This window comes from Bos grunniens, chromosome 12, assembly GCF_055505025.1.
Source record: "Bos grunniens cultivar Pamir isolate PY7600 chromosome 12, Bosgru_T2T1.0, whole genome shotgun sequence".
In the NCBI taxonomy this organism is placed as follows: Eukaryota; Metazoa; Chordata; class Mammalia; order Artiodactyla; family Bovidae; genus Bos; species Bos grunniens.
The window spans coordinates 10,921,908-10,993,996 of record NC_141176.1 but is presented as its reverse complement, the minus strand read 5'-3'; the positions used below and the strand labels follow the sequence as shown (position 1 = coordinate 10,993,996).

Genomic DNA, 72,089 nt, shown 5'->3' with positions numbered 1-72,089 from the left:
TACCTGGTACCTCCACAGTGCCTGGAATGTAGTGGGAACTTAAGATACAAGTGACTACCAGGCAGTGTCATAGCCCTGTGGCTTGCATGACAAATGCCAAGAGTGAGATGTGGTGGGGTCTCTGAGTTTATCAGGAAAGCTCTAGGAAGGAGAGGAGACTGAGGAGATGGATACAGGCTAGGGGAGAGCAAGGGGTGAAGATTGATGGAGAAAGAGGGGATCCTGCTGGGAATCCCTTCCCCCAGTGGATCTGGGAAGCTTGAGTGGTGGTGACCCAGGAGACGAGGATGTCAATGAGCAGGGAGAGCTGGGGAAGGGCTGGAGTTGGGGAGCCGGCTGGGGCAGAGCTGAGGGCGGGATGGCTCCAGGGACCCACTGGGGGTGGTGGCCAGCTGAGAAGGCTCTGCTGTGGGGGCGGGGGGCACAGGCCAGGCTGTTAGCGGGCTCCTAGCTGGTGAGGGCTTCCCGCGAGGTCTTACAGGTGCATGCAGAGCCGCACACGCCTGGTGTCCCAAGGTGGCCCTGGGCTCTGTGATGCCTGCCGCTGGCCTCAGGAGAACGCTCCTTGGGTAGGAGTTAGACACCTTTCCCAAGCCCTTTCCTTTTTTCCTGGCACTTGGAGAAAAAGGTTATCTTCTAATCCTCTTCCAGACTTCAGTGATAATTTTAATAACTGCAGGCTTTTATATCGGTTATTTGCTCCTGATAACAGAGCTGTTAATTGCATCTCTTATCAATGGCTGTTGGAGCAAAATGGTCTGAAAGTGAAGACAGGGGTTTCAGGTGTGACTTGGACTCCCTCCCAAGCTGGGCACCTTGACTTCGTTTCAGGTCAGGACATCCTGTTAGATCTTGGGAGTGAGGCTCTAAGCTTGATTCTTATCTGTGCGCAGCCTTAGTGGTTCTTCCTGGTTCCTGCAATCTCACCGACACATTTTAGCCTCGTCTCCTTCCGTTTCAACCTGCAGGACGAGAGGCTTCAGTATTTGCAGTTACTGCACAAGCCTGATGTTTTCACACGTGGGGCTACTGAATGATTCCCTTCTTCTTTCCTCTTTAGAAACCTTGACTTGCTCACTTAAAAAATGAGAGCAATCACATCTAGTTGATAAGTTGCTGTGAGGAAGTGTGGTATGGTTGAAAGAACATGGATTTCGGAGTCAGATGGACAAAGCCTATAATTCTTCTCTCCCATTTACCACATTACTCTGTAGTCTTGGGTTATTAACAAGGTCTCAGTTTTCCTCAACTGGCAGATTCACATCATCGTGATGACCTTCATTTGACAGATACACGCTTGGATAAGCACACTCCTTTTCTTTCTCATCCATATGGCTCATCCAAGTCTCAGCTCCTTGTGGACATGTAAGGAAGACTCATCATGGTGTCTTATCTCTCACCTTCCCTGGGCTCTCAAAACACTACAGAACTTGGCGGATCTCCCGTTCTCTACTTACCGTTAGCCTTTCTTGCAAAATGACTACTCCTCTCTCTCTCATCCCACTCTTCCAAGAAGTTGGCCTCCAACACCAAGAGGTGTTGGGAGGAAAGCAATCTGATTAAATTGATTTATCCTAATGTGCTAAGGAATGATCCACCTTCGGCTTTATAGGAGTATTTGCATTTTCTAATGGAATTCCTATTCAATGGCAGAATCACCTTGGTAAGATTTCTGGCCGGAGGACAAAGGAAAGTATAGAATTTCAGGCATTATGGATGAGGCAATGGTGTTAAGATTGGAAGGGTGTTGAGGTTGGTCAATTAGGCAGCCCCCTCATCGCCTGCAGTGTCTTGCACCTAAATCTGCTGCTGGGCAGGATGCGAACAAAGAGCACAGCTATTTGAGAGCTAAATCTAGAGGGAGATGCTATCTGTCTGTATCCAAGTGCAATTCATTCAAAGATCTGAAGGATTAAGTTCTGGCCTGCTGTTAAAATTATTGTTTAGAATTTGCATGGCCCATTTTATTTTCAGAGTTCTTTTTATTCATTAATTAGTTATTCATTTATTTAATGCAGTTTTTAATTGTGTGCTTATTCCATCTTGCAAAGGTGGAATTATTCAGAGGAACATTTAAAAGAAATTAGCAGTATGACAGGGCTTATAATTGTGCTTTAATCTTAAATTAATATCCCTCCCATTTTCATGTTACCAGGACAATTATCCCGAACGGTACCAGAAGCAGGAAATTATGTATTGCCCTATATACGGCATTCCCTCCCGGAGAGTACACCATTTATCACGGCTTTTTAATCTCCTCCGTGTGCAATGGAAGATAAAACATCTCCACAATATTTCAGGGTTTGGAGATTAAAGCCCTACAAACACTGTGTTTGTCTCTCCTAGTTCCTCGGCTGTATCTAACTGGGTCAGAGTTTCGGTGGGTTTAGATATACCTGTGGGTCTCCCTGATGACTCTGTGATAAAGAGCCCGCCAGCCAATGCAGGAGACTGGGGTCTAATCTCTGGGTAGGGAAGATTCCCAGGAGTAGGAAATGGCAACCCACTCCAGTAGTCTTGCCTGGAGAATCCCATGGACAGAGGAGCCTGGTGGGCTGCAGTCCATGGGATGGCAAGAGTTGGACATGACTTAGCAACTAACAACAATAAGACATACTTGTAGGAATGTGGTTGTTTACTGGGGGTTTCTGGGGACCCTCTGAAAAAGTCATATAAGTAAGCCCAGCAGGAAAAGCTGGAAGCATGTAGGTTTCTCCTAATATTTTCTTCTCCCATAACTTCTTTATCAGTGCTGATAGAATGTGCCTGTGACATTTGCTGGATTAAGAGTAAAGAGGGCAAAGCCGGCATGTAGATCCTTGGACTGGTTGTGGATTTCCTTTTTCTTAGAAAAGAGACACTCACTGTAGGCTCCAGCCCTCAAATGGCAGAGCTGTGCCTACCTTGTCTGCTCTCAGAGGAGGCCCGAGAAAGATGCTCTGAGACCCTGGAGAACGGTCTACTGGAAACTGTCTTCATCAGGGATCCCCAGAGAAACAGAGCCAATAGTGTAAACCGATATACATAGGAACCATATGAACCAATATTTATATAAATTGGCTCATACCACTGTGGGAGCTGTCAAGTCCAAAGTCTCTAGGGCAGTCTGGATATTCAAATAAGAGTCTGAAGTTTGTCAGCCCAAGGCAGAATTTCTATGTTTCAGTCTAGAGGCAGAATTTCTTCTTTTAGGGGAAACCTCAAGTCTTTGCTCTTAAGCCCTTCAACTGATTGGATATGGCCCACTCATATGGAGGATAATCTGCTTTTACCTTATGTCAACTAATTGTGACAGATGATCTCAGCCAAAAGCCTAAGTGATAAAAGTCAACTGATTGTAAATGTTAATCATAACTAAAAAAAAATTTCCAGAGACACCCTGGTGAGCATTTGACCTAATAACTCAGCATCATAACCCAGCCAAGTTGGCACATATAACTGACCAGCACCGAGAACCAAGCATCTTGCTCATTGTGGGGTCTGCAGCGCCTTCCTCACATGACAAGCAGGGAACTCCAAAGCTGCCTGTCACCCTGACTGTACCTGGTGAGCTCGTGTAGTTGGCTGCTTCCTGCATCAAACTGATTCCCTGCTTTGGAGAAAAGCTCAGCGTGGCCCTTTTGCAGGAGGGTCAAGCTTTCTTTCTGTGTTCCTTTTCCCTCTCTTTGGCATCACTGCCCCTTTTCCTAACTCAACACTCCTGACCTGTCACACATGGGCAAGGGCATTTCCACAACAGCCGTTTTGAAAAGAACAGTCTTTCATCTGCATGTAATATACGACCAGAAAAACATACCAACCATAAGAGCACAGCTTGATGAGTTTTCACCTTCATGGAACCAGTCCCAGACCCAGAAAGAGGGCGTTCTCAGTCCTCAGAAGCCCCCCTTGTGTTCCACCCTGGTCACTACTGCTGACCCTTGAGGGCGACCTCTATACTGACCTGTAGCAATACACATGAATTTAATGTTTGCCTTCCATATAAGGAGACAGCATGGTATGTCTCCTTGCACCACAGCCTCGTTTCTTGTGGGGAAATACTATGATGGGAAATGCTCTGGGTGCCCGGTCCTCCTCTTTCATCTCTCCTTGCACACCATACAGCTGGCAGCTCCATTGCACACGGGACATTGTGCCAGAGACTGTGGACACACACAGTTGCCTAAAGGATGTTACAGAGAACAGCCGATGGGGACACCAGAAAGGGGCCCTGGAGCCTCAGAACTGGCTTCCGCCCTGAGTCGGTCCTCTCAGAAGTGCTCCCTCCAAGGGTGGGCAGCCCTCCTGACCTGCCTGGTGGAGAAAGGGAGCCTGTAGTGCTCTCTCAAGCTTTCCTTTCCTTTCCTTTCCTGGCGGAGTGCCTCTCAGAGCCCCCCCTGGCTGTTTGTTTCCTGATAGCCTAGGACTAAACAGCAACAGCTTGCTGATAGTAAGTGCTATGGATGGTAACAATTTACCACACCACCTGCCTGATATGGTGCTTGTATATTAATAACATCATCGGGTGCAGGGCAGCCCTGCTCTGGGAGGATGACCCATGGGGCCTGTTTGCTTCCCTCTCCTTCAGTGGCTTCTCCCTCCACCAGACCCTTAAAGAGGCTATCACCCAACGTTGAGTCTGCATGTCCCTCTCTTTATGACACTGCTCTTGATCATAGATATTAGTTCCTTCCACACCTCCAAGAACTCCTGATGCCTGCATTGTCACAGCCAGAAGACCTTTCCCTCCTGGGATCTTGCCCACGCAAGACTCCTGTTCCTAAACTGCCTCTTTTCTTCCCTCGCCCATCACCACCGCTCTGCGTCTCTCCTCACCCACCTCTCCGCAGCCCACCCATCTCTTCATTCTACCTGCGAGATGCCCATGTATCTGGGCCATTTTTCTGGTCCTCTTGCCACCAGTCTCATCCCCTCCCTTGAAAATGCGGCCCTTCTCGCCTCATAGCTCTCTGTACCCACAGTCCCTCCATCATCACTGGATGTGCTGTTCAGTCAGCCTCCCATCGCTGCTCAGAGCCTCTGGGGCAAAGCTGCACTTGTTGGCGGGGCATCCAAGCCAGCTGTGGCTTGTCCCCAGGAAGTCATCTCAGCGGAGTTCCTGCGATTTCCGCAGGCACTCTCAGCCCCAGCTCAGCCTTTGCCTCTCTTGCTGCTCTTGCTGCTGCTGCTTCTGTGGGACAAAACTTTCCAGCACTGGATGGATGAGTGGGATCACAGAGATCTATGTCTTCATCTCATCGAGTGTCTTGGTACCTTATGCCCATCACACAGCCCCTTGGCTTGGGGAGCCTTTCCTGATGTTCCCTGAAGGAAGTGATCTTTCCTTACTTGAACCCCATGGCATTTATCACCTGTGCAGTTCCTACCTTATTCAGAATTAATTTTATATCTGAGTGTTTAACCTCCCTGTGTTTGATAGAGTCATGCTCCCCACACCCACCAAAGACATCCTGGGCTGGACTGTGATGTTACCAGGCACAGGGGAATGAGAGTTGCAGATGGAGTTGAGATTCAAGATCAGCTGATCTTGAGATGAGGAGATAATCTTGGATTATTCATATGAGCTCAGTGTAATCACAAGGATCCTTAAAAGTAGAAGTGAAGTCGCTCAGTCGTGTGTGACTCTTTGCGACCCCATGAACTATAGCCTACCAGGATCCTCCGTCCATGGGATTCTCCAAGGAAGAGTACTGGAACTGGTTGCCATTTTCTATTCCAGGGGATATGTCCGGCCCAGGGATTGAACCTGCATCTCCTGTACCTCCTGCATTGACAGACAGATTCTTTACCACTGTGCCATCTGGGAAACCTTGCAGATAGCCTCTAGAAGCTGAAAAGGTAAGGACACGAATACTCCAGAAGGGAACCCAGCCCTGATAACACACAGCCCAGTGTGATCTGCCCTAGAATTACAAGACAAAAAATGTGTGTTGTTTCCAGCCACTTTTGTGGTAATTTTAAATACCATCAACAGAAAACTAACGCACTCCCAGCTAAAATTTGAGCACACAGAGGGCAGAAAACGGCCCTTACGCTTCTTCACACTTCCCGTGCAGGGTAGCACACTGCCTCACATGCATCATGGACTCAGTAAGTGTTTGCTCTGTGGCTGCAGACTAGTTCCAGGAAAGTGGGGAGCACAAAGCCAGCCTTTGTGCCTTGCTGTCACCCCCTCAGAGCCCAGTGATGCCCTCCTGGGCTCTCATCCTGGCCCCTTGCTGCCAACGTTTTCTGTGCCCCAGTCCTGACCTTACGTAATTTCTGTTAATGGATAATATTTTAAGACTGAACACTTCCTGGGAATGTTTAGACTTGAAAGAGTAGCCCTAGAGCTATAAACACATCCACACCCAAAAGCATTAAGCCATGTAGTGGAAGAAGTAGGCTGTGAACCAGCTTACTTCTCTGTGGCCTTGAACCAGCTTCCTACGGGGTTATTGTTTCTCCTTGCCCATTTCTACTCTGACGGACAAGAAATCAGAAGATGTGGGTCCTAAACTTGGTTTCTCTACCAACTTCCCAGGTATCTTTAGAGGAATCACGTGATCTTCCCGACCCTGAGGAACAGGTTAATAAGCTCTCCCTTCCTCACAGGCCATCTCCTGTTTGACCACTTTCCGTTACCTTGATTCATGGACCTAACATCCCAGGTTCCTATGCAATACTGTTGTTTACAGCATTAGACTTTACTTCTATCACCAGCCACATCCACAACTGGGCATTGTTTCTGCTCTGGCTCAACCTCTTCATTCTTTCTGGGGCTATTTCTCCACTCTTCTCCAGTAGCATAGGGTACCTACTGACCTGGGAAGTTCATCTTTCAATGTCATATCTTTTTGCCTTTACATGGGGTTCTCAAGGCAAGAGTACTGAAGCGGTTTGCCATTCCCTTCTCCAGTGGACCGCATTTTGTCAGAACTCTCCACCATGACCCTTCTGTCTTTGACCCTACATGGCATGGCTCAGAGTTTCAGTGAGTTAGACAGGGCTGTGATACAAGTGATCAGTTTGGTTAGTTTGGTTAGTTTTCTGTAATTCTGGTTTCAATTCTGTCTGTCCTCTGATGGATAAGGATAAGAGGCTTGTGGAAGCTTCCTGATGGGAGGGACTGGCTGTGGGAGAATATGGGTCTTGCTCTGATGGTTTCAAAGAAAGGCAATGCCAAGGAATGCTCAAACTACTGCACAATTGCACTCATCTCACACACTAGCAAAGTAATGTTCAAAATTCTCTAAGTCAGGCTTCAACAGTATATGAACCATGTACTTCCAGATGTTCAAGCTGGTTTTAGAAAAGGCAGAGGAACCAGAGATCAAATTGCCAACATCCGCTGGATTATTGAAAAAGCAAGAGAGTTTCAGAAAAACATCTATTTCTGCTTTATTGACTATGCCAAAGCCTTTGACTGTGTGAATCACAATAAACTGTGGAAAATTCTTCAAGAGATGGGAATACCAGACCACCTGATCTGCCTCTTGAGAAATCTGTATACAGGTCAGGAAGCAACAGTTAGAACTGGACATGGAACAACAGGTTGGTTCCAAATAGGAAAAGGAATACGTCAAGGCTGTATATTGTCACCCTGCTTATTTAACTTATATGCAGAGTATGTCATGAGAAATACTGTGCTGGATGAAGCACAAGCTGGAATCAAGATTGCCGGAGAAATATTAATAACCTCAGATATGCAGATGACACCACCCTTATGGAAGAAAGTGAAGAAGAACTAAAGAGCTTCTTGATAAAAGTGAAAGAGGAGAGTGAAAAAGTTGGCTTAAAGCTCAACATTCAGAAAACTAAGATCATGACATCTGGTCCCATCACTTCATGGCAAATAGATGGGGAAACAGTAGAAACAGTGGCAGACTTTATGTTTGGGGGCTCCAAAATTACTGCAGATTGTGACTGTAGCCATGAAGTTAAAGATACTTGCTCCTTGGAGGAAAAGCTATGACAAACCTAGACAGCATATTAAAAAGCAGAGAAATTACTAACAAGGGTCCGTCTAGTCAAAGCTATGGTTTTTCCAGGAGTCATGTATGGATATGAGAGTTGGACTGTAAAGAAAGCTGAGTGCCAAAGAATTGATGCTTTTGAACTGTGGTGTTAGAGAAGACTCTTGGGACTCTTTTGGACTGCAAGGAGATCAAATCAGTCAATCCTAATGGAAATGAGTCCTGAATATTCATTGGAAGGACTGAGGCTGAAGCTGCAGCTCCAATCCTTTGGCCATCTGATGTGAAGAACTGACTCACTGGAAAAGACCCTGATGCTAGGAAAAGATTGAAGGCAGGAGGAAAACATGATGGCAGAGAATGAGATGGTTGGATGGCATCACCGACTGGACGGACATGAGTTTGAGCAATTTCTGGGAGTTGGTGATGGACAGGGAAGCCTGGCGTGCTGCAGTCCATGGGGTCTCAAAGCATTGGACACGACTGAGTGACTGAACTGAACCTCACAGGCTGTAACACCAGGCCATCTCAAGAAATGGGGTGAGGACTGACCCTGCTCAGAAATTCAGCAAGGGAGACAGTAAGTCCAGAACGTATCCTCTGTTTGTTTTCATATAAAAATAACATTCAGGGCTTCCCTAGTGGCTTAGTGGTAAAGAATCCACCTTTTATTGTAGACATAGGTTTGATCCGTGCTCTGGGAAGATTCCACATGCTGAGGAGCTACTAAGCCTGTGAGCCACAACTTTGGAGTCTCTGCTCTAGAGCCTGGGAGCTGCAACTGCTGAAGCTGTCATGCCCAGAGCCTCTGCTCTGCAACAAGAAAAGCCACAGCAATGAGAAACCCATGCACTGCAGCTAGAGAGTAGCCCCTGCTCTTTGCAACTAGAGAAAAGCCTGCCCAGCAATGAAGACCCAGCACAGCCAAAATAAATAAATGGATAAATAAATAAAATAACATTTACATGGACACAACTGGAGGACACGCATTTATCCTGTGGCGTTCTACACTCCTGGTACGTTGAGGTCAAGAATGCCTCAGTCTAGGTGTTTAGTTTGCCTACCTTGCGTCCATTTCAAATGCTGTTGTATTCAAACAAACATGGACACATTTCAGACCCACTGTCTCATCTGCTACATCTCTGGGCAGGGCCAGCCCTCCCTCACCAGGTGGCCGGAGGTACAGCCAGTGGGGGCTCAGGCCACTGGCCCTGATCTCATTTATACTTTCTTGTACTCCAACCCTGGGATCAGGCAGGTGAAGAGAACCCAGAGCTGGCTGCCCAGAAGTTCAGCAGGTGAGACAGTGCCCCTCTTGGACAGCCCCCTTTCCTTTGCCTGGGGTTAGTTCCTGGCCATCTTGCCTTACAGTCTGGTACGAGGGGCTCTGGTACTTCATCTACAGTGTGGAGCAACAAGACTTCCCTTTCTGCTCGGACACACTTGTGTCCTGAAGCAGCAGGGGCCGTGGAAGGACTCTGTGGCTCTGGGTCTCCAGTTCTGCCATCAGCCAGCTGGCAACGCCAAGCAGCTTCCCTCGCCTGTATGAGCCAACCATTCCTCAATTAAAAAGATGGGCTTGGAGCAGGTGAAGTTGGAAAATGGGGCAACCAAGACCCCTCCTCAGAATTCTTTAAGGACTCCCATCTCCATCAGGAGGAAGCCCAATTGTCTCACTAGGGCTCACAGAGCCTTTTGTGTGGTCTGGTTTGTCTTTACTTGGAAGACTTCTTAGTCTCCTTCTCAGATTTCAACTTCTGGTGATAATGAATGCTTTGCAGTTCCCAGAACATGCCATGGTCTCTCTTATTCTCAGAATTTGCAGTCTTAGCTGTGCATTTCCTATGTTCTTCCCTGCCTCTCTGCTCCTTTAATTCTTACATACTTTGGGGGGCTCAGCTAACATCTCACTTCCTGAAGCAGTCTTTCTGACCCCACCCACTCAGATCCTGTTAGGAGCTATTTTCCTGCAAGCCACGGACACTCTGCCTTTATCTCTATTTTGGCACAATTCTAATAGCCTGGTTACTTGTCTGAACCCTGTCCACCCCACCATGTCCGTGGGCTTCTCCAAGGCAAGATCTGTGATTCGTTCCTAGTGGAATCCCCAGTGCCTAGATGTGTGCTGGCCAATAGGGTTAGCCACGGGCCACTTATGTGGGTACTGTGAATTGAGATGTGCTAGAAGTATTAGGCAGACACTGAGTTTTGAAGATTTTAGTACAAAAAATGAAAAATAATTTTACAGTCTTCATAACTTTTTAAAAAATTGATTACTTGTTGGGAAAGATTGAAGGCAAATGGAGAACAGAGGATGAGATGCTTCGATAGTGCCACCGACTCAGTGGACGTGAATTTGAGCAAACTCCAAGAGATAGTGGAGGACAGAAGAACCTGTCAGGCTACAGTCCTGCTGCTGCTGCTAAGTCGCTTCAGTCGTGTCTGACTCTGTGCGACTCCATAGACGGAAGCCCACCAGGCTCCCCTGTCCCTGGGATTCTCCAGGCAAGAACACTTCTCCAATGCATGAACGTGAAAGTGAAAAGTGAAAGGGAAGTTGCTCAGTCGTGTCCGACTCTTAGGGACCCCATGGACTACAGCCTACTAGGCTCCTCCATCCATGGGATTTTCCAAGCAAGAGTACTGGAGTGGGGTGCCATTGCCTTCTCCGAGGCTACAGTCCATGGGGTTGCAAAGAATCAGACACAACTTAGCAACTAAACAAGAACAAGAACAACAACACTTGTTGGAATGATAAGACTTAGGATATACTGAGTTAAATAAAACATACTCCTAATATTAATTTCACTTGTATTTTTTTACTTCTTTGGCTACTAAAAAATTTACAATCACATATGAGGCTTTGCATCTGTGAGTTGTATCATATCTCCTTTGAACTGTACTGGCCTAGAGTTTATAGCCTGGCACATGGGCTGAGTGAATGAATTGGTGGATAGGTCTATGGGAAAGAGAAAGTGTGGGTGACTGTCTTCCAACCTCAGCCTTAGCTTATGTTGCTGTAAGAGCTGACTTTGTTTCAGGTGTGACCCCATGGCCCTCTCATGCTGAATGCTCTGAGTTGGGCAGTCTTCCAATAGGCCTGGATCCCCAAGGGATGAGGAAAACTGGGGTGAAATATGTTGCCTAGAGTCTATGGGCTCAGTCCTGCAGGCATATAGTACACCTCGCCCACATCTTCAGTCATAAAATATTCACTTGACATCCTCAAGTGGGAAAAAGACAGATGCTCATTTTGAAAAATCGCAGCGCCCTTCAACAACCATCAGGGGCATTTGCTCTCATTAGCAGTGGGTGAGGACACTTCTCTTACTGGAAACTTCTCATTTTATATTATCTTGATGTCGTAATTAAGATGTGTTGATTGATTTGGAAATTTTCCAAGGCTCTGTACCCTTGCAGGACAAAGACCTCTTTTCTTAAAGACTATCTGTAGCTTTCTTTGGTGTATAAAACTTTGATTTTTTTTCCCTCACTCTGTACTTTGTGGGGGTGATTGCGATTGTAAAGCCAGATTGGGAAGGGGAGTTGAGTAGACCACGCTTGTCACTGTGATGAGTCTTTGAACTCTGATTTTTTGGGGAAGATTTAGTGATTGCTTGGAACAATCATGAGTATAGTGAGAACACAGTCTTCTGAGCTGCTAAGGCTCTGAGCACAGAAATGCTTGAGTCTGACTGACATTCTGAAAGCCATGTTCTTAGAGCACAGAAGATTCAGGTTCCTATAATCACAGCCAGCATTTACATAGTGCATTTATAATTTCAAAGCACTTTCCATGTAGCATCTCATTCGGTCCTTACCTTTTACTGGTGCCTGTTAAACAAATCTCTGATTGAATTGCCTGTACTTAGTGGCTTTGATTTCTTCCTTCTTGCTGCTAAATGTCCTCAATCATGGTTTCAAGGCCCACCACTCTGTTAAAACTGCTCTGTCCAGGGTCACCCTGACCCACACATTGCTAAGTCCAATCATCAATTGAGTTTCCTCATTTTACTTGACTCATTTAGATTGTTTGACACAGCTGGTTGCTCTTTCCCTCTCGAAATTCTTTCTTCATTTGGCTTCACGAATGTCACACTTGCCCGGCTTTCTTCTGACCTCAGAAGCAGTTTGTTCTCCATCTCTTTGGTTGTTACCTCCACATCTCCCTGACTTTTAATCTTAGAGTCTTCTAGGTCTTATATCTAAGACATTAAAAAAAAAAATCTATAATCACTTCATTGGTGATTTCACCAAGTCCCATGGTTTTAAATGTCATCAATACACCAACAATTCTCTGAGCCTGGACCTCTGCTCTAAATTTCAGACTTATATATATCCCACTGCCTACACAACATGGCAACTCGCATGTCTAAAAAGCACCTCCAACTTTACATTCCCAAGCTGAGCCCGCGAACTTCCCCTCTGGACAGGCTACATCTGTGGTCTTTTTCCTTCCAGTTAATGCCGATGTCATTCTCCCATTTGCAAAGACCAGAGACGTCAGGCCCCTCTCTTGGTTTGCCAGCACACAGAGGACATCTTCATCTCTAACATAAAGTTTCATCTAGAACTCGACCACTGCTCACCATCCCCACTGCAGCCAGTCAGCTCTGTTCACCGTCGTCTCTTGCCTGGCTTATCGCAGAAGTCTGACAACAGGCTCAGGACAGTCTGATCTCCAAAGAGTCGTCAGAGTGATTCTGCTCAAATAGAAACCAGCTTGCGTCATCCCTGTCCTCAAACGGCCCCCGCTTACCCGGAGACAAGGCAACGTCTCTGTAACGGTCTCAAAAGCTCGGTGTGATACTGCACTTCCTCTGACGCTGCTGGCAGACGCCTTCTGCCTCATTCCACGACAGCCAGCCTGACCTCCATGTCGTGTCACTCAATTCCAGTTGACACGTGTGCCCTGTGGGGTTGCCTTTGCTTTTCCCTGGATTGCTTTCCCCTCAGGGAGCCGCATGTCTTCCCGCACCCGCCCCCCATCTCCTTTTTACTTGACTCAGATGTCTTCTTCCCATGTGTGTGCTCAGTCACTTCATGTCCAACTCTGTGACCCCATGGACTGTAGCCCGCCAGGCTCCTCTGTCCATGGGAATCTCCAGGAAAGAATACTGGAGTGAGTTGCCATGCCCTCCTCCAGGGGATCTTCCCCACCCAGGGACTGAACCCACGTCTTCTGCCTTACAGGCAGATTCTTTACTGCTGAGCCACCAGGGAAATCCCTCTTCCTGCCCAGAACCCCAAATCTCCCTGTTTCCTTTTCCTATTCTTTCTCCATGGCCTCAACACCATCTAACACACTATATATTTTACTTATTTGTATTTTTTATTGCCTGTCTTGTATTAAAATGTTAGACCCATGAAGGTAGGCATTTTAATTACTGTAACACCTGGCATCTAGAACATTGGCTGACACATAAGACATACTCGTTAAAGATTTATAAATAAATGAATGGTTTTATTAACTAAGTATTATTATTATTCTTTTGTCCCTTCTATGAATGAAAGAATTGGGAACTTAATAAGGAGCCAGAGATTTCCTGGGGGTCAGGGGTTGAGACTCTACACTCCCAATGCAGGGGGCCTGGGTTCGATCCCTGGTCAGGGAAGTAGGTCCCACATGCTGCAACTCAGAGTGTATATGCTGCGGCTAAAGGTGCTGGATGCAGCAACGAAGATCTTGAGTGTTACTAAGACCCAGTGCAGGCAAATAAATTAAAAGAGAAGAAGTTAAAACAACAGACCCAAAGTGACACCAAACGTGTATTCACACCTACAGATACCTGCATATACAAAACAGAACAAAGCATAATTTAACTGAACACAGGTGCGGCATAACCAATGTGTTTGACTAAAGGAAGGGGATCAGATGGAACACACAGTCAAGACTATGTAGAGATTACTTATTTTTGGTAATGGTTGGTCAGGTCGCCAGAGGGCTGTAACTAAGCAAGAACTGAAAAAAAATTCAGGTTAATGTTTTATACATGTTACTTATTTTTCAAATAATCTTGGAAGCTTTTCATTAAATATTAATTTTCATGACATCAAAGTCACCATCATTCTAACTCTAAGCTTTACATCCTGTAAGAAAAGTTGAAACTGTAAAAATGTCATTATACAGCAGCCAGAGTTGGAAATTCTTAAAAGCGAGATTAAATTAGAGGAGGTTCAGAGTCCCTCTCATCACAGTGTTGCTGGCATCTTCAAGTTCTGCTTGCCGGTTGCCAATGGCAGTTTGATTAAGCCAGGGAGAGCTCACAGAGTACCTCTTCCAACCTGATGCTGTAAAGTCCATTTTTTGATGATACAGATTAGAAAATAAGGTTTCAAGTCTCATTTTGGGCTTTTACTTTCTTGGGGCTTCCCTGGTGGCGCTTGTGGTAAAGAACCCACCTGCCGAAGCAGGAGACATAAGAGACTCGGGCTCAATCCCTGGCTTGGGAAGACCTCTTAGAGGAGGGCATGGAAACCCACTCCAGTATTCTTGCCTGGAGAATCCCATGGACAGAGGAGCCTGGCAGGCTACCGTCCATAGGGTCACAGAGTCAGACACGACTGAAGCGACTTAGCCTGCATGCAGGAAGAGTTTCTTCAGTTCAGTTCAGTCGCTCAGTCATGTTGACTCTTTGTAACCCCATGGATTGCAGCACACCAGACCTCCCTGTCCATCACCAACTCCTGGAGTTTACCCAAACTCATCTTTCCCGCTATCAGGGTCTTTTCAAACGAGTCAGCTCCTCGCATCAGGTAGCCAAGATATTGGAGTTTCAGCTTCAACATGAGTCCTTCCAATGAACACCCAGGTCTGATCTCCTTTAGGATGGACTGGTTGGATCTCCTTGCAGTCCAAGGGACTCTCAAGAGTCTTCTCCAACACCACAGTTCAAAAGTGTCAATTTTTCAGCACCCAGCTTTCTTTATAATCCAACTGTCATGTCCATACATGATTACTGGCAAAACCACAGCCTTACTAGACAGACCTTTGTTGGCAAAGTAATGTCTCTGCTTTCTTAAACCCCTAGAATGTGCTAGATGCCCCTTGCTGTAGTCAGGCTTGGCTTCATGGGTATGCCACCTGTAAGGTCACACATGGCTCCCTACCTACAAGGGCTTCACACTTCGTTTTACTCTTTGCTATCAAGGTCTTCAAATTCTTAATCATTTTTTAAAAAGGGAGTCCACATTTTCCTTTTGCTCTGGGCTCACATGGGCCAAGCCTCATTTTTAAGTCATAGCTGAGCTGGGTAGGGAGTGTTAAGTGGGGCTCAGGACGGACAAGGCAAGAGCCAACTTCAATTATGTTTAAATGATCATAGACGAGGTTGGGTTATTTGATAGTTTTGTGATCATATTTGCATAAATTTCCTGCACATGTTTGGCTATGGCTTCATTTTATGATTCATTAAATTTTGTTCTGTTTAAATTGCAGTTTCAAAATTTGTCTCATTGTGTTCTGATAGTTTCCCAAAACTCATAAATCTAAGTTTAGTGATATGGCATGTAATCCTTGGTAATTCATTCTAACATGATGCTATTCTTCTGATGAAATAGGGGAAATGCAATATCCAAATTGCCACATTCTTTTTCTTTCTTTTTTTTTTTTTTTGAGGAAATTTACTTTGCCTTTGAAAAGCTGGTTTATCAAATCTAAAAGCGTTAGCACAATAGCTGCATATCTAAAAGGACTATACAGGCTAGATCGGTCACGCACATAAAGGAAATAGACTGGGTGTGGATGATAGGAATGCGGCCAACTGGGGAACAGGCATGTGGTCTAAAGGGGCAGCTGCTTTGCCACCCCAGCTCACTGATATGGGGAATGTACGTCTGCTGTTACCAGAACTTTCTTTTGCCCCCAAATGAACTCCCAACATAGGAATTCATGTGAAATCTCTTGGCTTTTAAAGATATGGGCTCAAATTAAATACCCCGTGACCATTCTTGCAGAGGTAATTCTTTTTTATATATAATTTTATTTATTTGTTTTTATTTTTGGCTGTGCTTGGTCTTCATTGCCACTAGGGCTTTTCTCTAGTTGTGGCAAGTAAGGGTTGCTCTCTGGTTGCAGTGCATGGACTTCTGATTGCAGTGGCTTTCTTGTTGCAGAGCACGGCTTCTAAGGCACTCGGGCTTCTGTAGTTGTGGCGTGTGAGTTCAGTACTAGAAGCCCCTGGACTCCAGAGCACAGGCTCAGTATTTGCGGCCCCCAGGCTTACTTGCTCTGCAGCATGTGGGATCTTCCCGGACCAGGGATCAAACCCATGTCCCCTGCATTGGCAGGTGGATTCTTTACCACTGAGCCACCAGGGAAGCCCTTAGAGGTAATTCTTAACATGATTCCCTCCCTTTGTCCTAAATGGTTCTGAAATAGTTTTCCTTTCTCTTATGTGATAAAACCTTTAAAGAAAAAAAAAAAAAAAAACAAAACACTGTAGTTTGATTTTGAAGGTCTTTAGAGAGAACGTCTGTAACATTTAACACCTATGAAGAAATGTTAAATTTGAAATCTAATGACAGCAACTCACCTGCTTGGCTAACCTCCTGCCAGTGGGAAGGGGCAGCTTCAGATGTTGATACAGCTTCCGATGTTTCTGTAACCTCCAAAAGCTTCTCCATCATAACAATAGAAGTATAATGTAAACCCCATAAGGTGTCAGTTTTTTTCCTAGGAGTTCCATTAAAAAAATTTTTTTAAAGACAGGTAAAATGAAGTATAATAAAATATTTTATTAAATTCAATAAATCTAAAATTATATAACTATACAATATAACTATTACAACTGGTGATCAGTATCAAATTACTAATGAGATATTTTACATTCTTTTCTTTTATACTAAGTCTTTGAAATCCTATGTGTATTTTATACTTACAACACACTTAGGTGTGTACCAGCCACATTTCAACTGCTCAGTGGACACACATGGCTAGTAGCTACCGTATTGAAAGCTCGGCTTGTCATACCCTGCTGTGATTACATGTCCCAAGTCACTCAGCTAGGAATTTGGTAGATCCAGTAGTTTTGCTCAGTATTTTAGACTCTTTGTCTTTTCATTACATGAACTTGTCTCTAAGAGCAGATTTCTGACACCTTGCTTGGGCTTGGCATTTATAGGGTTCAAGAAATTTCAAGCAGGGAGGTAATAGAAACAGAAAAATAAAAGATGGGACGAAATCTGAAAATGCTGCAGGAGTGGCAGGGGTCACAGTTAGAATTTCCAAGTGACAAGTTCTCATATGTGTAGAAAGCATGCCTCTTTTTCACCATGAGAGGTGTATGAGACTGAACATGGGCAAGTAACGTTGGGGAAAATGGGATGGCTGGTATTATAACCTCTGGTTTGGGTGAGAGGGAGGCAGAGCTTCTGCAGTGGGGCAGATAAGCAAGAGGAGGAAGCTTCACCTCGGGTTGGAGAAACCAACTTAACCAGCCTTTAAAAGGATGACTGGGGTGATTTATAATATCTAACTGGTGCGGGAAATACAGTTGCTGCTGTAGGGTGAAGTGAAGGCAGTGGTTAGAAGACAGAAAGAGGAAGTTATGGGTCAGTCCTCGGTCCCAAGTCTCTGGGCAGAGTCTCACTGGAGGGGTCCAAAGATTAAGTCTGGGATCCTGTGCTTCCCTTGTCCACTGGACTCTGATGGTGGTCTTTCCTGACTGTACACAGACATCCCTAAGGGAAACAGTTTTGAATACATTTGTGGCTCATTACAGAGAAGGCAATGGCACCCCACTCCAGTATTCTTCCCTGGAAAAGCCCATGGACGGAGGACCCTGGTGGGCTGCAGTCCATGGGGTCACTCAGAGTCGGACATGACTGAGCAACTTCACTTTCACTTTTCACTTTCCTGCGTTGGAGAAGGAAATGGCAACCCATTCCAGTGTTCTTGCCTGGAGAATCCCGGGAACAGAGGAGCCTCTCGGGCTATAGTCCACAGGGTCAAAAAGATTCAGACACAATTGAAGTGACTGAACACATGGCTTATTAGTCCAAGCACTATGTTTTGAGGGTGTAGAATTTCTCTTTTTCCTAAAAAATTAGCATATGTTAACTTTTAACACTTTTTTTGGTTATTGTTTTTGCTTTTCAGCATTTGCACAGAACTTTGCACTGGTTTCCATCAGTTGCTCTTTGGACTAGCTTGGTTTTGCATTGAGTCAACATTGATGATTTTGCTGCAGATTAAGAAAGTAAGCATTTGGTTGAGAAATCCTGTGTTTTGAAGGTGGAATTTTCTAAATCATGATCACATGGCCAAATCTGTGTAGTTCCTGATACAAGATATCCTTGGTGGTGGTGGTGTAGTTGCTTAGGGAATTAGAATGTTTGGTTCAGGCTGAAGAAAACTTCAGGCTTTCCAGGTGGTAAAGAATCTATCTGCCAATGCAGGAGACATAAGAGACGTGGGTTCAACTTCTGGGTTGGGAAGATTCCCTGGGGGAAGCCATGGCAACTCGCTCCAGGATTCTTGCCTGGAGAATCCCATGGACAGAGGAGCCTGGCAGGCTATGGTCCATAGGGTGGCAAGGAGCTGGACATGACTGAAGAGTCTTAGTGTGCATGCATGCATGAGAAACAACCTTAGGAATTGACCCAAATGTTTGGGTGGCTACATGAGATCACAGAGGCATGACCAGCACCATGACCTTGGAGAGAATTCAGGTTGCCTGAGTTCTTATACTCTTGTACTTTCTCTTGCTGGGAACTCACTCCTTTTTCTTCAATAATTAAAAAAATTCCCAATTCTTGACAGTTCTTGAATCAACTCATTCATTCATTTGTTCACTCATGTATTTGTTAAATATGTCCGTTTTCAGTTGCAAATTTCAACTGGACACCAGGTACCATGCACGTGGCTAGGTGCTGGAGGTTTGAAACCAACAAGGTCTCTATCCTTTGTCTCCATCCTTGAGAAGCTCATCACTCAGCTTATATTCCCACATCAACCCACTCAGACTGGGCCCCCATCACCCACCCTGTCACTCCTCGGCATTCATGTAATTCGTTTCGGGTGCAATCTGTTGTTTTCATTCCTAGGATATTCTCTGAAGTAAACTGCCTCCCCTTGAGTGACGAGACATTTTCATTATCAGTAATTATGCTTTCTTCTTTCTTTTTAAGTCTTCACAGGGTCTGATACTTTGTACAGAGTGGGGCCTGATACACATTGTCAATGAAGGCCCAATACCCATTGTTAACCTTCTTTGGAGGGTACCTGAATGATGTCAGCTGATTATTACATTTTACATATCATTTCTGAGTATTGCTAGTGGAGATTTGAGGGTTGTTGGGGATGCAGTCAACAGATAAGGAAAGTGTCACCCCAAGACAACCTCTGTGGTCAGTCTGTTGACTAAACATGGCCTCTATTGCCCTTTTATAGATCAGATACCCTGAGACACTGTCTTCTGAAAGTACCATGGTATGTTTGACATTGGTTTTTAATGATGGGGAATTGAATTAAAGCTTTATCTAGATCCACAGGTATTTTTCCTGTGTATTGCAATGTTTTCAAGTGGTACAGCTTTAGGAAGTTCCCCTAATGAAATGCACACGCGGTAACTTTGCTTCAAGCTGTCAGTGAAGAATGTACTGTTACTCAAGTGAATTTCAGTGACCTTTTCCTCTAGAGAGAGCCCAGGGTCGGAACAAATTTTTATAAATAATGCACTGTTTGCTTTGCAGCGCTGATAACCACGAGGCTTGTTGTTTCTTAGGACAAAGGTATTTGCAGAGGAACTGATCAAACTCTTATTATTAATAATCTCATTACTGAATCATCACCAATGCTTTTGTGCCTTTGCTGCTACCAAGAAGCACAGAATCTGCAAGCTAGAGAGGCACACAGGAACACAGCAGCTTGTGAGCACAGAGGCAGAGTGGGGGGCTGCCTTTCCTATCTAGGGCACACTTGGGTTGTAGAGAATTGCTGTCTCATTCCTGCAGGAATGCAACCCCTCTGGAAGGGGGTCTGCAAAAGGATTGGCCATAGAGGGCCCTTAAGGTAGTCATGACTACCGGCTACCATCGTTAATGAGATTTTCTTTTTTTTTTTTCAACAAGGGCACTGATATGCTCCTTGAAAAAAGGAACAAGGAAAGCTCATTATTGCCACAGACAGAGGCTACTAGCAAATGAAAGGAGATTTTGCCCTTTGCTTTGGTGGGAAGCAGGAAGAAGAGGGAAACTGTGATGGGAGACGGAGAAAAGCTCTCCTCCCTGTCTCCATATGCATAGTGTTCATCTCAGGGTCATGGATTTGTTGCCTTCTGGGGCCCGAGAGTGGGCTCATGTCTAATGTTTGGAAAGGCATTGTCTGAGGAGACACGTAAGTGACAAAGCAAGAGACTCTATTGGGAAAAGGTGCCCAGGTAGAGAGCCGCAGGGCGAGGGGACCCGGAAGAACTGCTCTTCTACGGGGCTGGCTGGCTCAGGTTTTATGGTGATGGGATTAGTGCCTGGGTGGTCTCTGGCCGGTCATTCTGACTCAGGGTCCTTGCTGGTGGTGTGTGCATCCCTCAGTGAAGATGGATTCCAGCCAGAAGGAATTTCGGAAGTTAGTAAGACATAGGGACTGATGTCGCCTCTCTCCTTTCGACCTTTCCTGAGTTCTTCCGGTTGGTGGTAACTTGTTAGTTCTGCGTTCCTTGCCAGGACCTCTGGTTGGAAGTTAACTCATGCAAGTGGTTACTCTCTTGCCTGGCCAGGGTAGGTAATTTTAGTCGGTGGTTCCCTTAACAGGCTCAGCGCACCAATTTCTACTCTGACACATGCCCTCTGCTTTTCTTGTTTTGGGTCAGACATCTCAGTGGCTGTAATGCTGAGGCCAAGGCTGAACTGCTTCCCATGGAGAACAGTGAGCTTTGAGTCTCACACCCTTACCCAGGAGGCGCTGCCCAGGTGCAGCCAGCAGCCTTCAGCAGTCAGGTTCTCAGACAAAGCACAGGACAGCCAATTTACATCAAATGTTAAAGAAGCAATCTATAATCACTCTAGTATATGTTTGTCCCAAATCTATTACATGGAACAGACTTATCCTAAAATATTATTTGTTATTTGCCTGAAATTTTGGACTGGGTGTCCTGTATTTTTGTTTGCTACATCTGACAACCCATCTTAGGGCAGAATATGAGAGGTAAGGGCTTCAAACCACTCTTCATAATTTTATAAATTAGGAGTTTGGATTAACATATACACACTACTCTATATAAAATATGTAAACAATAAGAACCTACTGTATTCAGCAAGGGGAACTTTATAATATCTTGCAAAAACCTATAGTGAAAAAGAATATACATATACATACACACATGCATACGTGTACACACAAATATATAAAAATTTGAACCACTCTGCTGTACACCTCAGACTAATACATTATAAATCAACTATACTTCAATAAGGAAGAAAAAAAAAGTCCACCTCCTATCTCTTAACAGCTGGCCGTGGATGTTTCTCAGTTGCTCAGTCGTGTCCAACTCTTTGTGACCCCATGGATTGTAGCTATCCAGGCTCTGCTGCCCAGGGGTTCTCCAGGCAGGAACACTGGAGTGGGTAGCCATTTCCTTCTCCAGGGCATCCTCCTGACCCAGGCCACGGATCCCCTGTCCCTGACCTCAGTCTTCTTTGCAGACTGCCTTGGAGCAGACCATGTAGACAGACCCTGTTGCTTCCCGAAAGCTTCTGGGAAAATGCTTGTGATCTTCCTGGGTCTGCTCTAACTGCCTCTGATCACTGTGTCCACCCGAATGTGGGTATTAGGTTGGCCGCAGAAGGCATCTGTGTGGCTGGACAGGTGTGTTTCCCGGGGGAGGCAGCGATGATAGGCTGGATGGTGGGAGTGGGGTGGGCCCTAAAGCCTGGGGGGCTGGTGTGGGTTAGTGTCTAGTTAGCACTTTGGGTCCCGGGTTTGCGTGGGGTGTGCAACCAGGGGTGCGGTCTTAGGGTACCTTGAGTGTACCCTTTCCCTCTGTCTCTTTTCCTTCCCTCATGCTCTATTCATTCATTCATTCTTATTTTTCCTGCTCATCCCCTCCCCCATCTCTGAATAATGTGCTAAGAGTTTAAGATCCTGTTTCTCACAAGAGCACGGTGTTCATTCTGAGTTTGTGCAGCCCCTGAGGTGAAAGCGCCCTTCAGATCCAGTCTTCCAAAGCACTCCAGGGAGGGGGTGTGGATGGAGCAGGCCAGGGGGCCTTCTTTCCGTTTTGGAATCCAACAACTTTACATACTGAGCTAGGTTAGGAAATTAAAAATAAAACCAAAAAAAGCACACAAAAAATGTGAGTGGCTCAGATGGTATAGAATGTGCCTGCAACGCAGGAGACCCCGGTTCAATTCCTGGGTCGGGAAGATCCCCTGGAGAAAGGAATGGCAACCCACACCAGTATTCCTGCCTGGAGAGTTCCATGGACAAAGGAGCCTCATAGGCTAGTCTATGAGGTTGCAGTTGATCTCAACAGAGAGACTAACACTTTCAAAGCTTAGAAGCAACTTCTTATACAATGTTTCATTAAATTCTAATGACTTAGGAATTGTTCTAACACTAGGAGGCTCAGGGATTTGCCTAAGGTCACTGACTAAGGAGAGAGAGAGCTAGTTTTTATCATTCAGGCCAACACACTTGCTTCCTCTGCAGAAGGAAGGTGGAGGTCACAGGGGTGTGTGAGATGGTGGAGAGGTGCACTTGGGGCCTGACTGCTGTTCAGCTACCCAGTCACTTCCATGCTTTGCGACCCTCTGGACGGCAGCACGCCAGGCCTCCCTGTCCCTCACCAACTCCCGGAGTTTGCCCAAATTCATGTCCATTGCATCGGTGATGCCGTCCAGTCATCTCATCCTCTGGGGCCTCTGCACATGGGGCCTGAAGACCACCCCTATTTCTCAGTTTCATGAATACACCTGGAGCTCTTGAATGCCCACCCGGATCACAACAGTGTCTGAGATAAGGGGTTCAAGAGAGAACCTTCTGGAGAAAGAAAGTGTCCGACATGGGCCTCTGGACCGGGTGTGGGGCAGTCTCCTGCCTGGGTCCTTTCTGCTCTGTCAAGCTCGCAGGGGCAAGGGCTTGAGCGCACAAAGTCTTGACTGGGTTTTCCAGGGTGGATGCACTGCAGGTGTCTGGGGCTGCTGAGATGTTCTGTTTAGGTGCATACCCTGCAGGGTTGAGGTCGGAGACAGCCTGGGCAGTCACCAGTGAAGACGGAATCCTTGGAGAGAGTCACGGTCTCTAGATGGAGTTGCCCGACTGTCCATGGAAGGCAGCATTCGGGACAACGATAGGGGAGGTTCAGGGGGCCAGCAGTGGCAGCTTCTGGGAACAGTGCTGAGGCTTGCTTTTCTTTCCCGGCACTCCCAACCTCTGTTTCATCCACAAAGACTACTTTCACCGCATCTGTTTCAAGGGAGTGTCAAGTCAGAAACCAGATACTGGGCTTCAACAAGCTCATTTGAGTTAATGTTTGGCAGGTGATACTCAGATCTAAGGGCAGCAGGCAGAGTGGGGCCCAGGACCCGGTGGGCAGATGACTCAGGATCCTGGGTGTCCTCACCTTCCTGGGTGGTCATGTGTTCTCTGGCAGCTTCCTCTTTGCCCGTAAACTGGCCTGGGGGGGAATCCCCACCGGGTCCTTTAAGAAGCCCCGGGGGCTCCTGCAAAACTCAGTGACTTCAGCCTAGAGCACAAGATGAAGCCGGGCTTCCCCTGCCTGTTGGGCCTCCTGGGCCTCCTCCACTCAGCTGTCATGAGTGTTTGGGGAGTCACCACCACCTTCCCCTCCTTCCCCACCCCCGACTCCTTCCCCACCTCTGACTTCAGCTCCGGCTCCCCTACTGACTCTGCCTGGTCCACCTCCAGCTCCAAGTCCCAGGTAAGGAGGCCCCAGAGTCTAAGAACTGCGTTCTGTCCCTTTCTTTGGCTTTTTGGAGACCTGAATATAATTTCACGGATGGGTAGTCCTGAACACTCTAAAAGATTTACGACTCCCTTTGTTAACTGCAGGTGCCTTGAAAATGACTTAAAACCCTGGGTAAAATAATTAAATTGTTAGCAAGAGAGACAGCATTTTGGTTCTCCAGCTGGGGGCTTTAGAGAACGAAATCTAAGCTTTCAAGAGGTTCTCCAACCTGACTGTACTTTAGAATTGGGGCGGAGTGGAGAGAGACTTAAAAAAATGAAGTTGCCTGGGTTCTAACCCAGATACGAATGGTAACGGGATGAGCCCTGCCAGGAGAAGCTCCAGAGAATTTTGTCTTGCTGATTTGCTGCCATCGGAGACCCTCGATGCTTCTGTTGGAGCCCTGAAAGTGACTCTGAGCCTTGTTTGCAAGGGAGATGGGTGACGGAGTAGGAGGAGGAGACCCTGGTCTTTGGGAAAAGTGCTGTTACACGTGGTATTTCCCTGGAGGAGCGTTAACTCTTTTCAATCTTTCTTATATGGAATCTGAAGAGTCATTTCCAGCTCAAAATGACAATAGCAGGAGCAAAACAACAAGGCAAACAGGAAAAGCAAGCAAGGGCTAGAAAGGGTCTGGTGCAATGGCTCAGCAGGTAAAGAATCCGCCCTCAATACAGAAGACACAGGAGACCTGGGTTCGATCCCTGGGTTGGGAAGATCCCCCGGAGAAGGAAATGGCAACCCACTCCAGTATTCTTGCCTAGAGAATTCCATGGACAGAGGAGCCTGGTGGGCTATAGTCCATGGGATCGTGAAGAGTTGGACATGACTGAGGAAGCACAGCAGCTGGCCCACGTCACTGGGACATACAGTGACCTTAGTTTAGGGGACGGATCTCTTTTGAGGGAGTAGGAAGAGACCTGGAGGGGTGAGAGGTTGGGCGCAGGAAGCACCCTCCACCTCTGCCCACATCAGCTCTGGATATTTCTGTAGGAGTCCTACTCTGTAACAACTAGGCTTTCTGTGCTAAGGTGTGATTTCTGTCCTCTGTATTTCTATGATCTTTACTCACATTTCAGGTGGCTGCTTATGTGATCATTGGACTGGAAGGGCCAATAGGACAAAAGGAGGAAAAGGCTTTTGTTTGTTTCCACTTCACCACCAGAACCTCAAGGCAATGAAAACCATTTGATAACCTCAAGGCAGTTATCAAATGGTTTGCATAGGGCTCGATAGAAAAGACAGCAATAATGTTCTCTGAATGACTTTTATAAATGCCATGACTACATCAAGTATATAATATATATTATTTAATCCACAGAGGTAAGTAAGTAAAATTTATGGTCCCATTATAGAGATGTGAAAACTGAGGCTTAGTGAGATAACGTTATTGGCTTAAAGTCACTAAAGCAGCCACTGATACAGCTCAAACTTAGCTGTTCATATGCTCAGTGCTCAGTCACTTCAGCTGTGTCTGACTCTGTGATCTGTGGACTGTAGTCTGCCAGGCTCCTCTGTCCATGGTATTTTCCAGGCAAGAATACTGGATTGCCATGCCCTTTTCCAGGGGATCTTCCCAACCAAGGAATCGAACCCATATCTCCATGTCTCATAGGTTGCAGGCAGATTCATTACCCACTGAGCCACCTGGGAAACCCCTAGCTGCTCATGCTTTCCACCGTCTGTCTCCATGCAGCTTTCATTCTAAGAGAGTATAGATGAAAAGTGCTCATTTTAAAGAGAGTGGTTTGAGAACCATGAATATGCACCCAGCTTCTTTGTAGCCAGAAGACACATCATTTTACTCCATGATACTAAATGATTTCTGGGGACAACGAGACCCGGTTAGCATTTTCTTTAAAAGTGAGGTCAGAGTTTGATCACCAATTAGAAACCAGCTTTTGGGTAAGATGATCACCTAAAATACTAGAAAAGAAAATATAAGTCAAGAAATAGAGAAATCCAAAGTGTCTGTTGTTTGGTAAGGAGATAAATATTTAAAAGTAGCTAATGAATGGTAGTTAAATTATACCTAGAGGCTTTAATTTCCTTCCTGGTTTACTTATCTGCCTCTGGTGAGTTAGTATCACAACTCCAACTTCTTTTTTTAGAGCAGACTAGGTGTCACTTCCACTATAAACCCAGTTTTCTAGGGCTGGCTGTCAGTTTGATGAGCTCTTTGGAAAGTGGTAGAAAACCCCTTTATAACTGTCATTGAGCAAGTTCCAAACGTATCATTTTCTGTACTTTGAAAATGTTGAGTACCATTATTTTATGCCTTGAATCCTTACAGGCACTTAGACTTGGCTGCTAATTAGAGCCAATTGCAGCCTGAAATCACAAATGTGCACCTCACCTTCTGCTGGCATGCTCAGGGCACTTCAGATGCCTCAGATGGCACCCTCCAAAGCGGGGGTGGGGGTGCTATCATGGCCCTCGTTTCCCAGACAAGGTAAGGCTCCACGCTTCACCCCACACAGCAACAGGCAGTCAGAACCACGAGCTGGTTGCTTTTGTCATCAGACAGAGGGACTTATTGAGAAAAAAGACATGAAGGCTTTCATAATGACAGTGGGCCTGATTCACTGGGCAGGAATTGGGTCTTTGTCTCCTTTAGTCAGAGCCTGGAAAATTGTAGATGCTGGTAATGTGAATTGAACACAGCTTGAGTGAGAATTGATCGGTGTAAGGTGTCTGTGGGGTCCACAGGGTGGATCTCGTACCCTTCCAAAGGCCAATGGGACATGCACTTATTTTTGCTGCCCATCCCCCACATTATACTCACATAGAGATTAAGCATCTGCCACAGAGGAAGACCCATCACCATTAGTTTTATCATCTCTGAATGCAAGGAACAGAAATATCTCTAATGGGAAACACTGATCAAACTTATGGACCATTGTGATGTCAGTTGAGCACCCTGGGCTGATGATAAACAGGATGGGAGCTGGGGAGTGCACAGCGCGAGGACAGAGATGTTCAATACAGGACAGGGCAATGGCTGTCAGCAGGGCTCATAATTATTTGCCTGCCTTTCAGGTGAACTTCAGGACGAAAAGTTGTGAGCTGGTGGTTTCTAGTGGATTGTCTAGAAACTGCTTGATGATCTCTGCTGTTTTGGGAGTTGACAGAGCTTTTTCAAGAACTCTCAGAATGGCCCAGCCCTGTCTTGTGCAGCTAATTGACCTCCCTTTGTCAAAATGCAATGCGAGACCTTTCTTTTGGTAGACAGTTGTTAGAATAAGCTATTTCTTCAAAGGTCTATAATACACGGTTCCTCCTGTAAAAACCTTGGCACCCTTAACTGGAGGCTTTCCACCTTCCATGTGAGTGATAAAGCCGGTTCCCAAGAAGGCTGGCCTCTCTAACAGGCTCCTGGCATGACCTGTCTAGTCCTTATTCGTCCCTGGTAAAGACCCTTCCCTTTCCTTCCTCCCAGCCCCGGTGTTCAGCACAAACCTGTTTGTTCTTCCTCTAACTCCCCAAGGTTTGCAGGTGTGGGGTGTGACTGGCAAAACAAGTTGAGGTCAATGTTAAGGATTAACATGCCATACACTGTTTTGGGTAAAAATAAATATATATATTTGTCTTCCCTGGTAGCTCAGCTGGTAAAGAGGTCTGCCTGCAATGCAGGAGACCCTGGTTTGAAACCTGGGTTGGGAAGATCCACTGGAGAAGGGATAGGCTGCCCACTCCCTTATTCTTGGGCTTCCCTGGTGGCTCAGCTGGTAAAGAATCTGCATGCAATTTGGGAGATCTGGGTTCAATCCCTGGGTCAGGAAGATCCCCTGGAGAAGGGAATGGCTACCCATTCCAGTATTCTTGCCTGGAGAACTTCATGGACAGAGGAGCCTGCCTGGCTAGAGTCCATGGGGTTGCAGAGTTGGACATGACTGAATGACTTTCACTCATTCATATATATATATATATATATAAAATTTGCTCATCTTAAAAGAAGATTAGATTAAAATAACAAGCAATTTGGGCTTCCCACATGGCGCTAGTGTTAAAGAATCTGCCTGCCATTGTAGGAGACATAAGAGATGCAGGTTTGATCCCTGGGTCAGGAAGATCCCCTGGAGGAGTGCATGTATTCTTGCCTGGAGATTCCCATGGACAGAGGAACCTGGTGGGTTATGGTCCATAGGGTCACAAACAGTCGGACATGATGGAAACGACAACACACACACACGAAACAATTTAGCTTCAAAAGCTTGAATTAATTGGTCCAGGGGTCTCTGGTGGACTAGATCTTGATTATACAAGCATCCGGGTTCAGCTTGTTTAGGAATTAGGGAAGTTGGTAGACATTAAATCACAGAGCACACAACCTCATCAACAGCCGGCTGACCTCTGAAACTTTGAGAAGTGTAGCCTGCATCTCTTCAAATTCTGAAAACCATCCCTTTGCTCTTGGTGTGTCAGAAAGAGACCCTTCGGGCTGATGTGCTACAGGTGAGCTTTGGGCTTGCCATCAGAGAAGATCATTGAAAGGCACAGTCAGTGGGCTGCCAAGAGTTACTCTGCAAAGCAATTGGAGTAATAAAAAAAATGTTAATTGTGCCGGGATCCCCTTGGGGAAGTTCAAAGGGGACAAAAGAAAAAACAGGATCTTTCAAACCTGTCATTTTAAAATATGCATTGGCACCAAAGTGTGAGCCTGAATATATTAAAGAAACATCAAATATTTTAAAATGACTTTTCTGCAAGTGGTAAGCTGGAAAACTTTAAAAAAATTTGTACAAAACCTTCAGACTACTACATTGTTCAGTTTGTGACAAATGGCTCGTTTGTTGCCATTTTGAAGGATATTAATTATATATTTTCCCAGGTGAAGAGAGAATGTGAATTTGCACTGTACAACTTTACTGTAACCCATATCTTTGATGTTTTCCTCATTCTGCTGGAAGGCAATGAGTTGGAACTGGCACAGAGGTGTAGGAAAGAAAAGGAGTAAGCAGAAGGAAAATTATAGTGAGATTTACTGATCACCTACCATGTACCAGGGACTTGGTTTACATTACTTGGTTCCTCTTGGGGACAACCCTGTGAAGTAGATTTTCTCTGTTTGACAGATGAAGAAACCAAGACTTGAAGAGAATTCAGATCCAGTAAATGGTAGAATTAAAATTCAATCTTAGGACTCTCATCCGGAGAGGCAATGGCACCCAACTCCAGTACTCCTGCCTTGAAAATTGCATGGACGGAGGAGCCTGGTAGGCTGCAGTCCATGGGGTTGCTGAGTCAGACACGACTGAGCAACTTCCCTTTCACTTTTCACTTTCATGCATTGGAGAAGGAAATGGCAACCCACTCCAGTGTTCTTGCCTGGAGAATCCCAGGGACAGAGGAGCCTGGTGGGCTGCTGTCTATGGGGTCACACAGAGTCGGACACGACTGAAGTGACTTAGCAGTTAGCAGGACTCTCATCACTTTAATTTTTTTTCCTTACATGGGGACAGCAATCATTTCCTTTAAGACTCTTCTGGAAAGGTGAACTATATGGTTTGCTTAACAGGTGGAGAGGTGGCTGACCACTGAGTTGTGCCTGTGAGACGTGGCGGCAGCTTTGGGTGTTTTTGTGATTCCATTCATTTATGTATTGGGTTCCATTTGCTTGCCTCTAAGAGAAGGGGATGACAGAGGATGAGACTGTTGGATGGCATCACCGACTCAATGGACAGGAGTTTGGGTGAACTCCGGGAGTTGGTGATGGACAGGGAGGCCTGGCGTGCTGCAGTCCATGGGGTCGCAAAGAGTCGGACATGACTGAGCTACTGAACTGAACTGGAGCACTCTTTTGACAAGTCAATTTCTGTCATTCCCCTTGCCAAAAAGCTCGTTGCCCAGCTTATCTCTGATGTTGAACTTACTTTTATTCGCAGTCATTTTCCAACTTCACCGGCAACAGAGATGACCGTGGGGTCTGCCAGTGCTCCGTTATCCTGCCGGACAACACCTTTCCTGTGCTGAGAGTGGAACGCCTGGAAATCACAGCTCAGACTATCTCCAAGAAGTTTGAGACAGAGCTTTCTAAAGTAAGCATTTTACTCTTTTTGCCTCTCCCAACAAGGTCTTGTCACGCACAGACAACATGGCTTTTCTTCAGGACTGTGTAAGCAGCCTTTCTTCACTCTAGGAGCACATCTGCATGTAATGGATGTGTTAGCGTTCGCTTTGCAGTAAGCTATGGAGTTCCCTATAGCAGGAGGGGTGTGCGCAGAGGACAAAGACGGGGTGGAGATGATTCGCCCCACAGGGTAAGCTCTCTTCACTGTCCTTCCAGGAAGCTGGAAGGAAGCCTGTACATTTCAACCCTGAACGCTTTTTTTGGTTTTGTGGTTTCCCCTTCCCTTGGGTCTTCTTCTTTGGTGTTCTTCCAGCTTTGCCTTCTTTTCTTTCCTCTCCTCTGTCCTTAGGTTCTGTCTTCCTGTCCTTGCGTTTTTCTCATCCTCTTCCTATTCCATTATTTCCCCTCTTGCCTCAGTCCTTTCTTTCCTCTTCTTTTTCGTTTTGTTTCCGTTTTTCCCTCTTTTGGGTCTTCTCTTGCATGCTCTCGCTCCTTCTTTCTCCTCCTCCCCTCCCCCGAATCTCCCTCTCACCTTCCCCACTCTCCCTTCTTTTCCTCCGTTCCTCCTGTTTTGTCAGTTCACTCTCTTCCATCTCTGCCTCTCTCTCTTTCTTGGAGTTAGCCTCTGTTGTCTCAGCAGGGGCCTTATATCAGATGCATCTCGCATTAACCCCAAATTGAAGACTTCCCTGGGAATTTGAATCTAGCAGGTCACTCAGCCTTGGTAGAAACCTCCCGAACCCCTGGTTACTGCTTTCTCCAGCCCGAGGACATCATATCCCTGAATTAGCCCTTCTCCGAGCTGGTTGGAACAATGAACTTGGCATTCCAGCTTTGACCCCTTTAACCTTTTTAGCCAAGTCAAAATCAGATAGAAAGCCTCCTGCTTTCTGCACAGGTGAAGTCCACCCTAGGCTTTCATCACACGGTGCATTATTTATTAATAATACCACTCCATTAACTTACAAGGAGCTCTGGATTTCCTGGAAGATTGGAATAAGTTTTCCCAAGAAATTTCAGCTCAGCTACCTCAACATCCAGCCTAGTTATCTTTTAAGACAAAAATTCCAATGAGGCTGAGCCCCTGCTTTCAACCTGAATTGGTAGATAAATATTCTGAGTTTAAATGAGTGTCCAGGAAAATGTGTTTGACGACTCCAGGAGCCTAGCTTCTTAGGAAATAAAATGTCCTTGAATTAATCAGCAGAAAAGGCACAGCACTAAATTATAAATTCCAATCATTAATATTCATAGTCTTATTCCAGCATAATCAAGTACAGATAAGAAGTTATGCATAAAAACATAACAAGTGGAGGAAAATCCTAGGTAAGGATCTTTGCAGTTAGAGTCATTTGCTTTGAAATAGTGGGAGCTACTGATTTGCATGTCTTCTTGGCTGGCAGGGATGTGAAGGGCAGTTTGAAACCCCAGGCTGCTCCAGGGAGAGGTTTGTGAATCTGGGATGTATAATCCTAATCCTGTGAGGGGGGCAGGAAGCATCTGCCTTGCTAATAATTGACGGGGAAGAAGTATAGAGAAGATGAAGAAACTTTCAGTTCTGAAAGGGTCAGGAGCTGGTCCTAAAAAAGATTCTCGACTGAGGCCTAGGAAAGGAATTGACCTGCCTCCTAAGATTTACATAATGGATTCAGGGTGTGCCAGCTAAGGATGACAGCAGTAACATGAACAACTTCCCTCTGTGCTTTTTCTGAATGTTTCCAGTTCTACACTCAATAAACCCTTTAAGGCAGGTAGGCCAGTGTTCTTTCCGCCATGGTAGGGATGGGTCAACTGAGGTCCATACGGAGGCATAAATGTAAAGGTCTCTTGGCCGGCTAAGCCAAATCAGGAATCTGGGTCTTGGAATCAGTCCGTTTGTTTTTCCTCTCGGCCATGCTGTTACCATCCTCTAAGAAGAGACACGTGCTTTCCTGCTGGCTCAGTGGTAAAGCAGCCACCTGCCAATGCAGGAGATGCAAGAGACACTGATTCAAAGATCCCCTGGATTAGGAAGATCCCCTGGAGGAGGAAATGGCAACCCGCTCCAGTATTCTCTCCTGGAGAATCCCATGGACAGAGGAGCCTGGCAGGCTACAGTTCATGTGGTCAGGAGTTGGACATGACTGAGCGACTAAGCACAGGATACATAAGAAAAGATGCAGCAGGTCAATAATGCTTTCCATCCAAAGTTAGCTCTTCAGCTGAGGGCTTTTGAGTTCCAGGTGAATTATTATAGCTGTCCTTAGGTTGCCTTGGAAATCCCTGTTTGTCTGGAGGCCTGGGGGAATGCCCATTCGAGCAGGCCGGTAGAAAAGGATTTGGACTGCCAGATGTTGATTCATTATCTGTCAGGACACAGAGAAGACAGGGATGGCCCCCACATAAGATGCTGAAAGCGTTTGATACTATGCTGTGGTTTCTGAGATGTCCCCTTGTGACTGTACTTAGGAAGGAGACAGCACAAAAGGCGGCTCAGAATTTTTTTCTCGAGAGGGTTATGGTCTCTGGGGCAAGTTATTAAATATGACACTTTTGCTAATAGTCTCTCATGCATGAGAGGGTTGAGGCAGCCGGGGAGACATTTAGGCAACCCATAAACAAACAACATCGATTGAACAATGTTTTGTGCAGTGAAATATAATAAATTAAAAGGTCAGATTGAAAAAAAAGCCTTAAGTCACTGTCTCTCTAATAATTGCTGTAATTTATAGGGCACCCACTATACCAGGCACTTAATATACATTATCTCTAGTGTTTGCAATCATTGTGTAAGTGTGATACCATTATCCCCAGTTTATAGGAGGAAATGGAGGCTTGGAGAAATTAAGTGATTTGCCCATGAAGTACAGAAGCCTGATTTGTGCTTAGGTGGGTCTCGCTCCACAGTGCTTCATATGTCTTGATGATCAATTCACACTGAATTAATCTTGTTGTTAAAAATATATTAAAATGACAGTATGTGGCAAAGTGCATTTACTCGTTTTGAATAATCTGGCTATGGTGATGATCACAGGTTTTGAGGAACTGGCAGAAATGCGAGCCAGATAATTCTTTAGTCTAATAGCCAGTTGGGCTGCATTCTTACCTACTGCAAGACCGCGATGTAGAGAACAACAGCCAGCCCCCAATGGTTGTTATTCTGTAGAGTCTGATCCTGAGAATCCAGTAATGATATGTGTGTAACAAATAGAAGAACGAAAAACTCTGCATGAAGGGCTGAGGGTTTGAAGGCAAGCATAGATGAGTCATCTGAAGCTCAAATTTGTAGTGAGGGGGAGCTCTGCAGTAACAATGTTGACACAGGGAGGTGTCTCCTTAGGGGTAGATGACCCTGAGCAAGCTGGGCTGCCTCTGCTGAGGCTGCACCTTCCACAGAGAGCTGGGATGTTTCCAGAATTGTCCGTTCCATCTCAACACTAGAGATCCGTACGCGCAAAGGGTTCAGACTTACAATCTCTTTACATGACTACAGTGCACACCATGAAGTCTTTCTGGCCCATTCTCAAATTCTCTCCCACCTTCTGTAACTCCGTGGATGATTCCAATTTTCCTGAACATCCTGGAGCTATTCTTGAAATGTTAGTTGAGAGAACCTCAAGATTTTCCCCAAACAGACCTTTTGACACCCTTCACTCTGTGGCAGAAGCAGGGCAGACCCAGCACATGCACTCCAAGGCAGCAAACGTCAGGATCGGCCTTGGTGTGCAGGGCGAATCTGGGAGAGCCACATTTCATTTAGCAGAAATGACAGTTGAATCACTCATTTTTATAGAACAACAGCTGTGATATGCCACCAAAATGTTCCAGGAAAGCTGAGGGTGTTTCATTTGTTCCAAGAGCTGGCAAGGCCAAATGCCAACAAGAATATTCATTTTGCGAACTTCCATTTCTGCCGTGGGTTGGCACTTCATTATTATTATTGTTTTTCTCACAGCCTGATTTTTTTTCTTATGCCTGATTTTTGGAGAAGTTGAAACCTGGCTACCTTATATCTACGTTTGTGCTTTTGAGTGAGACTTGCTAGGTTTATATATATATATGTTTTTGTTTTTTTTTAACCTCCTTATCCACCAAAATGTCACCAGCCGTATCAGCCTCTTCTGATGGCAATGAGCATCCGTTGCCTGAGGAGATATACTAGCAGTGCCAAGGGCTGTGTTTTCAACTTTCATTAAAATCCTCTTTGCCTGCAGCCCTAGGCCTTTAGGTCCATGGCCTATGCGTCTACTCTAATTTGTACAGTGGGGTTAAGTGGAAGGGCTAAAATGTCAGAAGTTAGGGCTGCCTTTGGTATTAGAAGGATTAGAAGCTGACATCTGGCTCTGACTTCATCCAGGCCCTGTGGATCAGCTACTTGACATTAGCACAGTTTGGAGGGAAAAGCATCACTTCTTTTCAAATTTTTAAAAGAGTGTAAAAACTGGCAACTTTTAATGAGCAGGTCCTTAAAAAAGCCATGGCATTTCTTTTAGAGATCAGATACTGAAAGAACCACCAACTGTGTTTATTGAAATATCCATTTGGAGATTCCAATTATACACTAAGCCACCATGGGAATTTTTGGAAGTATTTTAGCTTAATGATCAGACATTCAAATGTATGCAACAAATGTGTAATTTAAAGGTCTGATTGCAATAATCAGGTCTTGGAAAAAACCTGGAATAAATATGTGGATGCAGTTAATGAAATGTATACTGTATAGTAGCACATATCTCACATATTGAGGAGTAAGTTCGGTCTCTTTTTTAAAATTGAAGTATTGTTGATTTCCAGTGTTGTTAGTTTCAAGTACACAGCAAAGTGATTCAGTTATACATACATATGTATCCATTTTTTTTCAGATTCTTTCCCCTTATAGGTTATTTCAAACTGAGTATAGTTTTCTGTGTTATATGGTAGGTCCTTGTTGGTTACTAAATAGACATTTCTCCAAAGACATACAGATGACAAAAAAGCACATGAAAAGATGACAACTTCACTAATTATTAGAGAAACGCATATCAAAGCTCCAAGGAGGCGTCACCTCACATCCGCCAGAATGGCCATCCTCAAAAAGTCTACAAATAACAAATGCTGAACAGGGTGTGGAGAAAAAGGAAACCTCCTATACTGCTGATGGAAATGCAAATTGGTACAACCACTATGGAAAACAGTATGGAGATTCCTTAAAAAACTAAAAGAAAGAGCTCCCATATGATCCAGCAAACCCCACTCCCAGACACTCCAGAGAAAACCATACTTTGTAGGTTGAGTCTTTATGGCACTCCGTAGAAGGCAGAGGGATTCAAAACTCATTGCATATGGTAATCAAAGAGGGAATTCTTCTTAGAGCATGTCTCCCTCTTCTAGAAAATAAAGCGGTGGTTCTAAATGGAGAGAAGGTGGTGGTTGTGGGGGGGTGGGGGTGGTTTTGCACCTGGGGAACATCTAGCAATATCTGTGACATTTTTGGTTGTCATAGCTGGGGTGGGTGGGTGGGCACTATTTGCACTTAGAGGCTAGGAATGCTGTTAAATATCCTACAATACACAAGAAAGAATGATCTAGCCCCAAATGTCAATAGTGCTGAGGTTGAGAAACCCTGATTTAGAGCATGTGTGTTGAGTGGAAGAGGGTGAGCCAAAGCCTGATTCAAGCCACTGTAGTTTGGAGAGATAATATCTTCTCAAACATTAAAGTGGAGATTAAACTGTAGTTGCAAATGATGATCTGAAGCACAATTATTTTTAGTCTAGGCAAGTGTAAAAGCCACCTCCTTCCCCATCGTAACAATAAGTTCTTTTTAGTCTGTACTTGGATTGATTTTTAAAAATATCTAGTTAACTATATTTTTGATACTTCGCTTTACTTAAAAAAGATTGACCGCGATCAAATAGTCCCTGAGGAGTTGGTAGTGGAGGAAGGCTGCGTGACATCTCCCTGAGAATTGACTTGAGCTGTTCGCCCTTCAGGTAAAGGAGTATGTCCAATTAATCAGCAAGTATGAAGAGAAACTCTTAAACCTAACTGTCCGAGTATCGATCATGGAAAAAGATTCCATTTCTTACACTGAGCTGGACTTTGAGTTGATCAAGATGGAAGTGAAGGAGATGGAGAAACTGATCAAGCGGCTGAAGGTCGGCTTTTCCGGAAGCACAGTGATCATTGACCAGTTGGAAGTGGAGGTATGAAATCACTGTTTGTGTATTAGTGACAAAGTCTCTTTCTCTGGTGACCCAGACAGTAAGAATCCGCCTGCAATGCAGGAGACCCAGGTTTGATCCCTGGGTTGGGCAGATCCCCTGGAGAAGGGAATGGCTTCCCACTCCAGTGTTCTTGCCTGGAGAATCTCATAGACAGAGGAGCCAGGTAGGCTACAGTCCATGGGGTTGCAAAGAATTGGACACGACTGAGCGACTAACACTTCCACTCTTTGGTGAGCAAGTGCTAGGGTCAGGAGAGGAATCTTTTTCTTCTGATGTCTAATCCTATACTTGTTCATGACCACCTGGCACATCCCGTGTTCCACTTTAGATGGATGCCTGGCTTTGAATAGTAAATTACATACATGGGGAACATACTAACTGAGGAGTAGCTGTCTAATGGTCAGAGTCCCACTCCAGAGCCAAATGACTTTCAATATCTCCAGAAAGAAGATGATATATAAGTGTGAACAACTCCAAGGCCAAGCTAGATCAGGGGGTCTTCTTCATTCTGGATTTATCTTCATGGGACTTGAAAGTCACGATTTACCTGATTTTGGATGTGCTAGGTCCGTTTCTCCTTTCCAATGAGCATATAATCTTTAATCCCTCTTGGAACGCTTCTCCACATACTGGCAAGTCTCTTTAAAGGAGTTTCTTGTAAATATGTTTTTCTGAAGGCTTTTAAGCTCTGTGAATAAAGATCATCCCATTAATATTAGGCTTGGATAATTTATATCAACAAGGAGTATCCTAGCACAGTCATGACATGGACTATCATTGAGAATTCCAGTTCTGTATTTTAGGATTCAGGCTTTCTCTGGCCCTTACTATTCATTAGGAACTTAATTATAATATGGCATGAGTAAACACGAGTTTACAGGGGAAGGTTGTCAGAGATGAACTTTAATGGACATTTGGGGATGCTTCGATGGAACCTGTTTTCTGTCATTACAGCTTTTAAAATCTTTGCCATTTTCTTCTTGTCACACACATCGGCTTGCAATCCGACAGGCATTCACACTAAACCATGAAATGTATTCTTCCAAATGAAACCGTTCAGAAGAATCTCGGGTGTATTCTCCAGCAACCTTTCTCTAAGTGACAAATTCAGCCCTGGAATGTTTATGAAAGAAGTTGCATGATAACAGAAAATCACTCTGAATTTTGATTTTCTTAGATCAGGAATATGACTCTCCTGGTGGAGCAACTTGAGACGCTGGACAAAAACAACGTCCTTGCCATTCGCCGACAAGTCCTGGCTCTGAAGAACAGGCTCAAGGAATGTGAGGCCTCTAAGGTCGAAAGTACCCCCCCGCCCCCTGCTCCAGGTAAGGGTGCGCCGTCTTTCCCAGGCTCTGGAAGAGCTGAAGCTGAGGTGGGGAAGGGCTCTGGGATGGTAGAGGTGAAGGGAGGATGGGATTTTTGCAGGTCTGAGTTTATTCTCCTGTGCTTTTAAATCTCATCTACCCATTCTACGCACAATCACATTCTGGGGTGCACAGAGGAGAAGCGCAGATGATGAGTTGATTTAAAACAAAATCCACAAATTGCACATAACCTTTTTGCATTTTGCATTTGCTAACGGGGAGAATGTCTATGGTGATGGACTGGTTAGCGGGGGCCAGGTGAAAGCTTCTGCAATCTTCATGGCATCACCTCTGTTGTCCTGGGGATTCTAGGGGCTGGTTGGCTCATTTATCTGATGAGCCAGGTCGTGCCTAGCATCCTCCTTGCCTCTTTTCCATCTCCCCCAACTTCCCTGTCTTCTTCCACCTCTTTATTTCTCCTTCCTGCTCCCATTAAATTCCCATGCTGTGTAGCATGTCCTAGGCCTCAGTGAGGATGTAATGGATGGCCCAGTGGCTTCATGGGTCAAGAATCCGCCTGCAACGCAGGAGACACAGAAGATGTAGGTCTGATCCCTGGGTCAGGAAGATGCCCTAGAGGAGGAAGTGGCAACTTACTCCAGTTTTACTGGAAATATTTTCCTCTGAAATATTACTCTGAAATATTTTATGAACAGAGGAGCCTGGCAGGCTACTGCCCAAAGAGTTGTAAACAGTCAGACATGACTAAGCATAAACTGGACCTACACCAGTCCAGTGCCATGTAGGCGTGTCCTACCATCTTCCTTAGACTGCGAATTCTTGGAGGGCAGGAATGGTGTGTCCCTCTCTCAGGAATCATCCTTGAAGGGGGTTAGGTGTAGCATCGAGATGCGTGCCTGTAACTGAACTGCCTTCTTGAATGGGGTGGTGGAGTGTAGGGATCAGGAGCTCGGCATTGGGATGCCAAAGGCCTGAGCTTCCCAGCTACATAGCCATGGCAAAAAGCCTTAATCTCCTCCTTGGTAAATGGAAGAACAGTCCTAGGAACCTTGCAGGGTTGCAGTGACGATTCACAAAACGATTTTTGACAAGCTCACAGCTCTGTGACTGACATTTATGCACTGGCGATTGTCGTTGCAAATTAATTCGGATACTTAAAGTGAACACCTCGCTGCAAACAAAAGCAGAGCTAGATCCGTGTGCCTCTCAGCACATCGCTCCAGGTGAACTAAAGCTGTAGTGTCCAGCCCTGGAGCCAGGGTCACAGGGACGCTCTCTCTGCAAGTCCTGAGCATCTCAGCCTTGATGGGGACCGTATCCGTTCATCAAATCATACAGCTCTTGTGATTCTCATTCACTCCTATTCTCACAAGCTGCTTCCTTTCAGGCCATGCATTTCTGGGTCCTTGTCACTGTCACGGATTTCTTTAAGGCTTTAATTAAATACTGCCATTGTTATAATCCTCTTGGTGTTGTTCAGCGGCCTATTTTTCCTTCCTCTGCGGTTGAGACTCTGTCACAGTATGATCCGCAGAGGAGGTCTTGTCCTCTGTAATAAACTAGGCTAGGGAATGAGACAGAGAAGGCAATGGCACCCCACTCCAGTACTCTTGCCTGGAAAATCCCATGGTCGGAGGAGCCTGGTAGGCTGCAGTCCATGGGGTCGCAAAGAGTCGGACCCGACTGCGCGACTTCACTTTTCACTTTTCACTTTCATGCACTGGAGAAGGAAATGGCAACCCACTCCAGTGTTCTTGCCTGGAGAATCCCAGGGACGGGGGAACCTGGTGGGCTGCCGTCTATGGGGTCGCATAGAGTCGGACACGACTGAAGCGACTTAGCAGCAGCAGGAAATGAGAGCTCGGTCTATGGGGCCCCTAAGCGCTCGCTCCCCGAGGGCAGGAGTCAAACAGTGACCCCTCTCTCGATACTACCTGAGCGTGTCTTTCTTTCCTCCCTTCATCCGTCCCTTCCTTTCCCCTTCTTTCTCTTTTTTTATTTTTTGAAAGAATTGATTTTCATCCGCTTGTTTATGTATTATTTTTGGCTGCACCGGTCTTCGCTGCTGGGCGAGCCTTTCTGCGGCCGCGGTGGGCGGGCCCACTCTCTAGCCGCGGTGCGCCGGCTTCTGATCGCCGTGGCTTCTCCAGGCGCAGAGAACCGGTTCTAGGTGCACAGGCTTTAGTGACTGCGGCCAGCAGGCTTCGTTGCCCGGTGCCATGTGGGATCGAGCCCCTGTTCCCTGTCTTGGCAGTTGGATTTTTAACCACTGGACCAGCAGGGAAGTCCCGTCTCTTTTTAAACCTCAGCAAACTGTCCTCATGGAATAACTTTCCTGGCAGTTTTCTATGCATCCCTTGGAATGAAAACAGTTTAGGGCAGGAAAGAAGGTTCGGGGCTGCCATGTCTCAGAGGAGGGGGCGTGGTGGAGAGGGTGCAGGTTTTCCTGGGGTCACGCAGGCGGCAGGGAGCTGACGCTGAGGTGCCAGACCCCTTCCTGCCTGTCATCTGGGGACCTCAGGCGTCAGCACCTCCAGGCTGCTGGTGGGGGAGAAAGCACACTGCTTAGGATCTAAGGAAGAAAGAAATGGTCAGTCTGTTTTCCTATTTTCGTTAGCTTTTTTTTTTCTAGAACTTTCCCCCAGGTCCTCAACACTTAGGCTTTTGTGAGCCAGCCCGGCCCAGCTGTGTTGTTTAAACAGATTGGTCGCAGACTCCCTCTCACTTTCCCACAACCTTGGCTGCAGCTGGATCCCTGCCAGGCCGCTTGGCCCTCCTCCAGCTCTGTTCATATTATATTTATGATGTTTATATTAAACTGACTTTTTGTCATGTTTTGAAATCAATTTCTTTCACTCGCTCTCTTTCTATTTGGACTGGTTGATAATGCAGGATTGGAAAATCCCCAGGCACCACCGCATTGTGAGCCTGTGGAGACTTTAATTAAAGTTACTCACTATTATGGGACTTTAAAATCTGGCCTGTTTGCTTTTCTTCACTGCAGAGTTGCAGAGAAGAAAAAAAAAAAAAGAAAGAAAGAAAGACTTGGCCCCTGCAGGCAGCTGCCGTTTGCTACCCCCATGGTCAGCTTGATCTGAGAACCAGTACATAGTGTTAGGGTTCGATAAAATGTGCTTTATAGATACTTTATGCCACAAATGGCGTCCTTTTCTGCTTCATTTCGTAGAACTTCCTAATCTAAGATAATTGGCCTGATGCTCATTAACTGTTTTCCCTAAAAACAACCGACTTCGGTTTCTCTCTGTTCTTCTCCCTGGATCTGAAGGACTGTAGATAGGAAAATGGGATGCGAATGCCTAGCATTGTCACTGTAATAGGTGGAGGTGCAAGGCTGTGTGCTGGCACATAGTAGGTGTACAGTAAATGACCCACGAAAGATGTAGGCTGATTGGCCAAAATCCCTCACCTAGGGAAGAGCTGAGCATTGGGGAGCATATATCCAACAATTCCAAGTCCATTTCATCTTAATTATTTTATGATTATGACCATTTTGATTGCTTGAGTCTCACAAGTCAATTGTATTCTCATCTTTGCTCCAAGTTCAGTTGCCCAGGTGAGAGGGAACATTGGTGGATCCAAGATTAAATTTCCTCTTGTTGAGTGTGCTCAGTCGTGTCCGACTCTTTGTGACCCCATGGACTGTAGCCCGCCAGGCTCCTCCGTCCATGGGATTTTTCCAGGCAAGGATACTGGAGGGGTTTGCTGTTTCCTCTTCCAGGGGATCTTCTTGACCCAGGGATTGAACCTGCAGCTCCCGCAGCTCCTGCATTGCAGGCAGATTCTTTACCCACTTAGGCATTGGGGAAGCCCCACGTTTCCTCTGCTGGTATATAATCTTTAGTTTTGTTTTTTTTTTTTTTAAAGTGCTGCTAACCATGAGACTTAAAAAAAAAAAAAAGCCAAGTTAGAGTATTTTAAAGTTTTACCTTGTGGCCCCCCAGGATATTTTCAGAAAACCATGGCAATATCTAATAACCTCCATGACGAAGAAGAGATTGCCAAACAAGGCTATCTGGTATGGAGAGTTCCTTGCATTATGTTCTGTGCAGTGAATACCAGGCTCTTGGAATCATTCAGATATGTTCTCGGGTAAAGAGCTAGTGTTTTTATAATTAAAGCTAAGGACACAACTTAGTAACTAAAATGATAACCATGACAACAAAGGTGAGTTTGGGATGTCTAAACAGTTTTTCATTCCATAATTTAGTGCCACGGTGTGGTTGGTACTGTTCTGGGCACTTGGCTACCAGGATGGGTCCATAAACCTCCAGAAACCACTATTTAATGTAAACCTTCAGTTGTAACATGATGTGATTATAATGCTGATCATTTATTGAGTTAAATGTACCTGTCTTCTGTACTCTTAACAGTTCTACAGAGTAGGTATTATTATTTTTTCTTCTAACACAAGGAAGCTGACACTCAGAAGGTTGGGCAAGCCACTCAAGGATACTCAGCTTACTAGTGTTGGAACAGGATTGGAATTGGAACCTGTCTGGCAATGTTTTCAGTGTACCAGGCTGCCTTCCACAGATGCTCAAATGGAGAGAGAGGTTGCACCTGTGCTTCCTGGGGTGATAAGAAAGTTCCAACAGCTCACTAACCTGATTAACACCAAATTATCTTGGCTTTCTTGCTTGTGGAGTAGCTGAAAGGGTACTTTTGTTCTCAGTTCTGTGGTGTGTCCTCTTCCATCAGAAAATGCAAAAGGATTCGTCGATCTTTCACAACTCTTGAGTCATGGTTGGGCAGTGGGTTATTGTTCCAGTGGCAGGAAAAACTGGGGATAAAGAAGGAAAGGCATGGGGTATCTCAAGTCCTTGAGATGCAGGAAGGGGCTGGGAAGGGGTATGAGACAAGGCAGGGTGGAGAGAGGCTCAGACGGGGTAGGGGATGGGCTCTCTCGCTGGGCTAGATGAGAGGGGGATGCAAGGCTCTGTGCCGGCAGTGGCACCAGGCTGCCTGTCCGTTCCATCCTTGTTTCTAGGACAGTCTGCAGCCGGGAGCTGAGGAAGCCTGCTGTAGCCTTGTCACTGGCCTGTCACTGTTGTGGCCACATCCTAGCACTGACAGCAATACTTTGTTCTAGTCTTACTTCCTCTTCCTTTGTTGGGAGCCAGGGCTATAAAAACAGTTCACAGGAGTTAGAAGATAAAAGGAGGATAACAGAAAGGACATGAGAGTGTTCAGGAACGATTGTGGGGTGAGGAAAAGAGATTCAAATTTCATACCAGGTACAATTTTATTTTTTAATTGGAGTATAATTGCTTTACAGTATTGCATTAGTTTCTGCTGTACAAAGAAGGGAATCAGCTCTGTGTCCACAGATAGCCCCTCCCTTTCGACCCTCCCTCCCACCCCAGCCCCACCCTACCTCTCTAGGTACCGCAGAGCACAAAGCAGAGCTCCCAGTGCTATGCAGCAGATCGGCACTGGCTATCTAGTTTACACACGGTTGTGGATGTATGTCAAGCCCAAGCTCCCAATTCGTCTCACCCTCCCTCTCTCCCCCGTGTCCACACGCCCATTCTCTGCATCTGCATCTCTGTTCCTGCCCTGCAAATAGGTTCGTCTGTACCTTTTTTTTTAAGGTTCCACACATATGTGTTGATATGCAATATTTGTTTTTCTCTTTCTGACTTACTTCACTCTGTATGACAGACTCTAGGTCCATTCACATCTCTATAAATGACCCAATCTTTCCTTTTTATGGCTGAGTAAAATTCCATTGTATATACATACCAAATCTTCTTCATCCATTTATCTGTTGATGGACATTTAGGTTGCTTCCATGTTCAGATATTGTAAGTAATGCTGCAGTGAACACTGGGGTACATGTGTCTTTTGGAATTTTTATAAGAGGTACAATTTTAATCTCTTGGTCAACTTGTGAAATAATAAATGTTATTATTATTAGTAGTAGTAGTAGTAGTAATTTTTAAGGGAAGTTTATTTTGGATCCTTCATATCTAAGGATTTCTCCCTCTAGGACAGAATAGTTTATTATCTTTAATCCATGATAAAATGCTTGACTATGTGACAGCACATAAGTTTTCCTTAAATATTTTGTTGCTGTTGGTTTGGGATATTTCTTTTCCAGGAGGGCAAGATTCAATTAAGCAAACAATGCCTAAGTCTTCTAACCTACAAGAAAAAAGTGACTTTCTATCATTTCCTCAGGGTGAAATGTCGTTGAACAAATAAGTTCTCAGGAAGATATTTTAACCAGAATATCTGGTTAGTAGCATATAGAAACTCAAACAGTTTTTGTTATCATTAAACTGAACACACCGCTAACTTTATTTTAATAATTCATGCATTGTTTCATAAACAAAAGCAAACAAGCATTCATCTGAGAGATCACTTTTAGAAGAGGAAATAATACTTTATAATTTTATTTATTATTTCTTTAGTGGAGAGCAGTCTCTTGGCTGAACATGCGTTGCTTTTTTATTTATGAAATGGTGCATGCATTATTAAAATAAACCCGCGACTGTGTTCTGCTTAATGATATGCAAAATTATTTGAGGTTGAGTACAGAGCAGTTTCATTTCTCTACCTGTTGTATGGTTGGCTGGCTTTCCCACCAACTGCGGATTTATGAGAGCATTTAAGGAGCACATATTTAATTCTGGGACCAAAAAGCCCCAGCAGATTGGAAAAATAAAAGCAAGATTTCTAGTAATGGTTTCACCTCTGAACAGTCCTTGAATGAGGAGGGGAGAGAGGAGAGGCATTTAACAAGGAAAGAAATGGGTCTTTCTGTAGCCATCAGAGGTAGAGACTCAGAGGCGAATGCTTTGCACCCTCTTGCTCCCCGCAGTGTTAATATCGGGCAGTTCTTTGGAGCTCTGATTCTGGCTTGAGCTCACCTCATGTGCCCTCCGTGGCTCCCTGAGTCCCTCCACGCATTCACCGCCAGGTTCTGTCCCCTCCTCCCTCACCCGCTCTGCTCTAGGCAGCAGGATGAGGGAAAATGACCTCCAATGTACTTGGAATTGACTTTCTTCTGTAATTCCAATAAAATTTCTGGCCAGCTTTTTAAGGGTATTTATTAAGATTCCAGAAACTGTCTGTTCAAATCTTTAGATAGCTATTATAAAAATACTGGAGGATTTTTATTCTATTTTTTTATAGCTCATAAATGTCTGGGTTGGCAGGCATTTCAGAGGGAGGACTCTGCAAAGGGCCAGAAGGCCCAGCCGGAGTCATTCACCCGGGTGTTTCCGGGAATGTAGATCCAGTGGACCGGTGAGTCTGGTCCCACTTGATTGTACACATTGCGACAATGACGGCGTCAGCCTGGGAACCATGACGTGCTGGCCTGTCATTCTGCGGCACAGCAGGCAATGGCTTACGAGCCGCAGGCCCACCTTGGCACTCTGCAGTGAGATGGTCACCACGTCATCCACGCTTTGGGCACAGAACAGGCAATGCTGCCCTAAAATACCTTCTGTGACTTTTCAAAGCTGAAATCCCACCATTAGAGGACCTCTTAGAGGTCCATCGAGGGCCTTCTTTCTTTTCTTTTTTTTTTTAACATTTTTTATTTTGTATTGAGCTGATTCACAACATTGTGATTGTTTCAGGCGAACAGTGAAGGGACTCAGCCATACATACACATGTACCCATTTTCCCCCAAAGGCCCCTCCCATCCAGGCTGCCACATAACACTGAACAGAGTTCCATGTGCTATACAGTATGTCCTTGTTGGTTATCCACTTTAAATATAGCAGTGTGTACCTTGTCATACCGAGTCAAGTAAGTCAGACAGAGAAGGAGAAATATTATATGGCATGCCTTATATATGGAATCTAAGAAATAAATGATACAGATGAGCTTGTTACAAAACAGAGACTCACAGACTTAGATAACAAACTAATCGTTGCTGGGGAGAAGGGATAGTTAGGGAGTTTGGGATGGACAAGGACCATCTTTCTGTATCTTTAAAATGCCATAGTAGAAACTTCCTCTCCTGAGGGTAACATGGGCAGCATTGGTATCTGGTGTGGACATGCCCTTGGGCCCCAGGGAAGGGCAGAGGGAAGGGAAGAAAGACTTGCCCAGGATTGACTTCTTTATCCCAATTCTCCTGGCCCTGGTGAAGAGCACCACCGTGAGTACGGCTTTATGGCAATAGGAAGGCATTCTCCTGTGGTCTTGCTTTCTTGATTTCTCTATAAGGAAAATGAAATAAAACAATATTGCTGAAATGCATCCTCACAGAAGAAAATACATTAAATTCACCAAGTCTTCCTTTTTTAAACTTTTTAAAATGGTTGTTCACAGTTCCTCTATACCCATTTTTCAGATTAAAGGCCCATCCATGTATGTAGGAGACAGTTCTCTCTAGAACTGATAACATGTTTGCATTGAGACCAAGGCCAAGGGTAGCTTTTGCTTTTTCTCCATCAGAACCATGGTGTTGACAAGAAAAAATGTTTATGGATTCCTTTGGTTCTTAGAATATTAAACTGTTTGTATCTTGTCATGCATTTTCTCTAAGAATGTCCTTTTATTTGTTTTGTTCCTCTAGGGAGCTGTGCGCACGGCGGTGTGGCGAATATCAGCAAACCAATTATAGTTCAGCTCAACTGGCTAGGGTTTAGCTATAAGTATGGTGCCTGGGGTCGGGATTACTCTCCCCAGGATCCAGGCAATGGGCTGTACTGGGTGGCACCTTTGGATACAGATGGGAGAACTTTGCGATATTATAGACTCTACAGTACAAAGGATGATTTGCTGTTGTATACAAATGCCCGACAGAATCAAATCTCCTATGGCCAAGGCAGTGGCACAGTAGTTTATAAGAACAACATGTATGTCAATTGGTACAACAGCCAGAACATGGCCAAAATTAACCTGACCACCAACAAAGTTGATTTGTCCCAAACTCTCCCTAATGCTGCCTATAATAACCGCTTTTCGTACGCTAATGTTGGTTGGCAAGATATGGACTTTGCTGTGGATGAGAATGGATTGTGGGTGATTTATGCAACTGAAGCCAGCACTGGTAACATTGTGATTAGTAAACTCAATGACACCACACTTGCGGTGCTAAACACTTGGCATACCAAGCAGTATAAACCATCTGTCACAAACACGTTCATGGTGTGCGGGGTTCTATATGCCACTCGCACTCTGAACACCAGAATAGAAGAAATTTTCTACTACTATGACACCAACACAGGGAAAGAGGGCAGACTTAACATTGTAATGCAGAAGATGCAAGAGACTGTGCAAAGTATTAACTATCACCCTTTTGAACAGAAACTTTTCGTCTATAATGACGGTTACCTTCTGAATTATGATCTTGTCTTCCGGCAGATACCCCAGTAAACTTTCATGTGTTAGGGTGGAAGGAAATAAAATTTTTGCTGAAAAAAAATGTGGTCTTCTCCACTTATTTAGGGGCTGGGAGTGGGGAGGAGAGACGGGGCAGGGCTCAAGATCCAAAAGTACATGTGCTTCAGTTCAGTTCAGTCGCTCAGTCGTGTCCGACTCTTTGCGACCCCATGAATCGCAGCACACCAGGCCTCCCTGTCCATCACCAACTCCCGGAGTTCACTCAGACTCACGTCCATCGAGTCAGTGATGCCATCCAGCCATCTCATCCTCTGTCGTCCCCTTCTCCTCCTGCCCCCAATCCCTCCCAGCATCAGAGTCTTTTCCAATGAGTCAACTCTTCGCATGAGGTGGCCAAAGTACTGGAGTTTCAGCTTTAGCATCATTCCTTCCAAAGAAATCCCAGGGCTGATCTCCTTCAGAATGGACTGGTTAGATCTCCCTGCAGTCCAATGGACTCTCAAGAGTCTTCTCCAACACCACAGTTCAAAAGCATCAATTCTTTGGCGCTCAGCCTTCTTCACAGTCCAACTCTCACATCCATACATGACCACAGGAAAAACCATAGCCTTGACTAGACGGAACTTTGTTGGCAAAATAATGTCTCTGGTTTTGAATATGCTACCTAGGTTGGTCATAACTTTCCTTCCAAGGAGTAAGCGTCTTTTAATTTCATGGCTGCAGTCACCATCTGCAGTGATTTTGGAGCCCAAAAAATAAAGTCTGACACTGTTTCCACTGTTTCCCCATCTATTTCCCATGAAGTGATGGGACCAGATGCCATGATCTTCGTTTTCTGAATGTTGAGCTTTAAGCCAACTTTTTCACTGTCCTCTTTCACTTTCATCAAGAGGCTTTTGAGTTCCTCTTCACTTTCTGCCATAAGGGTGGTGTCATCTGCATATCTGAGGTGATTGATATTTCTCCCGGCAATCTTGATTCCAGCTTGTGTTTCTTCCAGTCCAGCGTTTCTCATGATGTACTCTGCATAAAAGTTAAATAAGCAGGGTGACAATATACAGCCTTGACATACTCCTTTCCTATTTGGAACCAGTCTGTTGTTCCATGTCCGGTTCTAACTGTTGCTTCCTGATCTGCATACAGATTTCTCAAGAGGCAGATCAAGGTGGTCTGGTATTCCCATCTCTTTCAGAATTTTCCACAGTTTATTGTGATCCACACAGTCAAAGGCTTTGGCATAATCAATAAAGCAGAAATAGATGTTTTTCTGGAACTCTCTTGCTTTTTCCATGATCCAGTGGATGTTGGCAATTTGATCTCTGGTTCCTCTGCCTTTTCTAAAACCAGCTTGAACATCAGGAAGTTCATGGTTCATGTATTGCTGAAGCCTGGCTTGGAGAATTTTGAGCATCACTTTACTAGCATAATATCTGGGAGCTGGGTTCTTCCATGCTGGAGACTCGGCATTGCCTTATTGGATGAGCTCTCTTGGAAGCCATCTGATTCCTGGAATGCCTTTCTCAGACTGAAATAATCCGGAATTGTCTGAGGTCTTGGGCATTATGGTTCTAAGGAAGCCTTTGGTGAGGTAACATCTGAAAATTAAGGGGCATAAAGAGAACTTTGTATGGCTTTTGGAGATTCTTTGTACAAAAGAGGGTTCAAGGGCCAGTTCTCATATAACCTGGATGATTCTTCCATACTTGCAAGAAATCTGGAGCTTAACAGGCAGATTAATTTCTGAAGCTCCTTGAGGGTCCAAACCTTTAACTTTGTTTTTCTTAGTAGTGCCTGGCATGATGTTTGGTATGTAGCAGATAAGTAAATTTAGCGTGCTTGTGTTATATCTATGAAATGCTATGAGTTTTCCAGAGAAAATTCTTTTTTCGGCATTAAATTGTCGAATCAGTCCCAGATGAATCTACAGAGGAGGCACCTCTGCTTTTTTCCTCCTGTTGGACACCTTCATAAGGGTCAGTAGAAGACTCCTACCTCATAACTTCGTTCCAAAGGCAGCTCAGAAGATTAGAACTGGACTTAACAATCAATTCCTCTCACCCTCTCCCAACCCCCTACTTTAAAAAAATTAACTATTTTTTTATGCAATGAATACAAGATAAGCAAAACTAATTTTCCTTTGTCTCATCATAAACTTTTATTTTCACGACTCTAAGACCACAAGAAAAGCAAATGGCAGTGATAAAATGATAGCCTATTATAAAGCCCCTAGAGCATATGTTAGACTTGTATTAAGTCATATCAGTGGCTTAATGCAATTTTTGTCTTGAAGCCTGAAACTTGTAAGAAAATGACATTTTATTTTTTTTGAGAAAGAAATGTGAAAATAAAAACCACTGAAAGTTTGTAGAACATCAGTGCAATCTGAAAACCTTGCAGGTATGTGTGCTCCTGTGCTTTTGAATGCCTTTATCATCTGGTCTTGGACTATTTTCATTTGATGTCCAGAAGTTCTCGTTGATAGGACTAGCTCCTTAAATGCTGTACTCTGCCCCTTTTAATAAATGATTTAAATGTGATTTGAAAAAGTGTAGTCTTTTGTGTTTTTTCACTCTTTTATTTTATTACCAAAAAAACCTCTTACCAGTCCACACTTTGCTGTGAGGTTCAGAGAATGGCTTCCTCCTAAAAGCCAGGACACCTAAGAGCAGAGAACATCAATAGCTTTTAAGACTCCAAAGTCAGGGCCAGCTCTTTAGTTTTCATTTCCCTTTAAAATCCATTCTCTCTGGCAGCTTTTGCTGTATGAGCCTGCACTCTCTTCCTCTGGGATATAACCTTATGTACTTATTAATTTGCATGACTGATCTGATTATTTCCAATGTTAGACTATATTTGTGTGGCTTATGCTCCTTTTCCGATTGAGCTATTAACCTGGGTCAGAAGCTTTCAGATCTTCCCCAAATCGGAGGTCTTGGATAGAGAGCAGAGAGCCTAACTGGCCACATTGGGGAAAGAAATATTTTTACCAAAAAGAATGTGTTGGGGCATGAGTGACCTAGAGCTGGAAGGACGCATAGGCTGGGCGAGAGGACTGAGTGTAACTGAAAGGCTTATTTTTAATCCACGCCAAGCTTCATGAGTATTTTTAGCAAGATTTTTTTTTGTATCAGGGCTGAGCATAGAGACAGGTATGGACTTCAAAATGCAACAAGATATGAAGATAAAGACAGGTATGTCATGTGAGATAGAAGTTAAAAACAGTGATGTTATATTTAATCTGGCTCTAGGCAATTTTCCAGATGAATGTTTTTACCAAGTACACAGGATGACCTCTGAAGATTCAGGAAAGGAGGCAGGAAGCCAAGGTAATGCTAGCAAACAGCACCTTATTTAAACTGCAACCGAAGCATTTGCATGAAAATACCGCTCTAACCCTTCTTGCCACTGGACCTGGTGTGATCAGCCTGCAGGAAATCTCCCTGCTGGGTAGGTTGAACAACCTAGGGATTCTGGATCAAGGGTTTACTGCAATGCAGCTACACAATGGAAATTTTAGCTCAAGTTCACCAGCCAGCACCCTTCTGGGGAAAAAAAACAAAAACAAAACTGTATTGTATATTTAAATCCACTTTATTGAGAAGCAGTTTACATGCAGTAAAATCTGCCATTGGTAAGTGTATGATTAAATGAGTTTTGACAAATGTATACAGTTGTGCGAAGGCTACATCATTACCACAGAGAACATTTCCATCATCTCTCAAAAGTTCTCTTGCGCCCTTTGGTTTTTGGCTCTTCCCCTCAGCTCCTAGCCCCTGGCAACCACTGAGCTGCTTTCTATCTCTGTGAAACGGAACCACAGAAGCATTTTGAGTCTGGTTTCTTCAGTTTCCTCTTGAAAAAGAGAACTAATGGGATCCAACTACCCCAGGGGATAGCTGGACTTTGTCAGTGGTTCTGGGGTTCCCTGTGTTTTCGTTTCTGGGAGGAGGTTGCTCAGGCGATTGTGAACAGCTATGGTGAGCTCCTGCCTTTATAAGTGCTCCCTGGTGGCCGGCTTGAAATTGACATGCGGAGGGGTCTAGCTCAGAGTGTCAATCGAGCCCGCCTGGCCTCACTCCCCAAGCTTGGAAGTTCCCTTTACAGCAGCCCTTTTTGATATTTGTTCTCTAATGTGTACCCCTGTATCACAAGCATGCGGATCCAGATGACCCCTGAGAATGATGAATAGTGGGTGCATTGTGTTTAACAGGACAAGATTTGTAGTCAAGCCAAACTGGATGTGACTCTTTGCTTTGCTGCTCACAGGTGGTATGGCTTTGGGCACATTCCTTAATTTTTCTGACATTCAATGTCATTTTCTGTACAATGGGATAAAACCACCTACCTCAGAGTCCTGTTGGGTGAATTAAATGATACTAAGTGTATAAAATGTTCAGTTCAGTTTTGGGCACATGCAGCCTTCTCTGGTGGTTCAGACAGAAAAGGATCTGCCTGCCTGCAATGCAGGAGACCCAGATTCGACCCCTGGCTTGGGAAGCCCTCCTGGAGAAGGGAATGGCTACCCACTCCAGTATTCTTGCCTGAAGAATTCCTTGGACAAGAAGACTGGTGGGTTACAGTTCATGGGTTTGCAAGGAGTCGGATATGACTGAACAATTTTACACACTGCTTTCAACTAAAGGTTATTATCCCTGCTTATCCTCTTGGATTTTAAATTCAAAGTGGTCATTGGTTGACAAAATACAAAGCTTACTGGGATTGGAGTTTACATCCTCTCCCCTACAAACTTGTGGCAAAGTAACTCTTTGAGCAGGTGCCCTTTTGGCTTAGAAGAGCTCCATCTGTTGGGACTCTCTGCTTGTCCTCATGTTCAAGATCAATCCTCAGAGCTGATGTTTTCTATCCTTGAACTCCACGAGGCACACTGACAGGAGCAGCAGAAACTGAGACTGCCTCCCTTTGCTTTTGAGCCACTGAAAACTTAAATGAAGGCTGGTTGTCATCAAGCCCCATGGATGGGGCCAAAATAGATGTATGTGTTCTCCTACCTGGGGCTTCCCTGGTGGCTCAGATGGTGAAGAATCTGCCTGCAATAGGTTTTGATTCCTGGGTCAGGAAGATACCCTGGAGAAGGGAATGGAAACCCAGTTTTTGCTGGAATCAATAAGCACATTTGTCTTCTCAGAACATGGGTGAGTATTTATTTTGTGCTTCACTCTTAATAAAATGAATTTATCTTTTGGGATCTGTTGTCACTGCCAGACTTAAGAGTGCGTTTTCCTCTCCTTGATTCGTGAATCGGTGAAAGGGCAATGGCGGTGAACAGGCGAAGCGTGACTATGTGGCCGCCTTCAGGATGATGCTGGGATGTTCTGGGCTTGAGCCCTCAGTCCTCACAAGCAGATGTCTCATCACGATGGATGATTAGCCTCCTGTGCTCCAGAATGTTCCGGAACAACAAAAGGGTAAATTGTGACACATCAGAAAATGAGAGGCAGACGCATTTCTGAGGCCTGCTCCCAGCCAGGGGAACAGACCAGCTGGCCTGGCTCATCCATGAGCGATACTGTTTGAGCTGTCACTTGGGCTGCCAGGCCTCACATCTGTAGCTTGGGATGTGCCCACTTGTCTCTGAGATTGTCATCTGCTCCTGGATCACTTTCAAAGGGAACAGCCCCAGTTATCGAGGTCCACTGTGGAGAAAGATGGACTCCACTCCGTCCAGAAAGGGGGCTTCTGCTTGGGTGCCCTCCCTGGACACCTTGGAACCAGGCATTCCCTTGTGAGGATGGTTCTTTAGACCTCATCCCTGTAGGAATACTAAAGGGCTAAGAAACCTAAGTTTATGTGGAGGCTTCTATGGACTTTTTCTGCAGTTCAGTGTATATGGTGGGTGACGGAGGATGAGGATGGAGCAATGAGCAGAGGTGGGGTTTATATGATGTCAAGGGAATTTCATTCCTGGGCCTTTCACCTGAGAAATTTACGCTGATCTCCAACTCTCTTTTTTTTAGTTGAATTCTGCCAGCTTACATGTTGTTTCTGGTTTGTTTGTTTCACTTTTTGCTTTGTTTGTTTTTGGGTTTGTGGCATATATGGCTTTCATGTCAGTATTACCAGTGACTTACTCTGACTTTCACCCCGGTGGCTGTTATCAGTCAGAGTTTAGCGCAGAAACATAACAACCTGTTTTAATTGGGGTGATGCACTCTTGCCTGGAAAATCCCATGGACGGAGGAGCCTGGTGGGCTGCAGTCCATGGGGTCACTAAGAGTCGGACACGACTGAGCGACTTCACTTTCACTTCTCACTTTCATGCGTTGGAGAAGGAAATGGCAACCCACTCCAGTGTTCTTTCCTGGAGAATCCCAGGGACGGGGGAACCTGGTGGCTGCCGTCTATGGGGTCGCACAGAGTCGGACATGACTGATGCAACTTAGCAGCAGCAGCAACAGCAGCAGCAATGCCATATTAGATAAACCTCACAGCTCCAGGAATGTAGCACAAGGGCAGGTTTCCCCTCCCTCACTTTGGTGACACTGCTTTCGCCATTTTATTCTTGGCTATTCCATCTCTAACATCTTCCTCATCTGCACCATCACTTTCTCCACCCCACAACATGCCAGTGGTGGTTGGGTCTGGTGCCACCCTGATGGGGTAGAGCTTCTTTTCCAAGATGCCTCTCTTCCAAACCATGATTCAGGAACACAGACTCCACCCATCCCACCTGTGGCTCCAACATCCCCACCCACGGCTTCCAAGGTCATGGTGCTTGTCTGAGACAGATAAGCAAAGGGAGAGCAACATGGAGGGTCTTAAGTGGAGGCTGCTTGGCTCAGGTCTGATGTCCTGTTGTGATGCACTGTGATGGCTCAGCACCTGTTGAGCCACACCCAAAGCACAGGCCACACCCAGCTGCAAGGGAAGCTGGGAAACATAGCATGCATCTGGGTACACAAGAGAAAAGAAAATGGTATTGCAAGGGGAAAAGGATTTAGTTACTTTACAAAATCCCTGGAAAGGCTGGAGACATGACAACCAGTGAAAGTGAAAGTCGCTCAGTTGTGTCTGACTCTTTGCGACCCCATGGACTATACAGTCCTTGGAATTCTCCAGGCCAGGATACTGGAGTGGGTAGACTTTCCTTCCTCCAGGGCACCTTCCCAACCCAGGGATCAAACCCAGGTCTCCTGCATTGCAGGCAGATTCTTTACCAGCTGAGCCAAAGGGAAGCCCAAGAATACTGGAGTGGGTAGCCTATTCCTTCCCCAGGGGATCTTCCTGATCTAGGAATTGAACCGGGGTCTCCTGCATTGCAGGCGGATTCTTTACCAACTGAGCCAGAAGCTGCCATTTTAGTGTTTAGCTTTGCGGTCAGGCCCCTAACAATCACACAGAGACTGAGAACACATATCTACTACCATATCAGCCACAGAAATCAGGAAGCCACTGGTGTTATCTCCACGCCCTTCAAACTGGTACCCTGTGTGTTAGTCTTTCAGTTATGTCTGACTCTTTGTGACCTCATGGACTGTAGCCCTCCAGGCTCCTCTGTCCATGGGATTCTCCAGGCAAGAATACTGGAGTGAGTTGCCATGCCCTCCTCCAGGGGATCTTCCTGACCCAGAGGTCAAATTCCATTCTCCTGCATTGCAGGCAGATTCTTTACCGTCTGAGTCACCACGGAAGCCCTTCAAACTGGTACCAGGCATTGTGAAATGGAGTCCATTTACTGCCAACTCACAACTCTGCCGACTTATCCACTTGTGCACCAAGAAACCCTTCTGTCTTCCCAGACCCTAAATGAACCCAGAGATATGTCTACAGAAGATGCTGAGAAATGTAGTTTATTCTTCTTTCCCCTGTGATACAGGGAAGATGATAGAAAAGTTTGGGACACGGCAATCTCATTTGATGATCACTGCTTTCACCATTTTTCTTTTTTACTGTACCATGTGGCTTGTCGGATTTTAGTTCCCTGACCAGGGATTGAAGCTGAGCCCTTGGCAGTGAAAGTGGGGAGTCCTAACCACTGGACCACCAGGGACTTCTGGCTTATACTATTTCTGATGCTCCCATTTGGTCTCTGGTGACCACTTCTTTTAGCACACCCTCCCTCCCAGATCATTCATCACTATTTAATTTTCTTTTTTATGCTCAAACCAACCGATGGCCTTGCCTGATGCTACCATAATGAAAGAGTTTCTCTTACAACAGCTCACTCTGAAGGAGCTTAAGAAGGAGACCTGACTTTTTATAACTTTATAGTTCCTCTACCAGACTCTATCAGAGATGTTGGCATGGTAACCCATGGTGAATCCATCTGTGGACCCACCAGTCCTTTAAAAAAGGCTTATGCTCTTCAACTCCCTTTTGAGGCTAAGAATAAGGATCTCTTCTATTGTGTATGTGTGCAGGCTCAGTCGCTCAGTCATGTCTGACTCTTCGGGACCTAATGGACTGTAGCCCTCCAAGCTCCTCTGTCCATGGGATTCTCCAGGCAAGAATACTGGAGTGGGTTGCCATTTTCTCCTCTAGGGAATCTTCCTCACCCAGGGATCAAATCCAAGTCTCCTGAGTCTCTTGCATTGGCAGGCAGATTCTTTACCAGTAGGGCCACCTGGGAAGCCCTCTCTTCTATTAGTGGAACCATTCAGAAACTTTCAGAATTTGAGATAAGCCATGTTTCTTATTTTCCCCCATCCATCATCTCTGAAGACCTGGATGATATTTCCCCCACCCCACCCCTGGGACCCCCAAGGGTCCTCGGGCTGAAGGGCTGCTTTTGGGAGGTGATGTTTGACTCAGAATTTCTGAGGTGACAGGGCAGATAGGGACACCCAGGGCCTTCAGTAGACTCTGATCTTCTGCTGAAGAGAATCCTGGTAGGTGTGAGTACGGTAACAGGATCTTCTTTCTAAGGGTACCACACAGGCTGTGGATTTTCTCAGAACCTTCCTGGGAAGGGCTGAGTTCTGCAGCTACCCCCTGCCCCCCTGAGACCATCTGCCACTGGCTGGAGCCAGGGTGGCAGACTTCCCAGCAGGGTCTCAGGAGTCAGGGAGTGAAGGCAGAGCTACCCTGGAGAGGAGGGGTTCTGGCAGCATAAAGCTCAGGGAATTTGTTTAGAAAAGAAAGTTTATAATAACAGTGTTCTAGTTTCTGCTGAATAAAACATTTGGAGAGCTTTTCTTCTCCCAGCAGAAAAATAAAATGCTCTGGTGGCCATAGAACTGTTGTTCTTTTTAAATGTTGTTTTTAATAAAAAGCAGAGAGCTGCAGTCATCTGACCTCTGCTCTGCCCTCCTTCCTGACCCTGTCCTGGGCATCATGCAGGAGCACAGGGCACCCCAGGGCCCTGGGGCTGTATTGCATGCTTGCATTTAAGCAGATGGGGAAACAGCCATTTGAACGAATGGGGCATGAGCCCCGGAGAAGGTACAACCAGCTGCGAACAGACCAGTAAATCTGGTTGTTTCGCATCTGGTGGGTAGTTCTATAGCGACGCAACTTAATGGTGTTGTATGTAAACGGCTATTAGTAGACTCTGGATTCTGAGCACCCAATTAAGAAGTATCCTGGAAGCTCTCTCTTGGTGCTGCTCCGCTGTCGTTTGGCTGCAGATCGGGCCAGCGGCAGAGCTCCCATTTCCCCGGCTGTCATCACTGCCTGCAGCGACAGAAGCTGTCAACAGGAGAGAGGAGACTGTGGAGTGGGCCTCGAAGTGCTGGGAGATCTCAGAGGTGGTGTTTCTCAGAGCTGATGCTTCCCGTGGCTCCTTCTTGTGTGGGGAAGGATGGCAAGCCCGCACATCATCCCCTTCCCAGGGCCGGGCTCCTGTTAACCCTGAATCGACAAAACCCAGAGCCAGTTAATCCTAGAGAGTCGTACTCGACAGTGACAGTCTGAGCCCTCGGACAGAGAGAAGACGAGGAGGTGCTTTTTCATTCTGAACCGGCCTCCCCTGCCCAGAGAGCTGGGTGGGTGACTGCACCTTGTAGGATTCAGAGGCCTCAGGCTGCCTGAGGTCACTCGGTACCTTAGGGATTTGTTCTCAGTTAAAACGCAAAGGATTTGCCCAAGAGAATTTGCTTTATTTTTGACACCTTGCCTGAAAGATCTGAGGAACGGGGAGCTTGAGGACTTTAAAGGTGGGGCTACTCTTAGCTAAAGGAATCTCTGACAGTTTATAGGTCGGGGGAAGGAGAGAAAAATGCAGGAAGCATACACTTTGCCTATTAATACATTTACTGACACCACCCTCCCTCACCCCTACTAGGGAAAACTCCTGCTTTTTTCTCCTTGTTTTTGTAGATAGTATTAAAAACAATGTCTTCCCAGGTGGCTCAGTGTTTAAGAATCTGCCTGCCAATGCAGGAGATGCAGGTTGGATCCCTAGGATCAGGAAGACGCCCTGGAGAAGGAAATGGCAGCTCACTCCAGTATTCTTGGGCTTCCTTGGTAGCTCAGTCGGTAAAGAGACCGCCTGCAATGAAGGAGACCCAGGTCCGAATCTGGGGCGGTAAGGTCCCCTGGAGAAGGGAATGTCTGTCCACTCCAGTTTTCTTGCCTGTAGAATGCCACGGACAGAGGAGCCTGGCAGGATACAGTCCATGTATTGCAAAGGAGTCCAACACGGCCTTAGCAGTTTAGATTTAGCGACTAAACAACAACAACAATTAAAAACGACAACCACCACTGACCATATTCCAATATGCTCCAAGCTGCACAGAAAAGAGTAGAGATATGGACTGTGGTCACTGAGACTCACATTCTCTCTGCACAGCTTGTTTCTCCAGGGCTGGTCTTTGTTGCCCTCCTGTAATTGTGAACAGTGATGCCCTTTCATTCTCAGAAGGTTCTAGTTTGACAATCACACAGTCACCCTATCCGTAGGCATCTCATAGGAAAACATCATTTGTTTTGTCTCTTTTATTTAATCTCTTCATTTATCTATTTATTTATTTTTACTTGTTGGGAGGAAGCAGCAAAGAGACACATATTTCTACTTTCATACAGCAATTAAGTGACAAGCAGAAATGTTGAGTCGATTGGGAAAACCAATCAAGCTTCATAGTGATGCCGATCTAGATGGAACACAGGGTCCCTCATTCCTCCCTAGCCTCCGAGGTTCACTCAACACCAAGCTCATCTTGGTGGCCACCGGGAAGAGCATCAGACCTGCCCTCCTGGGCTGGTCTGCTGATGGCATGGTGGCCTGAATGTGGCTTTTCTTGTACCACAGGCTGGGGGAAAGATTAGGAAAGATTGAGGACAAAAGGAGAAGAGTGCAGCAGAGGATGAATTGGTTGAACGGCATCACCGATTCAACAGACGTGAACTTGGGCAAACTCCGGGAGATGGTGAGGCACAGGGAGGCCTGGTATGCTGCAGTCCACATGGTCGCAGAGAGTCAGACACGACTGAGCGACTGAACAACAACGATGCTGGAGATGTGCTGTGTGATCGAGGTATCCTGAGACAGAGGTACTCAGAGCGGGAGTAGGTCACTGTCACGTCGGCTCCTAGCTCCAGCTGTGAAGGTTCCACTTCTTCCACTGGGGAGAAGGATTCTTTTATGTATTTATTATTTTTGGCCAGTATGGTACTTGGGATCTTAGTTTCCCAACCAGGGGTTGAACTTGTGCCCCCTGCAGTGGAAGTGCTGAGTCTTAACCTTCTGAACTGCCAGGGAAGTCCAAGAAGGATTGTCAAAATTAGGGAATGACAGGCCGAGCTGGACTTGGCAGTTTGCTCTGCCAAACTGATCTGCGTTCAAATCCCAGGTTGTTTGGAGATCTGTATACACACATACACGTACACACACACACTCTCTCACACACACAAACTCTCACACATACTTCCATGCATGGTATCTACCATACAACCCTCACTTACCATAGGGAAGCTAGGTGACAGTGTAGAATTACAGGAAATAGATTGGGTCTGGGAGGCAATCAAATTTGGGTTCAAATCATCCTAGCCCATCCACAGCCCCTAGCTGTGCTACTTTGTTCAGGTTTTAAAAAATTTTTTAACTCTCTGGTGTCTCAGTTTCATTTTTGAGGATGAACTGATAAAATATTTTCCAGTTCTTAGCTCCAGGTCTGACTCATAGGGTCAGAAAATAAATGGTGGTCACTATCTCTTCTTCCTCCTTAGCCCAGCTCCAGTGTTTAAAACCTTTGGGCTGAATAAATAACAAGGTCTCATTGTACAGTGCAGGGAACTCTATTCAGTATTTTGTGATAACCTAAAGTGGAAAAGAATCTGAAAAAGAATATATATATATGCATGTATGCATGCTCAGTCATTTTAGTAGTGTCCAACTCTTTAAGCTCCTTTGACCATGGGGTTCTCCAGAGGGAAGAATATTGGAGTGGGTTGTCATTCTCTTCTCCAGGGGATCTTCCTGATCCAGAGATTAAACCCACATCACCTGCATTCCAGGCAGATTCTTTACCACTGGGATACACACACACACACACACACTTTTGTTGTTGTTCAGTCGCTCAGTCGTATCCGATGCTTTGTGACCCCATGGATTCAGCACACCAGGCTTCCCTGTCCTTCACCATTTCCTGGAGCTTGCTCAAACTCATGTCCCTTGAGTCAGTGATGCCATCCAACCATCTCATCCTCTGTCACCCCTTCTGCCTTCAATCTTTCCCAGCATCAGGGTCTTTTCTAATGAGTCAATTCTTCGCATCAGGTGGCCAAAGTATTGGAGTTGCAGCTTTAGCGCAAGTCCTTCCAGTGATTATTCAGGACTGATTTCCTTTAGGATGGACTGGTTGGATCTCCTTATTGTCCAAGGGACTCTCAAGGGTCTTTTCCAACACCACAGTTCAAAATAGGCTTCAAGTATGTGTATATATTTTGGAGAAGGCAATGGCAACCCACTCCAGTACTCTTGTCTGGAAAATCCCATGGGAGGAGCTTCGTAGGCTGCAGTCCATGGGGTCACTAAGAGTCGGACATGACTGAGCAGCTTCACTTTCACTTTTCACTTTCATGCATTGGAGAAGGAAATGGCAACCCACTCCAGTGTTCCTGCCTGGAGAATCCCAGAGATGGGGGAGCCCAGTGGGCTGCCATCTGTGGGGTCGCACAGAGTCAGACACGACTGAAGCGACTTAGCAGCAGCAGCAGCATATATATATAAATGATAATAATATATATTACATATAATTAATATATATATTTGAAATATATAAATACACATTCAAATGTAGATTCAAATATAAATATAGATTCAAATATAAATAGTAAATAAAGCAGAAATAGATGCTTTTCTGGAACTCTCTTGCTTTTTTGATGATCCAGCAGATGTTGGCAATTTTATATCTGGTTCCTCTGCCTTTTCTAAAACCAGCTTGAATATCTGGAAGTTCACCATGGTTCACATATTGCTGAAGCCTGGCTTGGAGAATTTTGAGCATTACTTTACTAGCGTGTGAAATGAGTGCAATTGTGCAGTAGTTTGAGCATTCTTTGGCATTGCCTTTCTTTGAGATTGGAATGAAAACTGACATTTTCCAGTCCTGTGGCCACTGCTGAGTTTTCCAAATTTGCTGACATATTGAGTGCAGCACTTTCACAGCATCATCTTTTAGGATTTGAAATAGCTCAACTCGAATTCCATCACCTCCACTAGCTTTGTTTGTAGTGATGCTTTCTAAGGCCCACTTGACTTCACATTCCAGGATGTCTGGCTCTAGGTGAGTGACCACACCATCATGATTATCTGGGTCGTGAAGATCTTTTTTGTACAGTTCTTCTGTGTATTCTTGCCACCTCTTCTTAATATCTTCTGCTTCTGTTAAGACCATACCATTTCTGTCCTTTATTGAGCCCATCTTTGCATGAAATTTTCCCTTGGTATCTCTAATTTTCTTAAAGAGATCTCTAGTCTTTCCTATTCAATTGTTTTCCTCTATTTCTTTGCATTGATCTCTGAGGAAGACTTTCTTATCTCTCCTTGCTATTTTTTGGAACTCTGCATTCAAATGGGTATATCTTTCCTTTTCTCCTTTGCTTTTCACTTCTTTTCATTTCACAGCTATTTGTAAGGCCTCCTCAGACAGCCATTTTGCTTTTTTGCACTTCTTTTTCTTGGGGATGGTCTTGATCCCTGTCTCCTGTACAATGTCACAAACCTCCATCCATCATTCATCAGGCACTCTATCAGATCTAGTCACTTAAATCTATTTTTCCACTGTATAATCATAAGGGATTTGATTTAGGTCATACCTGAATGGTCTAGTGGTTTTCCCTACTGTCTTCAATTTCAGTCTGAATTTGGCAATAATGAGTTCATGATCTGAGTCACAGTCGGCTTCCGGTCTTGTTTTTGCTGACTGTATAGAGCTTCTCCATCTTTGCCTGCAAAGAATATAATCAATCTGATTTCGGTGTTGGCCATATGGCGATGTCCATGTGTAGAGTCTTCTCTTGTGTTGTTGGAAGAGGGTGTTTGCTATGACCAGTGTGTTCTTTTGTCAAAACTCTATTAGCCTTTACCCTGCTTCATTCTGTACTGCAAGGCTAAATTCGCCTGTTACTCCAGGTATTTCTTGACTTCCTACTTTTGCATTCCAGTCCCCTACAATGAAAAGGATATCTTTTTTGGGAGTTAGTTCTAAAAGGTCTTGTAGGTCTTCATAGAACTGTTCAACTTCAGCTTCTTCAGCGTTACTGTGGATCACAATAAACTGTGAAAATTTCTGAAAGAGATGGGAATACCTGACCACCTGACCTGCCTCTTGAGAAATCTGTATGCAGATCAGGAAGCAAGAGTTAGAAGTGGACATGGAACAACAGATTGGTTCCAAATAGGAAAAGGAGTACATCAAGGCTGTATACTGTCACCCTGCTTATTTAACTTATATGCAGGGTACATCATGAGAAATGCTGGGCTGGGGGAAGCACAAGCTGGAATCAGGATTGCCGGGAGAAATATCAATAACCTCAGATATGCAGATGACACTACCCTTATGGCAGAAAGTGAAGAATTAAAGAGCCTCTTGATGAAAGTGAAAGAGGAAAGTGAAAAAGTTGGCTTAAAACTCAGCATTCAGAAAACTAATATCATGGCATCTGGTCCCATCACTTCATGGCAAATAGATGGGGAAACAGTGACAGACTTTATTTTTTGGCCTCCAAAATCACTGCAGATGGTGATTGCAGTCATGAGATTAAAAGATGCTTACTCCTTGGAAGGAAAGTTATGACCAACCTAGACAGCATGTTAAAAAGCAGAGACATTACTTTGTCAACAAAGGTCCGTCTAGTCAAGGCTATGGTTTTTCCAGTCGTCATGCATGGATGTGAGAGTTGGACTATAAAGAAAGCTGAGCACTGAAGAATTGATGCTTTTGAACTGTGGTGTTGGAGAAGAGTCTTGAGAGTCCCTTGGACTGCAAGGAGATCCAACCAGTCCATCCTAAAGGAGATCAGTCCTAGGTGTTCATTGGAAGGACTGATGTTGAAGCTGAAACTCCAATACTTTGGCCACCTGATGCGAAGAGATGACTCATTTGAAAAAACCCTGATGCTGGGAAAGACTGGGGGCAGGAGGAGAAGAGGGTGACAGAGGATGAGATGGTTGGATGGCATCACCGACTCAATGGAGATGAGTTTGGGTAAACTCCAGGAGTTGGTGATGGACAGGGAGGCCTGGCGTGCTGCAGTTCATGGGGTTGCAAAGAGTTGGATACAACTGAGCGACTGAACTGAACTCAGATATAAATATAGATTCAAATATATTTGAAGCACTTTGCTGTACACCTAAAACCAATATTGTGTATCAACTATACTTCAATTTTTTAAAAAGGAGCCTTTAAGTTGAGTGGGAGGGACTTGCAGAAGAGGAACATGTGCTCTTCTGGTTGAGGAAATCTACCTGCAGTCCTTCATTTAGTTCCAACTCACCCTACTTCATGTACTGCGCAGGGCCTCGTGTGTGCCTGCCCTGGCTGGCTCAGCTCGCAGTTATTGCCGCTGATTGAGGGAATGATTTTGCATAGGGAGTGGAGAGAGTGTTTGGTGGAGCAGGGGCCAGGCAGCTCAGAGGCTCTCTAGGCGGTTTGAGGTCCCTGCAGGTGGACCCTACAGAGGTTTAACAAGGGTGTTTGCGTCTTAAAGACACTGCGGAGGCCATGCTGCTCTTTCTGTGCTCTCCTGTCCCCAAACATTAAGGATAACAGGATCTGTCGCCCAGCAAATGGCCTGCGCTTGGCCTGTTTCTATGGAGCATCATCTGGGTTTGGCCTTGACTCTCCTGTGTTCTGTGCTGTGAGTAGAATATCAATCGGTGTGGAGGAAAAGCAAGCCGGGTGCCATAGGAATGTGATCTGACCATCTTTATGTGCGTGTGTGCTAAGTTGCTTCAGTCCTGTCTGACTCTCTGTGGCCCAATGGACTGTTTCCAGCCAGGCTCCTCTGTCCACGGGATTCTCCAGGTAAGAATACTGGAGTGGGCTGCCATGCCCTCCTCCAGGGGATCTTCCCAACCCAGGGGTCAAACCTACATCTCTTGCTTCTACTGCACTGGCAGATGAGGAGGAGCCTGGCAGGCTACAGTCCATGGGGTCGCAAAGAGTCAGACACGACTAAGCACAGCACACAGTTTCTACCACTAGCATCGCCTGGGAAGCCCAAACATCTTTACAGCACCCAAGAATTCTTCACCCACCCTGATTCCACTTTCTCCTTCGTATCATCCCACTTTGACTGCTTTAGCCCACCAAGCTTTGGTTAAAGCTTGTGATCTCAGCTGGGGCTGCAGGCTGGGGAGAAGAGAAGGGGGTCTTGCTTTCCAGAGGAGGAAGGTTCATGGAAAGGGGCAGATTGCTGTGCCTGGTAGTATCCCTGCCTTTTCAGATTCAGTAAGTCCCCTACATACATATGAGTTCTATTCCCAGAGCATGTTTTTAAGTCCAGTTTGTTCATAAGTCCAACAAAGTTAGCCTAGATCCTGCTGGGAAGGATTGAGGGTAAGAGGAGAAGGGGATGACAGAGGATGAGATTGTTAGATGGCACCACCAACTCAATGGACGTGAGTTTGAGCAGACTTCGGGAAATAATGAAGGACAGGGAAGCCTGGCATGCGGCAGTCTACGGGACTGCAGAGTCGGACACAACTTAGAGATTGAATAACAATGAACACCCAGCTAATACGATAAGTTATATAGTACTGTACTGTGCATGCTAAGTCGTGTCTGATGCTTTGTCACTCCATGGACAGTAACCCTCCACACTCCTCTGTGCATGGGATCCTCCAGGCAAGAATGCTGGAGTGGGTTGCCATGCCATCCTCCAGGGAATCTTCCTGATCAAGGGATCAAACCTGGGTCTCTTAAGTCTCCTGCATTGGCAGGAGAGCCAGTAATACTGTACTCTAAAGGTGTATAATACTTTTCACACAAATAATATGTACATAAAAACAAATAAACACAGCAAATAAAGAAAAAAACTTTAATCTGACAGTACAGTACCTCGAGAAGTCCAGTAGTACAGTACAAAGCTGGCGTACAGGGTCTGGCACGCACATTTGCATCTTTGAAAGCTCTCCATTGAAGGTTCATAGGTAGGGGTTTACGGTATAGGCTTATTCTCTAAACTGATTTTGTCATAGGAACATTGACAATCAGAGCAAGACACAAACTAAAACATCGTCTAGACCAACTCCTTAGTTTTATAGATGAGGAAATTGAAATCCCAAGAAGGTGAGTGACACACTCAAGTCCTCACGCAGCTGGTCAGTGTCTGGTCTGGAACCCGGGCCCAGGAGAGCATCTGAGAGCATTGCCTCAACTCTCAAAGAAACACATTTAGATTTCCTGGGGGGGAAATGGGCAGTTCTTTCCCATTTCACTTATTCCAAAGTAAAATGGGCAGTTCTTTCCCATTTCACTTATTCCAAAGTAAAAAAACACATTCCTATTTGCTTAATCTATGTATAAACGCTAATGACTAGTCATGGACGGAGGAGCCTGGTAGGCTGCAGTCCATGGGGTCGCTAAGAGTCGGACACGACTGAGCGACTTCACTTTCTCTTTTCACTTTCATGCATTGGAGGAGGAAATGGCAACCCACTCCAGTGTTCTTTCCTGGAGAATCCCAGGGACGGCGGGGCCTGGTGGGCTGCCGTCTATGGGGTCGCACAGAGTCGGACACGACTGAAGCGATTTAGCAGCAGCAGCAGTGCTAAGTACCGAACATAATTTACTGAATTAGCTAATTGTTAACAATGAAAAGTCATTTTATTTGACCTTTTATAATCCTTGTTCCTCCCACAGAAAAGAAGTTCTGATCACTAGTGTTTTGGTGACATTGGCATAGAAGGTGAATTACTTGGCAGGAAACCAGAGTCCAGTTCCCTGGGGCCATGATCTCCTCTATTCAACACCCTAGACTCCCTTATACCATGAAATGCAGAGGGAAAAGAAGGACAGTTTTAATTAGAAGCATTACACACACTCTATACTTGCTGATCACGGAGGAGAGGCAACATGGTAGATCAGTGTAGGCAGATGGGGGGCCCAGGGGTCTGCTTTAAGTGCTGCCTCCACCCTTTGTTGGCTGGATAACTTTGAGCAGAGAAACTGTCTCCAAGCCTCTGTTTCCTCAGCTGTAAAATGGGTTTGATAATTGTGCCTGTTTTGTAGAGTTATAAGGATTAAGTGGGTTGATGTCTATGCAAAGTTCTGGCACATAGTAAGTTTTCCATAATTATTATTGCTATTGTTAGTACATCCTTGCACAAAAATTTGCAAGTTCATAAAAATATGAAGAAGGAAGCTGTCTTAATTTGATTCCTCAGAATTTACTCCTCTCCCCCCATGTAATCTTTGTGGCATTGTAACGTATGTGTGATTTAGTAGGCTGTGTTTTTTTCATTTGACACTCTTTTGTGAACATCTTCCCTTACTCCTCAAACACCTGATTTTTAATGTCTGCACAACATTTTATAAATAGACAGACCATAATTTAACTATTTCCTTATTGCTGTTTAGTCTCTTTTCCCTATTATTTCCTTTTTCCCCTTAAAAACATCCTGGCCTGTGAATCTTTGTCTGTACTGTTGATCAGGATAGATTCTGAGAACTAAAATTATTGGGTCAAAACATAAACATATGTCAGAATCTTAATTCAGACTGCCAAGCTGCTTTGCAAAAAGAAGCCATGCTTTACTTCGTAAAGCTCATTCTCCAAAGCTGCCCAGGTTGATGTTTCCCACCGGGCTGATTCTGTGAGATGGGGAATCAAATGGCTAACATCCTCAGGTAATCAAGAGTTGGTTTCATTCTCCTTCAGTTCCTGGGCTGCATATGGGACTGTTGGAAATGTCTCCAGTGTGGGGGTCCCTTGGTATCTCCTCTAGGGAAGCTCGTGTACCCAAACAAGCTGACATTGCGGCCTCAACTGATCTAATCTAGTAGTCTGAGCAGTGAAATGAAAGGCATCCTTCATCATACTCACCTTTAAAAGCTTTCAGAACAGTCAAGCCCATGATCCTTTGCCTGTTCTATTGCTCTATAGATAATGCTTCCCTGGTGGCTCAGATGGTAAAGAATCTGCCTGCAATGCAGGAGACCAGGGTTTGATCCATGTGTCAGGAAGATCCCCTGGAGAAGGGAATGGCAACCCACTCCAGTATTCTTGTCTGCAGAATCCTATGGCAGGCTGTGGGCTGCTGCTGCTAAGTCACTTCAGTTGTGTCCGACTCTGTGGGGTCGCAAAGAGTTGGACACGACTGAATGACTAACACTTTTGGATGGATAATGCCCCCATTCACTAGAGAGTCACTGCTGAAGTTTACACTCACATCCTTGGCCAGTTTGGTCCTATGAAGCAGACCTCTGTGGGCACACGTCTCTCCACAGCATGTGGGTGGCCAAGGCCCTGGTGTGCTTTGCTGCTACCTCTCTGGGTCCAGCACAAAGGAATGCTTGCCACAGGGCTTAGGTATTGCTCAGCTTCCCTTCCTGGAATCCAGGAGAGCTGCCTTTCCTGGGATCACCCTTTCTGTTCTTACTTCCACTCCCCCCACCCCACCCCCAGTCGAGGTCACCCCTTCTTCATGCCTCGATGCTGACTCCTCACCCAATCAGCCTCTCTGTGGCCAACCTCTCCCCCTCCAACCCCTCCTACGCCCAGTGGCCAGATTAATCTTCCTTCAACATAGTTCCAAGGCTGCCACCCTTCACCAACGACCCGATTAAGCACGCTCTCAAGGCCTCTGTTTCCTGGTTACTCCATAACAGTTTCCAGCCAAACCACGTGACTCACTGTTCCCAAATGGACACCATCCTGGTCTGAGTCATTATTTCCCCTTGGCTTTAATTGCCTTCCTTTTCCCATGTCTCTCTTGAAATTCCGACCCTGATGCTGGCAAAGATTGAAGGCAGGAGGAGAAGGGGACGACCGAGGATGAGATGGTTGGACGGCATCACTGACTCAATGGCCATTAGTTAGAGCAAGCTTTGTGAGATGGTGAAAAACAGGGAAGCCTGGTGTGCTGCAGTCCATGGGGTCACAAAGAGTTGGACATGACTGAGCAACTGAATAGCAACAGTGCCCATCCCAAATACCTGCATCTGTCTCAATGCACTTTCACCAGCATGAAAGCTCACCCACCAAGAACACCCCTCTCCCCAGTTTCTCTTATAATATGATGATTTCTAATCTTCCCTTTGTCCCAATTTTGGTAGATAATAGAGATGACCAGCCTTTATTATCTACCTCTTATCTCACCCCTACTTTGTCCCCATGTCCATAGATAATAAACTCCTGGAAGGCAGGACAGGACTGTGCCCTCTGCCCCATATATCACCGCGCAGAGGCCTTTAGACACGGGGACACTCATACTGAGACAGACGTTCTCTGACACAGCCCTGCTCTCACGCTGCCACAGAGGGGGAGCTCCACAGCTGTCACGATTTACTGCTTTTCCCTGGAGAGGCAATTATACCACTTTATCTTCCCCTTTGGCTTGCAGCCAGTGGCTCTGCACCTAGTCTCTAATTTTCTTTTTGTTTAAAGGGATGTTCTGTCTACTCAGACAAATGCTGATGGTAATGAGAGCTGCTGCTCTGTGTTACACACCTACTATGCGCTAGACTGTGCTTTACATATAAGATCTCACTAATCTTCATAAAAATCTTATACATTAGCTAGTATTATTCTACTTTCTGGATGAGAGAATGGAAGCTCAGAGAGGTTGAAAAAACCTGTACCGTAGCCCTAAAGATGTAGATCAGAGTTGGCGTCAAGAGTTAAACCCAGATCTACTGGCCTAAGTCCTTACCAGAAATTTCCACCCAAAAAGGATGACTTAAGGGTGAGGCTGGATGATGCGATGTATGTAAGGCTCTGATTCAATATTCTTGAGATCTAACACCCTGAAGCTTTTCAGTGGGGAAGTGCTTACTTTTCTGGGTATACTAAGCCCCAGGCCTGCTTGATCCCATTGCCAGGTTAGGAGAGACAGGGAAGTGGAGCGAAACCCCTCCTTGGTGAGCAGCAGGTAATTTATAAGAATCCAAAGATCTTTGGCTCTATCCATACCCTATGCTTCCTCATGAAATCTCCAGAGCTTCCAGACCTATGTACTCTTGACACTAAATTATGGTCAGCCTGACCCTTGCTACACTCTCCAGGTCATCTTCCTGCTTGGGGGTGGGGGGGTGGAGGAAAGACAGTTGAATGGGTATAGTATATGCCAAGATTAAGACTATCAAATATCTTAGTTTAGGCATCAAAACTGGGTAGGTTGGGATAAGTCAATGCTAATTTTTAAAGGGGCTTCCCTGATGGCTCAGATGGTAAAGACTCTGCCTGCAATGCGGGAGACCTGGGTTCTATTCCTGGTTTGGGAAGATCCCCTGGAGAAGGGACTGTCTACCCACTCCAGTGTTAGAAAACAGCATCCCAACATAGCGCTTGAAATAGTTTTTTAATAGACATTAATTGGAGAACTGAATGAATGAATTCAGGAATCTGGGAATGAATGAATGAGTGAGTGAATATTTACAGTTTTGTTTTTTTCATGGCAAGCAATGGGGAATAATGGGGAAATAGTATCTTCCAGTTTTTAGTAGTGTAACTTATTCTCTCTGAGGCTCAGTTTAGTCATGTGTAAATGATGATGCTAATACCAGCTGTCAAGAACTGTGAAAAGTCTAAAATTTTACCCTGCTTCCAGCTAACATGCTAGCCTGCCACAGTTTCAAAGATGCTGGCAGAAGACATGGGGTTCTGGGTCAGATACGCTGACTTTATTACTCACGGCACAGCAAAACATCATCACCATATTTGTGTAAGTTTCCATTGCAAATGGCTCAGATGGATGCCCACACACAGAGAACTGTGTTATAGGAAATAAACCCCAGGCTTTCCCTCATAGCTCTGTTGGTAAAGAATCCACCTGCAGTGAGGGAGACCTGGGTTCAATCCCTGGGTTGGGAAGATCCCCTGGAAAAGGGAAAGGCTACCCACTTCAGTATTGTGGCTTGGAGAGTTCCATGGACTATATAGTCCACGGGGTTGCAAAGAGTTGGACACGACTGAGCGACTTTCACTTTCACTTTAGCAATCCTGAATTTATGATGGGCAGGAAGCATGCTCGTCCTTTCCTCTGGAGCTGCTTGCTACACAAATATCCTTGGGAAGATATTCTGGAAGGAAGGAGTCTATTGCTTTGCTTGTAAGACGTGTGGAAATGCACAGGACTCAGAAGAATTATCTCCAAACATAACCTCTAAGATTTTTTTTTAATGAGGATTAAATGAACTATCATATTGCACCAGTCAGGATAGTCCAGGTTATGCTGAGGTAACAAATGACTTCCCAAGTTTCAATGCCTTAAGCCTCCAAAGATATATTTCTTTAAAAAAATATATTGAAGTATAGTTAATTTACAATGTTGTGTTAGCTTCTGGTGTATAGCAAAGTGATTCAGTTTTATATATGTGTGTATTATGTGTATACATGTGTGTGTATACATTCATAGATATATAGGCTTCCCAGGTGGCTCAGTGGTAAAGAATCCACCTGCCAATACAGGATACCCAGGTTTTATCCCTGGGATGGGAAGATCCCCTAGAGAAGGAAATGGCAACCCACTCCAGTATTCTTGCCTAGAAAATCCTGTGGACAGAGGAACCTGGTGGGCTACAGTCCATAGGGTCACAAAGAGTTGGATATAACTTAGCAACCAAGCATGCACTCACATATACATATACATATTAATATATAATCTTTTTTATATTCTTTTCCATTGTGGTTTATTACAGGACATCGAATATAGTTTTCTGTGCTATACAGTAGGCACTTGTTGGTTATCTATTTTGTATATATTAGTTGTATTCGTTAATCCCAAACTCCTTCCCCTACTATCTTTCCCCTTTGGTAACCATTTGTTTGTTTCCTATATCTGTAATTTGTTTTCTACATCTGTAATTTGTTTCCTAAATAAATTTACTTTTGTTATATTTTAGATTCCACATACAAGTGACGTCATATGGCATTTGTCTTTCTCTATCTGACTTCACTTAGCATCACAGTCTCTAGGCCCACTCACGTTGCTGCAAATGGCAGCATTTCCTTCCAAGAGGTATTTCCTGCTAATGTCAGGAGGAATCAGCCAGGAACTCTGTTCTAGGCCACCCTTACTCTGGTTCCCAGCTGAGGGGGCCTCGTGATGGGCACATTGCCCTGGCAGAGGGAAGGTGAGTGTGCAAAGCAGCAGGCAGGCTCTTAGAACTTCATCCCAGAAGTGGCCTGTATTGCTACTGCTAAAACATCACTGTCCAAGGCAAATCACTTGGCTAAACCCAACTTTGAGGGGGCAGGGAAGCGTGCCCAGAAGAAGAACCTGAACTGTCTCTTTGGCAGGCTGCAAGAATTACTGTGACACTAATGCTAAGTCCCTGCACAAGGCCTGGCACATGAAAGTTGTGGTGTCCATCTTTCTTTCCAGTCTTGCAGCCATGAGATTGGGCCAGGGTCAGAAACATGGGTCTTGGGTTCAGGGGAAGCTCATAGTGGTCATGCATTCAGATTGTCCTCTGGCAATCTGTGGCTGTGGTCAAGAAAATTTACAGGATTCCAAGCGAAAAGTTATCTGCCCGAGCTTGTAAATCAAGTTAATTAGTACTGATCATTAACATGCATTCAAGTCCTCAAGTTTGTTGGTCAACATTAAAAAAGAAGGAACATGGGATTTCTCCCAATCCCCAATTATTGCACAGAGTTAATGACTAGACTGAGAAAGAGGAGAAAAATATTGATTTATTCTTTATTCATGATACAATGCAATCACAGATTCAACAGCTGAAATATATCCTGACTTGAATGGATCTCCCCATTTGACTAGAAATCATGAAATGTCATAGAAATAAACATTACAGATCATCACAGCTTCCATGCTTCAGCATTCAAATATGCCAGACAGGTCCTAATTCATTTCTTTAGTAAATAGTCATCGAGACCCTCCTATCTATTGGGTTCTGTGTTGAGCATACAGAGTGAGAAACAAGACAGATACTGTTCCTGACCCCACGGAGCTTAGAGTCTAGAGGGAAAAGACCTTAGTAAAAGCTAGTCCTTACTGATGTCTTGCTGAGGGCTGAGCACAGGGCTGCACAATATGTTAGAATTTTCATAAAAGACCCAACAGTCCTGTAGTGATTTGTTACTTGTGATAACTCTTAGGGGGACCGCAGTTTTGACCTGGTGTAGTCAAGTCTCAGAGAAGTAATTCTGGGGGTATCAGAGTTGCTGGGACAGAATTCAGGTCTCAAGAGCCCAGATAATAGATGCATCAACACCTAGTCATTTTCACTAACCTGCACAGCAAGAACCGGCCTTGTACGCGGGCTGTGGATCCCCCAACTCCAGGCTGGGCCTTGTCGTAGTTAGTGTTCTCCATCAGTGATGAGTAAACTTTCAGAGAACTTACGTAAGTGTAAGTGTCAGTCGCTCAGTCGTGTCCGACTCTTTGCGACCCCATAGACTGTAGCCTGCCAGGCTCCTCTGTCCATGAAATTCTCCAGGCAAGAATACTGGAGTGGGTTGCCAGTTCCTGCTCCAGAAGAATACTGGAGAGGGTAGCTATTCCCTTCTCCAGGGCCAGAAGACTTATTGCATACTTACTAGGTGCCAGGCACTATGCAACTACAATTATCTGCAAGGGTAGGAATGACTGTTATCACTTTACAGATGAAGAAACTGAGGATGAGAAGAGACTAGCCTGTTATTCCAAGGCTCCAAATTGGTAGAGGGAGCCTGGATTCAACCCGTCATGTCTGAGCCTGAACTTTTCCTAGAGGCATGAAGCTGCCCTTTCTAAC

The 72,089-nt window shown here is 45.2% G+C and overlaps 1 protein-coding gene across 1 annotated transcript; it reads left to right on the top strand.

Annotated features, from left to right (window-relative positions):
* The first annotated feature begins 23,441 nt into the window (after nucleotides 1–23,441).
* OLFM4 (olfactomedin 4) lies at nucleotides 23,442–46,852 on the top strand. Its single transcript, XM_086328468.1, has 5 exons — nucleotides 23,442–23,833; nucleotides 29,746–29,898; nucleotides 35,882–36,094; nucleotides 37,293–37,443; nucleotides 46,001–46,852. The coding sequence occupies exons 1-5, from the start codon at nucleotides 23,651–23,653 to the stop codon at nucleotides 46,801–46,803; spliced, it is 1,503 nt and encodes a 500-aa protein (XP_086184594.1). The 5' UTR covers nucleotides 23,442–23,650; the 3' UTR covers nucleotides 46,804–46,852.
* Nucleotides 46,853–72,089: the final 25,237 nt, after the last annotated feature.

Coding starts and splice junctions, on each gene's coding strand:
- OLFM4 (XM_086328468.1), top strand. CDS start 23,651: ATGAAGCCGGGCTTCCCCTGCCTGTTGGGCCTCCTGGGCCTCCTCCAC. Junction 36,095..37,292: donor TTGACCAGTTGGAAGTGGAG/GTATGAAATCAC, acceptor TGATTTTCTTAG/ATCAGGAATATGACTCTCCT. Junction 37,444..46,000: donor CCCCCCGCCCCCTGCTCCAG/GTAAGGGTGCGC, acceptor TTGTTCCTCTAG/GGAGCTGTGCGCACGGCGGT.